This window comes from Sprattus sprattus (assembly GCF_963457725.1).
Source record: "Sprattus sprattus genome assembly, chromosome: 8".
NCBI classification, from domain to species: domain Eukaryota; kingdom Metazoa; phylum Chordata; class Actinopteri; order Clupeiformes; family Clupeidae; genus Sprattus; species Sprattus sprattus.
Window position 1 is genome coordinate 9,395,727 of NC_137927.1, and position 60,041 is coordinate 9,455,767.

At 43.0% G+C, this 60,041-nt stretch overlaps 3 protein-coding genes across 4 annotated transcripts; 2 read left to right on the top strand and 1 right to left on the bottom strand.

Moving 5' to 3' along the window:
- The first annotated feature begins 4,200 nt into the window (after positions 1-4,200).
- On the top strand, positions 4,201-34,007 carry znf710b (zinc finger protein 710b). 2 transcript variants are annotated; one of them, XM_080843265.1, is made up of 5 exons: positions 4,201-4,313; positions 25,990-27,774; positions 30,576-30,767; positions 31,063-31,234; positions 31,950-34,007. In XM_080843265.1, the coding sequence occupies exons 2-5, from the start codon at positions 26,032-26,034 to the stop codon at positions 32,126-32,128; spliced, it is 2,286 nt and encodes a 761-aa protein (XP_080699391.1). In that variant the 5' UTR covers positions 4,201-4,313; positions 25,990-26,031; the 3' UTR covers positions 32,129-34,007. The 2 variants fall into 2 exon arrangements, with proteins under 2 accessions (XP_080699391.1, XP_080699392.1); XM_080843266.1 differs by lacking the exon at positions 4,201-4,313 and adding an exon at positions 21,090-21,132.
- Positions 34,008-35,309: 1,302 nt separating this feature from the next.
- LOC308369304 (uncharacterized protein) lies at positions 35,310-40,470 on the top strand. The gene is made up of 3 exons (XM_080843674.1): positions 35,310-35,378; positions 38,186-38,428; positions 38,719-40,470. The coding sequence occupies exons 1-3, from the start codon at positions 35,375-35,377 to the stop codon at positions 39,648-39,650; spliced, it is 1,179 nt and encodes a 392-aa protein (XP_080699800.1). The 5' UTR covers positions 35,310-35,374; the 3' UTR covers positions 39,651-40,470.
- A 688-nt stretch (positions 40,471-41,158) lies between these two features.
- Positions 41,159-50,408, bottom strand: LOC308368866 (WD repeat-containing protein 76-like; the record flags this gene model as incomplete). The annotated part of the gene is made up of 10 exons (XM_080843148.1): positions 41,159-41,396; positions 47,022-47,075; positions 47,323-47,475; positions 47,919-48,017; positions 48,143-48,258; positions 48,417-48,575; positions 48,945-49,098; positions 49,208-49,248; positions 49,417-49,482; positions 50,292-50,408. 10 exons carry the CDS (start codon positions 50,406-50,408, stop codon positions 41,159-41,161), a joined length of 1,197 nt encoding a protein of 398 aa, XP_080699274.1.
- Between the last annotated feature and the right edge of the window lie 9,633 nt (positions 50,409-60,041).

The window sequence follows — 60,041 nt, forward strand, 5'->3', positions numbered from 1 at the left end:
TTGCTTCATTTCAGTCATTTAGCATGCATATGGAGTTCTTATGGTCTGAGCTCAGGACCAGCCCTTTTGGTTTCCAGGGACAACCTCTCTGGAGTCTCTTCAGCTAGTTCCTGCCTCAGGTCAGCTCCAGTCAGAGCAACAGTCCACACTCACTCAGTCACAACCACACAACACTAGTATGGAGGAAGGAAAATCAATCAGGTCTTTTGAAATGGATGACTAGTAACAACTCCTATTGTTTAGTAATGCTCAACCCAACAAATGCCAACAGTTTCATACATAACTCATGGACTCAGTGACCTGGTCATGATCATGTTGGGACACACTATACGTGAAGTGTATATTGGGATACCAGATGGCGTCCCCCGCCCAAGTAAGTGAGAGGAAGTTGCCTTATCTACATGTCATGTTTCCTTAGATCCGTAGCAGGAAAAATATATGAAATGGACAGCTTTATAGTTTACTGTGGGATCCCTTGTTTTGTCAGGATCTCACACTTCTTTTGAGACATTTGTATTATCGTTACCATGTTTTGACAGAATTGCAAAGTCAATCAAAAGCAATATAAGAAAGGTCACATAACAAGCCCAGTAGAAGTGTTGACTTGCTTGGGTTGTTTTCATTTCTAGAGTGTTCATAGGCTTAGTATATAGATTGAGATAAAAGTATGTGTTGCACAGAACACTGTTCAGAGAAAGAGCTCTAACATTTCAACTATTGCTGCACTCTTAAGTTTTCTCACCTGGGGGAGCTCAAAATATGTTGTCCCTATTGTCCCTTTGTCATTTGCGACCTAATCACAAAACTGTATAGTAGCTGCACCAGCTGAAATATAAAAGATTCTCCTGAGCACAGTTTATACTTCACTTCACCCTAAGGACTGTTCTCCTACACACTATATGTGCTAGTATTTGTGAAATAGCCCACAATCAACTCAGGAAATCCAAAATGTGCTTCTGGAATGCTTCTGAACCTGTTGGCGCCTCTCTGTGTCACACACACACACACACACACACACACACACACACACGTACGTACATATACAGAAAAAAATGTACACAAAATATTTTTCTTCAGCGTTCCCACACTCAGTGTAAGACATATTGTTAGAGAGGAAATGGTGGGCTATAGGACAGGGAACTGCTGTTAAACCTGCTAATGAGGAAATCCTACAAACAAACACACAGATACACACATACTCATAACACACACACACACACACACACACACCCACTAGGAACCTGCATAGCTCCTGTCTCCTGCTCTCTCTCTCACACACACACACACACGTACACACACATTACCCTACATCTGGGAAACGAATAAGGGGACTGAAGGCTGTATGACCATTTGCCGGGTAACTCATGCAGCTTAACATGTCAGATTTTACACATCAGTCATACTGTGCAGTAATATAATACTGTATCATGTGTACATCCCAGCTGGCACATCCAGTCATATGGGATTTATATATATCTCAGTCCTGTCTAAGCTAGATCATGTCTGTTTACTCTAATATATCTTTGTATGAACTATTTTAGACAAGGTTTACAGGGTTTAAGAAAGTAACTGCAACAATGTGCAACAAGAAACTGCAAGAACTGGAGTTTATTTATGGTTGCTGGTCATATTTACGAAAATGTCTAAAAAACGACCAAATCCAGCACTCTAACAAAATGACAACATCAATATGACAGTAATAACCATATACAGTACACAACCCATTATTTACTTGCATGCATAATTGCTGAATAAGGTGTACAGTGCAGCATTTTCAGGTTTCACAGAGGCTTGCTGCCACCTAGTGAATATGGTACAAATGGCAGTTTTAACTAATTTTGGAGGTCAATAACAGGAAAATACGCTATTAAGTAGTTATACATTCACACATTCTACATTATGAAAATTCTTTAATTCAGATAAATGAATCTGAACAAATAGTTCAGATTCATGAAGATTTCGATACGTAAAACAATTAAATTAAACAGTCTGAAAACAGTTGCAACTTTCACAGTTTGACAGTACAATATCAGAAAGCTTTTTGGCGACCACTTGTGTCGGGACAGATTAAATAATCACTATGTGTTCTGTTTGAAGGTTTCCAATGTCAATTAACTCAAACAATTAATGGCTTTTTAATCTAAAATAACACCTCAAATTTTCACATTTCAGCTTGCTAGAAATGAATGACTGTGTGACTGAGAACGCGTTGTCTGGGTTTTTGAGATTAAAGGAAGACACACAACAAGAGCCGACACCATTTTACAGAGCAGACACACGGAATATTCATTGTGTAAGCTTTGTAAATTAGGAAATTCAAGTTCTCTTTGGTTCAAAGGACAATATTAGCCTACTGTCTTAGACAGTTGTTCACACAATAGACAGTCATTGAAAGCTCATGGCAATTGTTTTACTCAAGGGTTGAAGTGCTGAACTAAACACACAGATGAATACTTCCCTGATCTGTCATACCTTAACAGAATGCTTCTTATGCCTGCTGTTTCCACAATCATTATAATCATATACAGTATGAGGCCCTTTTGATAAATAGGTGGCGATAAATGTAACAACCTCAAATTACATTTAAAAAACAGTATAAGGCCTATATATTTGCAGTTCAGATCTGAGCGACCCCTTCTGGATTGCAACAATATTAGCAGGTATTAATTAGTGAAAATGACAAACACCAATATTCAGTCACATGATAATCTTCCCAGAGCACGTACTCCTAGAACAGACAGAGCAAGCTCACATTCCCCCACCAACAGTGCTGTAGTCTAGTTTTCTGTGGTGGGTATACTGTCTGTGATGGGTCGGTGCCACAGCTCCCCCCTGGCCTAGGTTTTAGAGGAGACATAGGTTTTAGTGGATATACGCAAACCCACAAACGTTTTAGGTGGTAATACGGCGTATACCTGCGTATCACGTAGACTACAGCCCTGCCCACCAACATGTTGTAGTGTGCAAGGGGTTTGCGCGCTTCCGAGTGTGTGTAGGTGGGACAGCTCCCAGCATGCCCAGTGAAACGAGGTACTGTTGTTGTTGTTGTTGTTGTTTATTTTGTGTTCGTTCTGGAATATTGTGATTAGGCTTTCCCTTTCGTGTACACTATGAGTGTTGGCAACTGTTATTATTCTGTTCGTGTTTCATTGATGTTTGATGCCTTAGTCTAGCCCCACTTCTGTAAGCGTATCAGTCACTGTGACTGTCTGTGTCATGTCTGTGTATAAAACTTCTGTGTGTGTACTGGCTCGGGTTGTGCCGTGTGCAGGAGTTGCACTAGCAAAGCAGCATATCTCAAGATCATGAGGTGCATAGGGCATGGGACTTGCCTTCAGATCTGAGATTTTTGAGTACATATTTCATTCCTCTGGGATAACATGCCACGCTTTGTTTGAAGACATTTTCAGTGGAAACCACCAATCTCATTGGCCTATTGTGAAACTTTGTGGGTTGAACTGAAATATTAGACAGGTTAGACATTTTTAAAGTTACATGAAGTGAAGCATGCTCATTTATGTGCACACCTAACAGATACAGTCAATATTTCACAAGTTAACACATCAAAGCCCACAAGTAGTAGCCTGCCTATCTGTCAGCAAGTCTGTCTGTGATCAAGACAACGTTATAGACCTGTGAAAACACAGAACAGAAAAGAGCAGAAGTCAATTGGAAAATGTGTTGATTTTGATCTAACCTGACAATAGCTTGCACTGATTATATAATCAAGAACAGGGCCTATAATCAGAAACAGGTTTAGGTTGAAAACGAAACTGTAGCCAATGTTTCGTCTCACATGATAAAATAATCTCGAAAGCACACTGGTAGGCTTGTATTAGGAACAAGTTAAGACTGGTACTAAATTATAGACCATAGCTGTATTGAGAAAATACTTCCCAGAAAAGAAACTGAATAATATAGGGAGAATGGCCAAGGAACTCTCTGTAGCCTGCAGTGCCCAAGACTTGAGCACAATCTGATGCTCATTGATAACTTTAACGACAATATCTTCCATCTGGTATTTTATTAATCGACTGGGCTAAACTGGCTAAAGTTGGTTAGCTTGACTTAGTGAAAGACTATCATAGAACGGTAGCAGAGTTAGGGTGCACTCATCTGCACATCCCTCTTTCCCCTGACAGCGAGGAGGAGCTCGGTTGTTTATTCGTTCACGTCACTCTTTCTCTCATTCCCTTCTTCCTTCCTGCCATACACAGCGGAGAGCTAGCTTGCTAGCTAAATTGTAACTGTTTATTGTGATACTGAAATCCACCAAAGTGTTTTCAACGCCAACTTCCGATTTTTGGAGACGGGTAAGTTTAACAACTGTTCGGTCCTTTCCCCACACGATTAGACAGAGAACGAAACAAACGAATTGCCCAGACCGACGGGATGTCCCGTGTGTTTCTGTACGAAACTCAGCGTTATTCTTCATGACGAGCTTCTACAATAATTTGCACTATGAACTGGATGCTGATATTTACATTTCCGCTTTTGAAGTGACATCTTTGTGACGATTAACATCTGTATTTTCTAAAATTACTCCAAACTGGGTCAGTGACTAGAGCCAAAATGTCGTCTTTTACTTGTACATTCTCTCATGCCACAAACAGATGGCGTCGGGAGGGGGATGGAGAGAATGAGAAAGCCGCATAAACGAATGCAGCAGGCCACAGTCACCCGCTTTCCGCCACAGCACCGTGAGCTAGCTAGCTGGCTAACAGTGGCTAAAATTAGCGTTTTATACCAAAGAAAATGCGAAGTCTACTTATATCCTAATCGAAGGGAACATTGGAACAAAGTTTTGTTGTAAACTTTTCCGGCCTTTCAAACTTGCATTTGTATTGGCAGTGCTAATAAAATTAGCTACAGTGCTATGCTGGATGAACGCGGTGCGCTGCTCCTTGCTTGACTGGTCTGTGCAGATTCTCAGTGGAGGGCCTAAAGCACCCGGGGAGGGTTTCCAAATTTTTCCGTCTAAAGGCTCTGGTTCAGTCGAGACCTGCTCAACGCTAAAGCGAGGACAAGGCCCTGCAATCGTTAAATTATGCATCCAATTCAAGTAAAGATAGTGTGGTTGTCTGCAAACAAGAGTGGCTAGTTTTAGAAGTGTTTTGTGATGCCAAAGCCTCTAAGTTGCTCGTTGTAGTTCATTGTTGTGAACATTTTTACTGTAACATATTATTGCAAACTATATAGCAACTTGGAGGCTTTGGCATCACAAAACACGGCTATAACTAGCCACTCTTGTTCACAGACAACCACATTATCTTAACTTGCATTGGATGCATAATAAACTCACATATACATGTTGTTACATTTTGTCATGTTTTTAGTTGTCATGATGCAAAGCTGAATGTGTGACATTTTGTACATGAACATGTTTGCTATGTCTCAACTGAAAAAATGACCAAAACCTAATCTTACTGTGTTGAATTTGAAGGTTTTTATTACTTGAACTACCAAGCACAACACCAGCAGCAGAATAAGCCATTATGTATACTCTCACACACAGCTCAGGCCTTGGAGCTTTGCCTGAGCAGTCATGAAATGTTACACCCATTCCATGGACGCGCTGGCTTGTGTTGTCATCTGTGTGAATAACAAGCGGAAGTGTTTTGTTGTGGTGAGTTGAGAGAGGTCATACAGGGGGCGCTGAGGGAAGAGAGCATCAGCACTTTTCTCGAGCTGCTGTTCGAAAGGTCGCGTGGGGGTACTTTCTAGAAGGTCTGAGTGGGAAAGGTGGTCTGACTTGGGGTCACGACCTTAACATGTACACTCAAATGTAGGCGGCAATTCATCTGTACAACTTGATTCCTCATGCCACTTATTGGGATCAGCTGGCCTTGAGGTGGTTAGAGGTATGGTTTGAAGTGGAGACCATTGTTTCAAATGTACTGTTATTTTGTGACTTCTGTTGTCCAAGCGTTGTCCAGACATCACAGTCGTCACCCTCTGGACAATGGCACTAAACAACTCCAACTGTCTCAGACTTGAACTGTAGACGCTGGTCTGCATCAAAAGCAATCCTGGCTCTGGTACCAGGGCTATCCAACATACTGGACTGTTATTGTCTGTTTTTCATCACACTGGTACCTCAGTGATGTTGAGTCATTGAGGCATATCATTAAGAGCCGTACTGCACTGGAATCAGCCATGAGATGATGGTTATGGTCCGTGGTGCAGAAGCCTCAATCAGTGAGTTTGCTTTAGGCAGCTGTCACACAGCGATGACCTGTCAATCAACAGAGAGAGAGGAGGAGCCAGTGGTTATAAATAGGGTTGGGGTGTTCCTCTTCATGACTGCAGTTTATAGAGATGCTACAGCACTGTCAACTGTGACAGTTGTACAGTGATGGAACACTGAAAACTGACTATCACTGTGACGTGTGCCATAGTCTTTGACTGACATGGAATTCTTATAATGAAAGAATTAGGTTATAAATTGTAAACAATTACATGTAGAGAAGGTGTGTGCGTATGCAGGTATAGGCTATTTAAAGTGTAGTATAGCCTGTGTGAAAAGGAATCAGTGTCTTCGCAAATGTTAGTGTTTTTGAACTAGACTTGAGGTCAAACAAACCAGACCACATGAGAGGCCACTTCACCGTAGAATTGTTCAGTTCCTCAGCTACATTAATCAAAGAAATCAAATACAGTATCTCTGCTATGTTCATTGAAGGAGCTGCTGTGTCCTAGGTAGCGTTCAACAGTGGAAAAGTTCTGGTTTAGGACACACGTCCACTGGTATGTAATAAAATACTTTCATTATGAATAACCGTGCAGGTCCCTAGATTTCTGGCTATACTGTTTCACATCAAAGGGAACAGGTTCAGAGTTACTCCACTGAGTTTTTTTTCTCTCTGCCAATTACGGCTGGTATCCTTGCATTAATGTCTCTGACTGATTACTAAGCTAAGTACACACTGGCATAACGGGAATAGGGAGTGCAAATGTCGTTATGTATTTTTCAAAGTTTTACATTGATCTTATTAATTTCACTCGTTAGGGCTAAGTCTACCCTTTAGCTACCTCAAGACTTGTTCTTTGGAAAAGAGTTCTAATTCTGAATTCTGTTCTAGAGAATCTAGAGCACCTAGTGTAATTTCAATTCATGAACTGATGACACATTTTTATGACCTCCAAATCAAACTGTCACCTCCAAAAAAAAAGATGTAATGCAAAGCTAGAAGCAAACTACCCAGATTAAAGGCATAGCTTCTAATTAACGTTCAGATAGAACGTACACACAGTAACTCCTGTAAAGAAACCTGAGTCTGTCGCTGCATTGATGGAGAACCTGTCTGCCATTCTAGAGGTCATGGGTTTGACAGCTGTGGATGGATGGTGTACTTGACCCGGGATAGCATCCCCCAACACCAAAGGCCTTCTTGTTGCCCACTTTTCTGCAGAGTTAGGGGTTATCTTAACATCTTGTAGTCCACTACTCTGATTGGCATTTCAGGATGTGTTGTTTGCCACTGCAGCCTATGCATTTTAGCAAACTATGCCAGGTTTACAGTGTAAATCATTTTGACATGATTTTGCTGTCTCTCTAATACATTTCCTATATTGTCTGACTGAAGTACAAATTGGATTTGGTTTGTTACATGGTAATAGTGGGCAAGTGATGTCTCGTAAAATTTTGTTTTCACGTCTGAAATTTTAGTTTGACGTGTGACTGGGAAGTGCTGTCGTGCTTTGTGAGATATGAGCAGATGATAAACATTTTCCCAGTATAACCCTGGCTTTAGTCTAGCTTGCTTTAGGAATAGCCCATAGGGCTCTACTGTACTGACCATAGCCTCCACCAGGGAGGGATGAAGCCCACATAAACCTGTGGGAGAGTGGGATTGTTATGCTGCCCCATGGGTTATGATAAGGCCATGTGTATGTACAGTGCTTTTACCATATGTTCTCATGAAGCCTAACCAGTAATGGCAGTGAATTGTCAGTCATTGGGCCTTTACATAGAAAATACCAGATGTCCACAACACTACAGAATTCTCTCCTCCTTTCTGTGAAAAAATATGTAGTCTACAGAATACACCCTCAACCCCCCATGATGGGCCGGTCACTCATTGTATAGTAGTGATGTGCGGGTCGACCCATAACCCAGGCGGGTTTGGGTAAGCTTTGCGTGCAGTAGCGCTAGGCTAAACATTTGGCTATAGCAGGATTTCCACCTTCTCTTCAGTCTTCACATCAATTTGCGATTAAGCCTACGAGTGTTTTCCCTAAGCAGTATGTATAGCTGGTTGTTTAGATTACACCACCAAAGCGTTATGTTGGTCAGCAAGAAGAGGCTACCACTAGCGACACAAGCAGAGATACACACAGAAGGTACACTTTTAAGCACATAAACAGAGTTAGAAATGTCTTAAACAGAGACAGAAGTGTCATGTTTAGCTCACAAAGGCATATGATTAACAGACATACATTTGTGATTAAAGTAAGAGTTTCACATTTCCTTATCATGGCTAATATTTAAATGTGAAGGATGCATCGTTTGTGCTGCGAGAGTGAGAGTGAGTTCAGGTTTTAAATGAAGGGCTACTTATTTTGTTGTGATACAATAAATGACCGGACCATGAGTCTGTTTATTTAGTAGCCTAAACTTAGACACTATTGCTGGGTTTAGACTATGCCTTGCAATCAAAGTATTATGCCAACGTTTTCTGGAGTCTGTAAGTGGTGGCTCATGGGAAACCTTTGTGCAATAGCCGCTAGTCAGTTTGGCTAATGCATGTTTTGGACCACACTGACACTGGATTTGCCCATGAAATTAAAAACTGCTGTTATTTAAGCGATTGTTGCTCGTATTTAGTTTAGTTTGCATGAGTGACTGATCCCTTTGAAACGTGCGCCAAAAAGGAAATATATGTCTTACTCCATGATATGGATGCAATCACTTTAGTTATTTTTAAAGTAAGCGCTTTGCGGGTCAGGTCTGGTTGTTTAACACATATTTTTCAGGGGGTGCGGATTGGCTCTTGTAACGGGTCTGGTGGGTACAAGTTTTTAAAAACTCGACCCAGGCATCAATACTGTATAGACCGCAACCTGGCTACCTACACTGTGTCCATCACTGTATTTTCCGCGCATTCACTTCCACTGGGTCCATCACTGTATTTTTTTGTGCATTCTTCGTTTGTCCATGATCCATCATACTACAGGCCAGGGGTTTCACATACACTGCACGGCCTTGACCAAAACCGAACACTTCCAGTATGCACATATAGGCCAGGTAACCAAAAAGATCCATGCTAGTTGCTTTCTGCTAGCATTACTGGGTGTTAGCCTTAGCCTACATAACAGATCGTTAAGGTGCAAGGATTCCAAATACCCTGTAGTTATGGACATTTAAGTCATTGTAACCGTTTTAAGTCCTAGTCATTGTTTTAAGTCATAGTGAGTGCCTGTAATGTGCTCTGTGTTTTTCCATGAAACAGGCAGAGTGTACAGTGAGTTGTTGTATCATAGCAGACTAAAGAGGCACAGGGGAAACCGTGCAAAAGATAAGAAAAGGAAGGAAGGAATGGGGAGGGGAGGTAGACAACAGAAGTAAACGAGTGCATGAAGAGGAAGGAGAGAGGGAGGTTGTAAGAGTGGTTGGGTGGTATCCATGGAGACCTGAGCGGAGTTTGGTGCAGGGTGTGAGATGTGTGGAGAGGTTCTGCTGGAAAGTTTTAGAGGAACTAGGAGCTGTTCCTCAGGAAGTTGGCAAGTTCCTGCAGAAGCGCCGAGCGTCTAAAGGACATCTGTAAGAGGGGTCAGTAGAGGAAGAGCTGCTGTGTATTCATCTACCCACTCGATGAATGCTCAGCACGGTGCTCCTAACCCAGAAAAATTGGGAGCACCAGCAAATATCTTGGCGTACCACTATAAAAAGTTGGCCAAACCAAGTAATACTACTATTGATCAATGTTAACAACCTGGAATAACATGTTTGAACAGATTATAAAAGGAAAGGCATGACCTTGCTTTGGCCCTCATTGATAGGTGGAAAAGAATTGCATGGTATTTTAGGTGATTTAGATCAGGGGTTCCCAACCTTTTCGTATTTGTAACAGGCCAAGGCCCAACAGACACTCCGCTTATTTTAGTTTATCTATATTCCATTAGGCTAATTTAATCTATAATCCATTAATTCTAATAATAAGCGAACATCAGCACCTACTACAGGTGGAAGCCTAGAAATTAGTAAAAGAAAATCTAACTCTAGATATTGCATCAAAATTGTATTGTGTACCAAAAAAAAAAATAATAATCAAACACAGAACTTAGTTGCAGTAGGCCTAGGCCTATTTGTGCACAGCAAACAAGCAAGGAAATAACACCAGAATATACCCAAAAGATAGCATGCACTCAAATCAAGTGATAAAAAATGCAAACAAGACCACTCAGCTAGGCCTAATTAAAATAGGTGATGCTTCAGACATGCAAACAAATAGGTTCAAATAATGTTCAATATAATGATTCAAATAATTGGAAAAACTATTTAAATCTGTGGCTGCAATCTATTATCAACATAAATAGCACTTCCTGGGCAGTTGTTCGAATTGGTAGCGCTCCACAGAAAGGCATGTCCTCTTAACACTCCAATAATAACGCACAGAAAACAGCACTAATGCAGCTTTACTGACGTCTGTCAACTCGTCTAACTTGTTTTAAAAGGAGCTGGCTGCCTTTCATCCTTTCCAGGACCTGGTTCTGTACGTGAGTGCTGGATGTCACGTTTCCAAATGTCGATTCAGATTTGAGCGCCTCATTAGACAACTTTAAAACACACTCAACACACTGCGCCCTGGGCTCAACCTCCATTCACAAAACCAAATATAATTTAATCAGGGTTGTATTTACGCTGAATATTAATTGTTTTGGTAGTAGTTCTTTCGCTTAAGAAACTTCACAATTTCTCTGCTAATATCGCCACAGACTGGTCTAGCCTAGTTATTTTCCTGGGGAAGTCGTGGAGTGTGGGTTGGCGACCATCTAACCTGGGACTGCTTTCTGTCGGGTGCTTTGCATAGGTGATCACTTAAAGACGAGCTGCTTCTGTGCTAGCTAAATTTAGCTTTCAAATGCTCCATACAACTTTAGTTTGGTCGATTGTTCCGTTATTTTGCCTCTTAAATAGAAACTTTTTCCGCTCAGCTCTCCCCATCTTCCATTACCGCTTCGTTATCTCCTGTCTAAATGACTGCATGCACGCTGCGGTTTCGTGTCGTGTCAAAGCAAACCGAAAGTAAACAAAGTTGCGTTACCTGCGTTAAAATATTTTATCGCATTAAGCCCGTCTACAATAATATCATAGATTAACGCATTAACGTCGATAGTCCAAATTAATATTGTTGTCAAGTAAAAATCAGTTCTTCTTGGAAAATTAGTGGGGGGAAAAGAGATTTCAAATCAAGTCGCACGGCCAAAATTCCAGTCGCATGTGCGACCAGATCAGTCGCACTGGCAAGCCCTGAGTAGGATTACCAGGGTAGAAATGTTTATATAGTCTATAGTAGGTGGACCTGTTGACTACTTGTGTTTAGGGCTGCAACTATCGAATATTTTTGTAATCGAGTATTCTATCAAGAATTTCATCGATTAATCGAGTAATCGGATTAAAGTAATTTTGCGTTTTCAACAACGTCATGTCAATAGTGCATTATTAGCCGCCATGCTAACGTAGCCGCCATGCTAACGTATCCGACCGACTAGCATCGCGCAGTTGCCGCGATCGCGTTATCAAAACCTCCAAAATGTCATCAAAGTAACTAACCCCATTAGGGCTGCCGCGATTAGTCGATGTGGTCGACGGTAAAAATGCGTCGGCATCAATAATTGAAGTCGAAGCATCTTTTTTTTATTTTATGAATTTACCTTTTCAATTTCTAAAACGCTTCAGTTCAGTATAACGAATGTGCGTCTTCCGTATCACTACGTAATTGCTGCTGCCTAACGTCAGTCTTTTTTGGCACCAGTCACTGGTCGCCTTCAGTCAACGCTTCAGTTTTTGAAACATTATGGCGGCAGCAGTGGAGTCCGACTTGGTGGGGAAAGAGACGGAATCTACACGTTTCCAAAGACCAAAGGCGTCAAAAGTATGGGAGTTTTTCAAACAAGCACCTAACAAAAGGGTGGTTTGTGCACTCTGCAAAGTGTCGATGGCTTATCACAGCAGCACCACCGCTATGCACGAACACCTCAAACGAAAACATACAGGCGCCGTTGTGGACAATGGACCGCCAAGCCACCGTAGTATTGTCTATTCATGTTTATTAAATTGCCGTAAGTTTAAATATCTTTTGTCATTGTAGCTGCTTAATACACGCATTATTAAAGCCATAAAGTTGTCTGCCTGCGACCTTAGAATTTCCATTGAATACGTTTTTACGTTTTAAATAACAGAAAATGTGTAGGCTAGATCTGGGCTTATTCTACGTTGATTGACGGTGCCAGTGTTTGTTCGTGCTTGTTGAGACTGTACCGTATCGAAATATTTTATTTCTGCCATTATTTGAAGCACATTTGTGTGGGGGATGCCTTTAATACAATAGAGGTTTAATAGAAAGAACATTTCTTTTGGATTTGCGCTGCTGACTTATAACAAGTCCTCTTTTTTTTTATCATCATGTTGGGAGTTGCTAGTTTAAACTTGCAGTTTTGAACTTTAATATGTCAGCCTTTGTTTACATTTTGTTTTGTGCTGCATTATGTAAAAATAAAATGAATGAACTGAGCTGAAATGGGAATAATTTTTTTTTTGGGAGGAAAATTAATCGTTTAGATTAATCGACTAATCGATAAAATAGTCTATAGATTAATCGATAGAAAAATAGTCGTTAGTGGCAGCCCTAAACCCCATTGCATTCAAATTATAAACGTCTTGTGTTTATGTAACACTTAGTCATTGTTTTCTGAAGGATTAGCAGACAGATTGAGATAGATAGAACTAACGTGGATTAGTGACAATGGCGACCACGCTTGGTTTGTTTACCTTCGAAACTATAGACTGCTGCCATGGAAACACCATGCGAGCGTTATAGAGACAATGTAGGCTATCAGTACATTGGGTTTAGGGACAGTTGCAGCCTGAAATAATTTAGTTATAATAAGCAATTGGCTGTTATTCCTGACAAAAGATTTTTTTTTTTAATCCAACACTTTAATTGGGTCAAAACTCAGCAGCTGTGTGTATGTGACCGCGCGTGCGGGAGGAGAGACGTGCATGACATGAGATCTTGGTGCATTTGTACTCGCTCTGCTACTTACTGTAACATCATGCCTAGCATCACTATGACTCATAGTATAGTCTACAAATAACCTCACACACCGTAAATTCAAACTTACGCTTGTGTCCATAGTATCTAGCAATCGTAAATCAGCTAGCGTCAACATTTACGTTACATTGAAGTGGCTCCGCATGGTGAACTGTTAACGTTAATGAGTTAAAGAACTGTATTTGCTGGTTCTAGGTTGCTTGGTTGTATCGCTCGGGCAGTGACTGTTAGAACACCCACGATTACCAAAGCAGTATTCTTTATCTCCATTTAATTCATCAATTTCCATTACATGACAATGCGTACGATCGTACAATATGTGTGTTCAATGAGAATAGCCTGGGCAAATCAGCACTGCACTGAATTACATTAACATGAGTTATTGCTACATGATAACAATTACACAACTAATATTAATAGATAGTGGACACACTAGGCAACATGATATCATCCATAATACATTAAACAGTCGAAATATAAACTTATAAGGATGAACCCATCCTTACTACATCGAATCAACATAAGAGCAGAACATAGCTAAATTTCCGCTTAGCCCGCTATCGCTACTATAACGTACCCTGCACTTCATGAAACTACGTACTATCATAAGGTAGGCACAAAATGCCTAAAACAGTACTTCACCATACTGTGACAAATACATTTCGAGTGCTTACATCATTATTGTTCTACGTGTATGTGAATCTTGTGTGCTTAACTAAACTGGTCACTACCATACTGAAACCTAGACTGACGGAGCTGCTGTCTACAGAGACCGTAAATCTTTGAATGTGCGCGCGCGCGTCAATAATAAAAGTCCGTATGAAATGGTGACACCAGAGCATGATATGAACTAAACAAACTCTCGAGGCAAAAAAAAATCCTCGATCATTTTTTGTAATCGAGTTACTCGAGTAACTCGAGTTATCGTTGCAGCCCTACTTGTGTTAAACCCGCTTGAAATCCTGAAATTGCTGGTATCATGCTGAGGGTGAGGATCTATCGTGTTATTAGTGGGTCGGTATTGTATTTAAACCATATTTTTGGAATCGACTACTAATTGGTCTTTATAATGTTTGGTTACCATCCTTAGACAACAGTATTTAATTCCATATCCGACACTTTTGAAGGTGCACGAAGCTCTATGTGTGTCTGAGTGTGTTAATTGTACAGATTGGGGGGGGCACCATCACCAGAAATCAGTCCACAGTGCAAATGTGCCAAATCTGTGGCTCGTGACAAACCGTGGGGAATCTGGACTTTGCTTTGATTATAGTCTGTGCCTGCATGTTTCATACCAGGAAACCTGAATAGAAGGCTAGTCTCAGCCTTGCCTGCATGTTTCATACCAGTAAAGCTGAATAGACGGCTAGTCTCAGCCTTGTCCAGCAGGTGGACCCGTGCAGACATGGCCTCCCAGCACACTGCCGAGATGATGCCACGAGACCTTGTGAGTCATCAGCATCAGCCGTGTGTTATCTCCTGCTGCTTCGCCGGTGTCGAGGGGCCGCGGCCATGACCGTTCTTAAGGAGGATGCTACATCGCTGTGATTTCTGAGGTGCCAAGTTTTCTTTGGGAGACTTGACACATTCAGTGACATCAGCTGGCTTGGAGAACCACAACAAACAGCAAACACTGCCAGCCTTAGGCGAGGCATCTATAGCGCTGTCTGTCTCCACGCTGAGATCAGAGACTGTAAGTAGCCTGTGGCTCAGCTTAGAACTAGGCCCTTGGTACTCCAAAAGACCCAGTGGTAGAACAAGAAATGGTGTCCGTTTCCAAGCAACACAACTTTGACAGAAATATGAGGTCACTGAACAGTTTCACACCATTGGGTAGCGTTCCCTAAATGCCAATAGCCCTAGTGCTCCAATGACATTCACTAGTGCAGGTAGTGGCAGCACAGACTACTTGACTGTGTTGACTTCTAGAGTGCAAGACTGACTCACAAACAAGGTTAGTGATGAGCTAATGGTCTTGCTATAGAATGGCTGGCTGATATGTAGATAAGGATGGTGGCGAACCCAATGGTCTTTGAGGAAAATCAACTGATTGAAAGACTGTAGAGTGACACTGGAACTGACCTGGCCTTGTTCAAACCCTGAACAGCTCCCGGACCAGTGGCTGTCTGGTGAGGGTTTGCTGATGAATTTACTGAATTTGGGGTTCTGTGCTCCTCTCTGATCTCAAATGGCCCTGAACCTCTCTGAGTGTTCCAGACTGGATCAGTTGCTGTGGTGTTGTGATTGAGAAGAGTTTTGAGGTGATACATGGTTTTCAGCAAGTGTGTGTGTGTGTGTGTGTGTGTGTGTGTGTTTGTGTGATGGCATATATTTTGTGACACTGCAGTTTGTTAGCAAGTTCGTTTGGAATCAGGTTTGATCAAAAAAGTATTCTCCTCTGAGTGCCTGTCTGTCTCTTTCGTTGTCTGTCTGTCTGCCTGTCTCCTCTCTCTGTCTCCCTGTGTGTGTGTGTGTCTCTCTCTCTCTCTCTCTCTCTCTCTCTCTCTCTCTCTCTCTTTCTCTTTGTCTTTCTCTCTCTCCCTCAACCTTTTTTTTCTCTTTCTCTTTCTCCCTTCCCCCTCTTTCAATTTCACTCTGCTCTCTTCTGTTTTTTTTCTGTTCGCTCTCGGTTTCCATCTCACTCCTTGCTTCTCTCACTCTTTTTTCTTTCCCTCTCTCGCTCTCTCTCTCTCTCTCTCTCTTTCCTTCCTCATATTGCTTTCTCTGTTTTTTTTACCTCTCTCCCCTCCCCCGTGCTCTCTTTCTCCTCTCTCTCTCCCTCCCTTTTCTCTCTCTCTCTCTGCCCTCTCTTTCTTTCTTTCTTTCTCTCTCTCTGTGCTCTTTCTTTCTCTCTGCTCAGCTCTCTCTCTCTTTTCATTCCTCCCCCAGCTTGCCCCCCCCTCTCCGTTTCCCTTCCCTCCCCCCGCAGCTGTCTCTCTCCATTTTCTCTCTCTCTCTCCTGCCCTTGCTATTGCTCTCGCTTGCGCTCTCTCCATTTTCTTTTTTTCCCTCTCTCTCCCCCTCCCTCCCTCTCCCTCCATTTTCTCTCTCTCTTTCTCCCTCCATTTTCTCTCTCTCTCCCTCCCTCCATTTTCTCTCCCCCAGTCTCTCCCTCCATTTTCTCTCTCTCTCCCTCCCTCCATTTTCTCTCTCTCCCTCCATTTTCTCTCTCTCTACCTCCCTCCATTTTCTCTCTTTCTTCCTCCCTCCATTTTCTTTCTCTCTTCCTCCCTCCATTTTCTCTCTCTCTCCTCTTCCCTACATTTTTTCTATATATTTCTCTCTCTCTACCTAACACTCTGTCCTCTTTTCCTCAGTTTACTTCCTTTGCATTTCTAACAGTTGACGTTTATTTCTTTATTTACCTTCTTTCTATTCTCTTTTTTTCCAAACTGTGTTTCTTGCAATTACTCCTGTTTCTCTCCCTATTGTTACTCTCTGTCTCTCTCTTTCTCCTTTGCCTTCTCTCTCCTCAGTCTTGTGCTCTCTCGTTTTTTAGCCTCTCTCTCTTTCTCTTCCTCTCTCTTTCTCTTCCTCTCTCTCTGTCGCCATCTCGCTCCATTCCCCTCCCTCCGCTGTTCTCTTAATCTCCTCCCCCTCTCCCTCTCTCACTATTTGCTCTCTCTCTCTCCCTCCCTCCTTCTCTCTCCTCTCTCACTGGTAGAGCCTTCTCCTCTCCTCCCTCATCCCTCCATTTTCTCTCCTCTCTCTCTTCCTCCCTCCATTTTCTCTCCTCTCTCTGAATCCCTCACTTTCAGCCATTTTGCCCCCCATATACAACCCCTATGCCAGGAGCCCTTCATCTACAAACTAAAGTTCTGATAGAATTGCAACTTATAACTTTCTGTTTACACATCAATTGATTTAATTTAGCATCATGTTTGCATACAGAAGCATATCACCTCAGGAGAGGTGAAAGTGTGCCGACTAGCAGGCTAGTCACCCTACCCTCTCTGCTATGCATGGGCACAGTAGAGTCTGTTGGGTCAGGGTCTCAGCATTGCAGGAACACACAGACAGAACCCCAGGTGGCGGGTAGAGAGGTTGAGAGGGTGATGCTTGAGATTCTGTTAGCAGCAGATACGGTCGTAGGCCTGTGATGAAGGCATAACTGTACACTTTGACCAAATTTGGAATCGTCATTTTCTAGAGCACATGTCTGGGCTTAAGACTGGGCTTAAGCTAAACTTTGAATCTAATAGAGAACCACAATTATTCTTTCATCATGCAGAGTAGATCAAGGCTTGTCCAAAAAACTACGCTTTGTCTTTGTTTCATTCAATCACTTCCCTGTTGGCAGAGTCAATTACGGTGTTTGTGTGTGTGTGTGTGTGTGTGAGTTTGTGTGTGTGTGTGTGTGTATCTCTGTTATGGATTCAACGGCACAGTGGGCCCACGATTTGGTATGTAACATGGTTTTGGGGTCACGGTAACGGTATGGTTTCGTCATCTTAAATATAAAGAAGAAAGAAAATCACTTTTTTTAACAATGAACTAACCATTGTTTTTTTGCCTAGAGACAAAAAAAATGATATACTAGCCTATATTCAGAAACCTGGCAGCATGACTGACTAGGCTTGATTTCTGTCTCAACTACAGTGTGGTAGCTTTCACTTGCTCTGGAGGTTCAACCATCAGTGGCGAGAGCTAGATAGGGTGTGTGTGTGTGTGTGTGTCAATTTCTCTCAGTGATGTTTCATAGTGATTTACTGCTGAAATGTGTGCATTGGTAGGGGACATTGTAACGCGGTTGATTTTGTTTTCCCATCAGGTGACATAATCTCAAGTCTGTGGTCACCAAATACGGCTGCAAATCTTTGGCTGTCTGTACTGCCACTGCTTCTATTATTACCTGCCAAGGAGGTTATGGTTTTGGTGCAGTTTGTTTTTTAGTTTGTCTGTCTGTAAGCAAGATTACCGTTTCCATGAAACTTGGTAGAAAGGTGTAGCATCATGGGCCGAGGAATAACCCATTCAGTTTTGGAGCAGATCCCACTCACGGCATTTAGTTTCACTTACGCTAACGTTGCAAGATGTGGCCTTGGCGTAGGTCTAAGCTTTCCTAGTGCCATTATATATATTTTTTTAAATGTATTTGTTACAAATTGATATTGGAAGGCAACAGTGCTAAAGAGGGGACTCTCCTTGCGCCACCTGGGATATGACCGAGTGATGGAAACGTAAATGAGACATCATAGGAGAGGTGTTTCCGCTCGGGTAGCCAACAGTGGCAAAGCAATGAGTGCAGACTGTACTTTGAATCCAAAATGTTCCCTCACAGCAGTTTTGAAAGACAGCGGTGCCTCTCCAAATACACTTCTCTTGCTAGCGTTCAGCCATTGTCATGTTGTTTTGAGTTTAGTTAAGTTTTATTTTAGTTGTTAGTAGTTTCCCTAGCTCCTATTTCCATTCAGAGCGCTGATAGGCTCCAGGGAAATTCTGACCGGCTCCAGAGATGTTCCGTGGATCTAAACGCACAACATTCATGCAGTCCACAGCGCAAAAAGCAAGTTTAGGAAAAATTACACATTTGAAAAATTACACATTTGGAAAAATTACACATTTGGTTCTCGTGTGCATATTGAGCGTGTAGCAACCGCGTTCCTTCTCATCCCTAGTGTGTGTGTGAATAAGAGAGAGAGACTGGTGGAGCAGCTCTCTTTTAAGTTTAATTGAATTGGGATTTGTGCTGGTTTTTTTGTTCTTTCAGAGAAGAACTCAACAGCCAACCAAAGGCCTAGTCTACAAGAAAAAAAAATACCCCCTACAAAGAAGAAGCCTATACAACTCCAGACGCCAGTGTAAATGTATTTGTAGTGAACCCTAACCACCATACACATTAATGGTTTTCTAGTTTATCATCTTCCTGTTCAGAAGCCAAATGGCCAATCAGAAATATATCTGGCAGCGTCTCCAGTTGTCCTAAACAGTGTTCAACACGCAGCACCTCTTCTTTTTTGGTTGTGGATGGAGGTCCTGGCCGTAGGTTCTGCACAGTCAGAGCAGCTAAAGATGCAGACGAAACCCAGAGCAGAGACCGTATCACTGGTGCTCTTGGTCCAGTCTAGGTAGGGCCGGAGGAGGAGGGATCTGACCAGCTCTGGATCTAACCAGCCAATGATGTGTAGCTCTGGATCTAACCAGCCAATGAGAAAGAGGCTAGTGTTCCTCTTGACCTGACCAACCAATTGGAAAGAGTCTGTTGTTCCTTTGGACTTAAAGGAAAGGCCAATGAGAACCAGACTTTTGTTGTTCATGATGAAAGCAGCCAATGGGCCTGGTGTTGCTTTGGATCTAACCAGCCAATCAGAAAGAGGGTGCTTCATGGGCTAGTTCAGGGTGAACCTAGCTAAGCAGTACACACATTCCGGCAAAGAAAAGTTACAGACTGAATATTATGCTTGTGAATTAATCCCACAACTGATTCGTTTACCACCAGTATTTATGACATTGTTTGCCCTTCAAATGCAACTTCATGCAAAATGACCAGGAAGGCCAAACGCTTCCTTCATTCCAACATTTGTGATGTTCTTTAATAATCTGTGTGTGTGTGTGTGTCTTTATTTTGGTGCAGAGCAGGCTACAGATAAAAGCCATGGTATCTTAATAACTGAGTGTCCATGTGGATAGGTATGAGAATTTGAGATGGTCTGAGTGTGTGTGTGTGTGTAAGTGTGAATGTTGGAGATGTTGTCCTCCATCTATCTTTCCACATCGCCCCGTCTCTTTTTTTATTTTCGTTTGCTGCATCCTCACATCCTCCTCTACTCATTCCTTCTTCACCTCCACTTTTTCTGTATTCATCCTTCGTTCTCTCTTCCATCATTCCTTCTCTCATTTGTTTCCCCATATCAGTCACCTTCTCCACCCCCACCTCCCTCCCTCTCTCTCCCTCCCTCCCTCTCTCTCTCCCGCTCTCTCCCCCCAGTGTCCTGTCATCCTCTGTCTTTCTCTCTGCCTCCCTTCGCCCTACCATCCCCCTCCCTCTCTTTGCAATCTTTCTGTCTGCATCTCTTTCCATCTCTCCATTTCTCTCCCTCTCTTTTTCTCCCTCCATCTCTTTCTCTCTCTCCTTCTCTCTCTTTCTCTCCCTCTATCTCTTTCATCCTCATCACGTCTGTATGTCTGTTCAAATCTGAACTCCAAGATAAAAGCAGATGAAAACATAACTGATGTGTGTGTGTGTGTGTGTGTGTGTGTGTTTGTGTGTGTGTGTTTGTGTCAGCGTGTGTGTGTCTTTATGTGTGTGTGTGTGTGCGTGTGTGTGTGCGTGCGTGTGTGAGAGAGAAGACAGAATGAAAGGATTGAGTGAGAAAGGGTGAGGGAGGGGGAGAGACAGCTAGAGCAAGCACAGGCGAGAGAGAGAAAGAGGGTGATTGCAGAGAGAAGGAGGGAAAGAGAGGGAGGGAGGGAGTGCAGAGAGGGAGGGTGAGGGAGAGCGATTGCAGAGAGAGAGAGGGTGAGTTGAGTGCAGAAAGAAAGAGGGGGGAGGGCAAGTGCAGTGAGAGAGGGGGAGAGAGAGAGATAAAGCAAAGAGTGCAGCAGACAGAGAGACAGAAGAGAGGGAGAGAGAGAGAATAAAGGAGACACACATCCACGCGGCACTCACACACACACACACACACACACACGCGGCACTCACACACACACACACACACACACACACACACACACTGTATTTGTGTTTTGGAGAAGACAAAGTAACTACAGCTTGGTCTTGGGTGAGTGGGTGGAGCCTCAGGCCCCGCCCCCAGGGGAGGGCATATAAAGGAGGTGCGACAGCAGGCGGGAGCTCAGTAGCACTGGCAGGATGCGGAGCCTCAAGCACCTGAAGCCTCATAGCAGGAGGAGTGCGGTGAGTTCTTCAGATTAGGGCGTACACACATTCTCACACACACACACACACACACACAAACACTCATATACACACATATGTTCATACACACACAGGAGCACACCAATAGACAGAGCATGGCAAACTAACCAACTCACATACCTGCTTATGTGAACAAACACACATACAGCGTCTTACTATTTAAACACACATAGACAGTGTTACTGACACACAGAGTTATTCTCTGATTATTTATCCACTCAACATTCATTCATTACTTCTCACAAACACACACATACACACACAAATGCTTACTTACAGTGCTCACACACTTATCTGCTTAAGCCGTGTGTTTGTGTGTGTGTGATGAATGAGTGTGTGTGGTGGTCAGTTCAGATCAGCTCTGAATTCTTATCTATCTTCCCCCTCCCTCCCTTTACTCTTTCTCTTCCTGTTCTCTGCTCTCTTTTCCTCCAACCTTGTCCCTTCTCTCTCTTTCTCTCTGTCCTTCTGTCATATCTCTCTTCTCCTCTTTCCATTTGTCTCTCTGTCCTTCTCTCTCTCCCTCCCTCTGTCTCTGTCTCGTTCACTCTTACATTTAATCCTTCATTTTGTCTGCCATTCATTTTGTTTTTTTTCTTTCTCTGTTGCTTTCTCTCTCTCCCCCTCTCTCCACCTCTCTTGCTCTCTCATTCTTTGCCCCTCCCTCCCTCTTTCTCTTGCTCCCCTTTTTCTCTCCCTTTTTCCCTCTCTCTCTCCCTCCCTCCCCCTCCTCCCCCTCCCTGTTCTTTGCTTCTCTCTCTCCCTCTCTCTCCCCCTCCCTCTTCTGTTCTTTCTTTCTCTCTCTGCCTCAACTGTCGTCTCTCTCTGTTCTCGCTCCCTCTTGCTCTCCCTCTCTCTCTCTCCCTCCCTCCCTCTTGCTCTCTCTCTCTCTCTCCCTCCCTCCCTCTTGCTGTCCCTCTCTCTCTCCCTCCCTCCCTCTTGCTCTCTCTCTCTCCCTCCCTCCCTCACTCTTGCTGTCCCTCTCTCTCTCTCTCCCTCCCTCCCTCTTGCTCACCCTCTTGCTCTCTCTCTCTCTCTCTCTGTCTCTCTCTCCCTCTTGCTCTCTCTCTCTCTCTCTCTCTCTGTCTCTCTCTCCCTCTTGCTCTCTCTCTCTGTCTCTCTCTCCCTCTTGGTCTCTCTATCTCTGTCTCTCTCACTCTTGCTCTCTTTCCCCTTCTTGCTCTTTCCGTTTCTCTATCTATCTCTTGCTATTTCTGTTACTCTCTCACTCTTGCTCTCTCTGTCTCTCTCTCATTCTTGCTCTCTCTCTTGCTCTTTCTCTCTCTCTGCTCACCCCAGTTCTTTTTCTTTTCTTTTTATCCTTCCTGTTCTCTCTCTCTCTCTCACTCTTCCCCTGTTTCCCTTGCACACTCTCTCACTCATTCTGTCACCCCCCCCTTCCCTGTTTCTCTTTCTTTTCTCTGTCGTTCACTCCCCTCCCTCCCTCCCCCGTCTCTCTCTCTGCTTTTTCTTGCTCGCTCTCTGTCTAACTCCCTCTCTCTCTTTCGGTCTCTTTCAGTCTGTGTGTATGTACGTCTGACTCTGTCTCTCTCTCTCTCTCTCTCTCTCTCTCACTCACTGTCTGTCTCTCTTTCAGTCTCTGTCTCTCTAATGTGTGTGTATGTGTTTCTCATCCTGCTGTCACTCAATGACAGAAGTGACAACAGGAAGACATTGAAACTGGCAAAGAAAGACTGGATGAGAAGATATAAAGAGAAGGACAGAGGGGAGGATGGGAGGGAGAGATGGAGAGACAGACAGCAAGAAGGAGAGCGAGAGAGTAAAAGGGATTGTGGAAAGGGTGGAAGGAGAGGACAGCTGTGTAGAGGGTGTCATATAGGCCAATCCAAATGTAAAGCCACTAAGAAGTGTGGAGGTTGACACACCTGCTGTCAATGGTGTGAGGCAAAAACACTGGGTGTTTCCTCAGGCAGGTGTGTGTTGTTGTTGTGTGTGTGTGTGTGTGTGTGTGTGTGTGTGTGTATGTATGTGTCAAAGGGGGATTTCCCAGTCTAGTATCACATGTGACTGCTTACTTACAAATGAAAGCAGAACCAACTGGCTGTGTGTGTCTGTGCGGACACACTGTGAGTGTGTGCGGGGGGGGGGGCAATTGAGAGGGGACAATTTCATAGACTGCTGGTGTAGTTTGCTTGACAGTGCAAAAGTGTGTGTGTGTGTGTGTGTGAATGTCGGGTGTGTGAATGTTGGGTGTGTGAGGTGTAGTTTGTCTGTTGTGTGCATCTAGTGTGGTAAGCCATGCAATTAGTGTGTGATGTATATTTGGGCTAAATCTTGTGTTTTGGGCTGTGTGTCATTCGTGCATGCTGACTGTGTGTGTGTTTGTGTGTGTGTGTGTGTGTGTGTGTGTGTGTGTATGTATGTATGTGTTGGAGAGACTGCATCAGGCCTTGGGAAGATCTTCCGTCTCGATCTTCATCCTCTGGCTTTGATTAAGCTTAATATGGCAGATAGATGCGTTTCTGCTTCAGCCTTTTCCTGCTTGTGCCCAGACGTCTATGCGGTCGTGTTCCAAGAGGTAAATCCTGAAGCAACCGGGACCGTCAAGAGTCAAAGAACATTATCTTCATCCTTGATTCACATTTGCCACCTCCAAGGATTATCAAACTCTCTTGGTTTCCATTAGCTGCTTGAAAAAGAACATCAGCATGCAGCTTGGTTTCTATTGGCTGCTTGAGAAGAACATCAGCCTGCAGCTTGGTTTCAATTGGCTGCTTGAGAAGAACATCAGCCTGCAGCTTGGTTTCCATTGGCTGCTTGAGAAGAACATCAGCCTGCCGCTTGGTTTCCATTGGCTGCTTGAGAAGAACATCAGCCTGCAGCTTGGTTTCCATTGGCTGCTTGAGAGGACCATCAACCTCAAGCTTGATGTCCATTGGCTGCTTGAGAGGCCCATACGCCTCAAGCTTGATTTCCATTGGATGCTTGTGAGGAACATCTGCCTCAAGCTTGGTTTCTAAGGATCAGTAGCCTCTTGCTTATCTTTGGTTATATGACGTCCGGTAAACACGAGCAACCTTTCCTAAGACCTTTCCTCTAAAAGACTCTCACCCAACCAAACACCAAACTCTTTCTCAAAAAAGGGAATACTGAGCTTTACCGTAGTTATCTTATTGTCATAGGTGGTGTGGCTATGGGTATTGCTGCAGAAAGCTGTGTCAAGAAGCCAATGGTTGGCATATTTACTCCTTGACAACCATTAGGGACTTTCATATGGCAGCTGTCCAAATGTTTTGGGTAATTTTTGCTTAAGCAGATATGTGTCTATAATGACCATGTAATGAATATTCATTGTCATGCTAATTACCACGTAGTTTAAGTAATAATCTGAACCTGTCTGTGTCCTTGATCCTAACCCCCCCACCCCCCCCCCCCCCCCCCCCCCCCCCCCTCCAGCCTGGCTAGAGGTGGGACCACATGGACTGGGAATGGGAATTTGCTCTGAGTTTTACCTGTAATTAGTTTCATTCATTCTGTTGATTCAGTTAATTCCTCCCGGCTCCTAGGGTGTTTGATTGATTTTTATGGTTTGGGTAAGTGCTGAGAAGCAGAAGTGTGCGTGTTTCTGATGGAATATAGTTAGTCGGATTCAGAAGGTGTGTCCTGATGGAATATAGTAAGTCTGATTTCAGAAGGTGTGTGTGAGAACATCAGACATTGACTCTCTAAAATGCTTAGAAAGCTGAATTTCATCAAGCCCAGCAATCGCTGACTGGAGAGGTTTAGCTCCAGAAATTCACAAATACACACACAAACACACACACACACTCCAGCTCATACACTCATCCTGCTTCTGTCCGAAGGCAGATACCAGTGACGTGTGACTTCTGTCACCACCAGAGCAGCTGATCAAATCTAGTACATGCCCTGTGAGGTCAGAGTTGTCCCCTCACTCACTCACTCACTCACTCACTCACACACACACACACGCTCACACACATTCTGCCATCCTCACCCTCAACTCTCGCTTTTATAAGCTTTTTATTCCATTTTTGCCCAGGGTGATTTGAAACATTACTAAACGCAGTTTTCTAATTCATTTTATTTCCCCCTTTTTTTTCTGTGTTACCAATGTCTAGCTTAGCTGGTTTCTTAATACATTCCTAATTTTTTCAGTTTCTATGCCCTGGAAGTACAATGGTAGTTATACATGCACTGCAGTGAAGCTTCGCCTGATGAGATTGCTGCCCCTTATTGTGTGATTAGGCCTGGGGTGCCTTTAGAGAACAGGGTGTAGAAGCAGAACAGACTTACAGTTGATCTCATTTAAGGGCTTACCGGTTAACAAGATAGCCTGGTAAAACTACTGACATGAGTTCACTACAACAACAGTCATCAAAACAGCACAGGTAAAACAGTTCCCTACACGTGGTGTGCATGGAAGTCTGTGTGACTGTTTGTGACTATTGCTCAACAATAAACCGGCTTTGTATTGCGCTACCATTGAGCATCTGAGGTATTGATGTCTGGCAGACCTGCTGTTTGCTGAAAATAGTTTCGACTGGGGATTAATACCAGTCAGTAGTTTGGTGTGTGTGTCTGAAATGGTTCACATCAGTATTGGAAAAGGGGAAGGTGGGAACATGCTGGTGTGGAAGAGGTATCAGTCTCCAGACATTATGTCTTTTCACTCACACACCCACTCTCTCTCACTCCCTCTCCTTTACAGCCACCCTCTCTCCATTCCCTCCAATGTCCTCTCACTTACTGTCCTGGGGCAAGTGTCTCTGTGTTTTCCTTGTGTGAGTTTCTGAGCGTGCATGTGTGTGTATGTGTGTTTCTCGCTTACGTGTGTGTTTTCTATCCCCCCTGCAGGAGGAGAAGACACAGCGGGCAGTCCAATGCCCGTCTGAGGTCATGCGTGGGCGCGCGGAGGTGGGCACTCAGACGGAGCCAGTGGTGGTGCTGTCGCTGGCGCAGGCAGCCGTGCTGGGCCTCATCTCACAGAACGAGGTTTTTGGAGCCACCATCGCCCCCAACGGCTTCTACACGGGCGACCCCAAAGAGTCCCCCGCACCCCCCTCCGAGAGAATGGACTACGAGTACGCTGACCAGCTCATCGGGGCCAACGGAGACTACCTGGGCCAGAACGGCCTGGTGGAGGACGGACACATGCCCCCCCACCCCGACTGCGGCGACCGCAGGTGGCACGCATCCCCCCACGACGGCCCCAAGCCCCAAACGGGCCACCCCGACCCCTCTGTGTCAGGGGTTGGAGTCAAGGGTGAAGGGTCATCTGCAGGATCTTCGCTACCGCCTTGTGGGCACATGATGAGTGGGATCCCTATGGGTGACCCGGCTGGAGGTTACCGACTGGCGCACAAAGACCCTCCGCCGCCTCTACCGCCGCACCCCCCCGGGTGTCCCGACTGCCTGCGCGAAGCCAAGAGCTCCCACACTCCGACACCACAGGGCGACCCGCACCCTCACGCTCACCCGCACGGGCATCACCAGCACCCACACGCGCCGCCACACCCCCACCCTCACCCCCATCCGCACACTTCCTCGCGTGACCGCAGTGGACACGGACCGCCGCCGGGGAAGAGGGGAGCGGGAGTAGCAGCGGGAGCAGGAGGAGGCGCTGGGGAGAACAGCAACGACAGGGGAGGAGAGGAGGACGGGAGGAACCGCCCTGGAGGAGGAGACGAGGAAATTAGTGGCTACTTCCAACACAGTGAGGTGGGCTATGAGTCCAGCGAGATAGGCGGCCCAGGCGGAGAGTTTGAGGAGAACAGTCAAGGAATGTTCTGGAACGATCCAGGCGAGGGTGGGGGAGGAGGAGGCAGCGGTGGCAGCAGCGGAGGCGGATCAGGAGGAGGAGCAGGAGCAGGAACAGGAACAGGAGCAGGAGCAGGAGGTGCTGGAACGGGTGCCCACCATCACCACCACCACCATCACCACCATCACCACTCGGGCCGGCGCATCGATCGCCTGGACATCAACATCCAGATCAACGAGTCGTACTGCGTGGACGTGGGCGAGGGGCTGCGCCGCTGGAAGTGCCGCATGTGCGACAAGTCGTACACCTCCAAATACAACCTGGTGACGCACATCCTAGGCCACAACGGCATCAAGCCGCACGCCTGCCCGCACTGCGGCAAGCTCTTCAAGCAGCCCAGCCACCTGCAGACGCACCTGCTGACGCACCAGGGCACGCGGCCGCACAAGTGCACCGTCTGCAAGAAGGCCTTCACCCAGACCAGCCATCTGAAGCGCCACATGCTGCAGCACAGCGACGTCAAGCCCTACAGCTGCCGCTTCTGCCGCCGCGGCTTCGCCTACCCCAGCGAGCTGCGTGCCCACGAGGCCAAGCACGAGCGCGGCCGCTGCCACGTGTGCTCGCAGTGCGGCATGGAGTTCCCAACCTACGCCCACCTGAAGCGCCACCAGGCCAGCCACCAGGGGCCCCACGCCTTCCAGTGCGGCCAGTGCCACAAGTCCTTCCCCTACCGGAGCCAACTGCAGAGCCACATGCTCAAGCACCAGCCGGGCCGCTCCTACGCCTGCTCCCAGTGCGGCCTGCAGTTCCAGCAGCTCTACCTGCTGCGCCAGCACGCCTTCACCCACAAGGGGAGCACGCCCAGCACGCCCAGGGTTAAGGTGAGGGGGGAGACACACACTCACAAACACACACACACACAGAGTATAGCTGCACGCCGTCACCCACAAGGGGAGCACGCCGAGGGTTAAGATGAGGGAGGAGACGCGTGCGCACACACAAACACACACACGCATGCACACACACAAACACACACACACACACTTACTCAGAGTATAGCTCAATGCATTTACACACAAGCAGGGTATTTTCCTCTGTGCCAAGAGTTCAAGATACTTCAAATCAATTCAATTCAATTCAATTCAATTTTATTCATAAAGTGCCAAAACAATAAAATTGTCTCAAGGTGCGATACTAATCCATGCATAGAAAAACACATTCTGAGTGTAAATGAGATCTCAGTATGTGTGGCTTGATAAACGACCGCACCAGCTCCAACCCTAGAACACAAACTAGGGCTGCTCTCAGGTCCCAGGGTCTCTTGCCTGTTTGTGTGCTCCACCCAGCCACCTGTCCACCCAGTTCATGATCTAATCTGCGCCGGGTGAGAAACCAGTGAGTTTCTCGTGGAGACACAGTTGTTGGCAAGAAGACATTAGTTTAAACAGGTTTGATGGGAATGTTGTCATGTCTAGCTCCCCTTTGCTGAGGCAGGATGTAACCTGTATTACTACAGTAGAATTCCAGAAAAGTATTTATATGAAGCATTGGACCTCTTGAGGCATTACATTTACTACATTCAGCTGGTAACTTTACAACTCAAAAATGTTTAAGTATAACTTTACAGCCAAGTGCTTGAAGTCACTTAATTGTGCATACTTGTTTTGCGTGATGCTATTGTTTTGTAAACACCTCGTTAATTTTAACCAAAGATTGTGACCCACTTTTAATGACTCGTTGTCCAGGTCAGTTCAAGACCACACGTCTCAATCCAGCATTTAAGGTGTCAGTCAGAATCAGCTTTGAGTGATAGACCAACAGCTCTGAGCACATCAAACTTTTCCTTTCCTACAACGGATATGAAAAATCACTCCACCTCCAGGACTCGCTCTGAGGGGTCACACAGACACTCAAATTATGATGGTGGTGCCAAACACTGGATACCCACGGTTAACATAGATTCAGTTGCATTGTTTGACCCTCTGTGAGTTGCTTGAATTACTCTTTTTAAGAATTATTCAAATGACTAATGTCTGTTTGTAAAATACCAGTTTGATTTGGTTCCATGTAACAGGTGGTGATTTTCCATATTCCTTAAACAAATTGTGAGGTGGACAGTGCTTTTGTGCAGTCAAATCATATCTAACACGCATTTAGAGGGTATTTGTGGTGGGCAGTGACCCTGACTTCAGTGTGCCTAGCCTGTGTTCCATGCACATACACATACAAAGACTTGCTTACCTATTGAAATGATCATCTGTAAACTCTGATCCATTTCACAGACACATTCGGCTTATCTGTGCTGCTACAGATCGAGACACAGACACACACACACACACACACACACAGAGACACACACACACACACACACACACACACACACACACACACACACACACACACACACACACACACACACACACACACACACAGAGTTAATCTTTTATTAACACAGCACCTAAAACTCTTAGAGTGCCAAAGTGTAGGCGTTGTAAATCACACAAATACTAACAGGCTGCTTGTTGTCTTTCTTCCCTTCCTGTTGCTGTTTGTGTGTTCACTTTGCTCATTCGATCTCTGCGCCATCATGTCCAGTGTTACACCAATACCTGTGTATTGGCTGAGGTAATGTTGTTAAACTTGTGTATTATGCGCCGTGGCCCCAGATTAGGTGAAGTTATGTATATGGTGGGTTTCAGAAATTGAGTGTAGTCAGTGTGATCTGCTCTTGTTTGAGAGATGGAGAGGCATTTGCTCCCCCTGGTGGTAATATTTTAGAACTGCGTAAAGCACACATTGCCATGACAGACTTGGAATCAAAGGAATGCCATCAATTGGTAAAACAATGTGTTCGAAATGTGTCATTTTGCGGGCTTCTGAGCTGACCTGCTCTTATTTTAAAGCTGGGTCACTCTTCTGTGACAGACAGACTGTGGAACTTCAGTGATAAAGGAGCTTTGCAACTTGGTAAAGATTATTGTAGGCAAGACTAAACTTACATTAAATATTGCTTTATTCCACTACAAAATTCAATTAATTGTGTGTGTGTGTGTGTGTGTGTGTGTGTGTGTGTGTGTGTGTGTGTGTGTGTGTGTGTGTGTGTGTGTGTGTGTGTGTGTGTGTATTACATACAAGCTTGTTTTATCCTATTCTCTAAAAAATACTTGATTTGATGAAGTTTGCCCAAAGTTAAAGCGTGATGACGAAACATTGCTAATTGAAGGTTATGGGGCCTATCTCACTGCGTTCACATATTAGGCCATCCTTAATATGCAAACACAGATGTGTGCTTGTGGCGGGCGAATATTCTTCTCTCTAGTAAGTCTGTCTCTACAGTAAGGGCTGTCTATATCTCAGCTACCGTTGTCACTTAAACACACCCAAATACACTCATAGCCAGAGCCACATCAGCTCAGCATCAATGCCTCAAACCTCAAGCGAAATGATGCCGTTGTTTGTCATTTCTATATTTGCACATACTTTTATTCATTCAGCTGGAGTTTTTCTCTAGAGGCATGTACAATACAAATATGCATATTCATCAGCATGTGTGCTCCCCTGGTAGCAAATCCATCACCTTAGTGTCGTTAGTACCTTGCTTCACCATTTGAGCCCCAGGAACCAATTTTCTCTAAATGAATAATCTCTGTACATTCCTCTTTCTCTCCCTCTCTTCCTCCAGGGCCGTAAGGGCTTCAAATGCGACGTGTGCGCTCGTGAGTTCACACTGTCGGCCAACCTGAAGCGGCACATGCTGATCCACGGCAGCGTCCGGCCCTTTCAGTGCCACGTGTGCTTCAAGTCCTTCGTCCAGAAGCAGACCCTTAAGACCCACATGATCGTGCATCTTCCTGTCAAACCCTTCAAGTGCAAGGCAAGGCTCGCTTCAAACACTCACATGAGCTCACACAACCAAAGATTTTCCCAAATCACACTGAACTATTTGAGTATGGACTATACTAATGTACTTTGTATGGGCAAGGAAAGCCCTTGTTAATTCTTACACACACACACACACACACACACACACACACACACACACACACACACACACACACACACACACACACCAAACACAATGGTACACAATATCTGTCTCTCATTCACAAACACACACACATATGCACACAATCCCGCACACTCAGTAACTCTGTGCTGTGCTTCTGCAGGTGTGTGGGAAGTCCTTTAACCGAATGTACAACCTGCTGGGCCACATGCATCTGCACGCGGGCAGTAAGCCCTTCAAGTGCCCTTACTGCTCCAGCAAGTTCAACCTCAAGGGCAACCTCAGCCGTCACATGAAGGTCAAACACGGCATGGACGTCTCTCCGGACGGGCATGGTAAGCCAGCCCACACACACACACACACAAACACAGACATCAAAATGTTGTATTGCCATCTCTCCAGATGAACAGAGCAAGCCCACATGCAAATACACGCTGAGGCGTGTGCACATACAGAAACATACATGTACTTCATGGATATCTCTTCAGATGGACATGTAGAAACAAGCAAACAAATACACACACACACACACACACACACACACACAGGAATACCAACGGCTGAATGGGCATCTTCCAAGATGGATGTAGTGAGCCAGCTCACATGCGTATGCTGGCGCACACAAGCGTTCACTCATGAAGGTCAAACACTGCAACACTGCTCTCTCATTAAGGTTTCTCACGTACGGCTCAGGTCAAGCATGCCGTGGTAGTCTTTACTCAGACAGACATGTTCATAACCTCACATAGTCATGCACATGGCACACAGTGTCCCACTCCCACAGAAATACATCAAATTCTAGGGCAAGAACAAAAACATGCATTTCAGCTGTGTGGATACGTTACAGTATTTTTATTTATGCTCAGACAGGCTCAGATGCTCAACTTGTGTACACTGCATGTATGTGTTAACATAGATAAACACTGCATTTATGTGTTAACATAGATATACACTGCATGTATGTGTCCACATAAATGTACACTGCATGCATGTGTTAAAATAGATATACACTGCATGTTTGTGTTAACATGGGTGTTTATGTCCATATAGAACCTCCACCAGAGCTAGAGCCACAGGAGGACTATGAAGAAGAGAACTTTGACTTTGCTCCTCCCGAGAATATGGAGAACAACGATGCGCCCAACCTCACCAAGTTGTCCGAGGTGGCCATCCAGGAGCTGGACTACTACAACTTCGGCAAAGATGTGGGGAACTTCAACTCAGCCTGAGAGCAGAAGAACTGCCCCCCCACCTCACCCCCACCTCATGCCCACAACACTCCCCCTGAGTCCCCACCCCACTCTTGACCTCTACTACGCAACACAGTCTCTCTCATGCACACACACATGAATACACACACACGACACACATACAAACACACACACACACACACACACACACACACAAATGACCACATGAACCTGCTGCCAGCATTGGCGCTTACAGACCCTGTGTGAACCAGAACTCAACCCCAGGGAATTACAGTGGGGGCTGTGGAGGGCAGCCATCTTTGCTTTGTTTCCTCACCGCGCCGCCATTCCGGCCCTGTTTCTGCTGAGGGACTATGAGTCTGGACAAACACCTTTACCCACAAGACTTTCCTGTTTCCTGCTCAGGCAGTTGATGGACCCTCTGAAAGTGAACAGCGCTGAGACTGTTTCAAACTGCAGTTACATACACAGGAAGTCCTAGTTTGGTGTTCCTGCGACATATTAAACAAAAAAAGAAAAACGTGCATTTGCATTGTGGTCATATTAGAAGTCAAATATTTAAAGGACTCTTTTCCATCTGCCATAATCCACCTGTCATGTTATTTTGGTGAGAGAATGCATGTGAAAAATGGTGTGCAAATGATAAGTATGGAGTGAGAGTGAGAGTGAGAGTGAGAGTGAGAGTGAGAGTGTGTGTGTGTGTGTGTGTGTGTGTGTGTGTGTGTGTGTGTGTGTGTGTGTGTGTGTGTGTGTGTGTGTGTGTGTGTGTGTGTGTGAGTGTCTGACTGAGGTAAAGGATGAGAGTGCGTTTGCTGTTTACCCCCTTTACCAAAGCTCTTGCCGTAAGCCAGAATATACACCTTACCCCAAACAATCAGTAACCCGACGCCACCAACTACCCACAACAACACCCGAAAACAACCAACTATGTCTAACCCGTGTCCTGGGACCCTGCATTGTCAGGTCCTATGAAGCCTACTGGTTTAGTACTGTGAGCTATCTCGGAGAGAAAAAAAACAGTGTACTTAACTCTAGGTCTCAAGTGTAGTAATTTAGCTCTTCATGGACTAACTTCCATTGTTAGCAAGAACTTGTGATCCTTCTCCATTCCTTCTGGTAGCTGCTTTGTTTGATTGCTGAGGTTGTTCTAGAAAGTTCAGATTTCTGATACCCGTTCATGTTCAGTATTTGGTCACCTGAGGGACTGCAATTTCAAATCAGAGTCCAATTAGAAGAGATAAGTCCCTTGTTACTAAATGCTATTTATTTTGCACTTTTTGATGGAAACACACTTATAAATGGGGAAAAGAGGACTCAATTCAAGTATTTAGCCACTAACCTTCCTTTCGGCTGGTTTTCTGGTTAAGCCTTAAACCTAGTCTTGGACTTCATTTTGTTTATGGGAAAAGAGATTTTTTTTTTGTTTGTTTCTGTTACAGCTTCCAGTATAGACTAGCACTAGAATTAGCGGCTAATGGACTGAATTGAATTCACCCACCCTCTCTGTTCTCTTCTGAGACACAAACTTGACCTTTGACCCTTTGTGTAAGAACTCATCATTTCATCACTACTTTCTGCTCCCAACTGCCATCTGCCCACTCTGTAGATAGTTTATGAGGCTTTTTTTTTTTCATGCTGGTTGCCAGGCTATTCTGCCCTGCCTTTGGGTAGGAGAGGTCTGAATGTTTGTATGTTTGCAAAAGAAAGAAAGAAGAAAAGAGAGAGAGAGGAAGAGGGAGGCACGGCAGTCTGTGCAGCTATGCTCTTTGGGAGATACATCCGTCTGTTATTCAAACTCACAAAATGGATGGATGGCTTGTCTTCTCTTTTGGTTATGAGTAGTGCAACCGACTTTGAAAATTCACTCCTGGTTATTTAATAAAGATTCTCTAGTTCAGACACTCTAGTGGCGTTGTATGTTTTAAGTGTTCATTGAATGAATGTGATTGAAGTGTGTGTGTGTGTGTGTGTGTGTGTGTGTGTGGTGAACATACAAGAAACGCCAGCAGCCAGAGCAGAAGTAACTTCCCAAGGGGTCATCCTGAGCACCGCTGAAGAACTTAGGGAAATTATCATCTGGGCACACACAGACATACTAGTGAGGGAGGGTGTTGGAGCATCTACAATCATTTTTTGTCTTACATTTCTTCTATCTGGTATCTTTTGATTTTCGGTTATGAGTAGGTTACTATCCTTGATAGACAGATACAAACTGTTATTTCCCACTGGACTTGCATGGTTTGAATTTCAATACACTGGAAGGAAATTTACTAATTCAATAGACTAAGAAGAAACCCAGTTCTGAGAGGAATGTGTGAAAAGATTAATTTAAATGTTGTTCAATCTGGCCATGGTCCTGAGATGAATCAAGAGTATTTGGTACGTCCTAGAAAGTGAACTACCACAATGGCCATATGAGATTTCTATGACTGAGTAGATAGCAGGTAACAATTCAATCGTACACACATTTTTCATTAGGAGTAAATACAAGAGTGATTTTCTGGAAGTCCTGATCACATAGCCTATCTACCACAGGCCTGAGATACCTCAGAGGGAATATCCGTCATGTAGGTTGCTGATGGCTGTGATGGTGGCATCGTGTCTCGTGTGTTTGATATTGTGATGGTGACACTGGCCATTGTGTCAAGGTGCTTTAAAGAGCCATGGGCCTATACCCCCAACAATGGCAAGGGAAAAAACGAACTTAAGCCTTACACACATACTCACACACATCTGACTAGATTCGCAGTACCAAATGCTGCTTTGCGTTAACTTCAGTAGGTCTGGGGAAGTTTTGCACATTCTTATTTTTGAAACATTACATTTAGGACATGAATCTTTGCCCCTATACGTAGATCTCTTACTTGCGGAAATGTTAGTATTAAGTGAGTATTCATTTTTAACTCTGGTGGATTTTAACTGAAAACAAGTGCACTTTATTGTTATACTAAGTGTGCTTACTCAACACAATCAATATTGGTAAGCTTTAGGGAATTAATACTTCAGTGGTATCTTCATGAAATTATAAAGACATTTCACTGTGAAATCATGCAATAACATAAAATCGTAAGCTTTTAAGCTGGCCAACGTAACAAATGAATTCATCCCATCCTAACATGTACACTACACTCCTTATCTTAAGGTGGCGACACTGCACCAAAAATCAGTCGGCAATACGAGTGATTCCCCTAAAAGAAGAACTTCGTTTGCAGCGCGAAACTGGGCTAAACTTGATGATCTTTAGAAGTTAAAAACAGAGCTGAAATGGGTAAGTAACGATGAAATAAAAAACCTATTGATTACAGTTATTTATCTTACAATCTGTTTACCCATGAGATAATTTCATATTTTTGCAACGAAACGTGGCTATCAATGTAACTAGCACCAAGATGGCCCCAGACGTGGGGATGGCATGCCAGTTTAGCTATGCTAGCTATCTCGAACAATTTTTCCAATCCTTTGTGAATTGCTTGTTTACATTTGACAAAACACACGCAAGACAACTAGTATGCACCAATTAAAAAAAATGTTTTACTCACCTCCCTACCTTACCAAAGTAACTTGGTGTGCTGTTGGTTCGAAGTCTTAAGGAAACGGTTTTTTTGTAAAGAGAAAAAAGTTAACTCGTTGGCTGGCTAGCCAGTGATAGATGACCATGACTAATTGTATAGAGATATCCTAGTTGTGTCCACTGCTTATTTCGCACAGTTTAACTTCTATGACCGGTAGAAGTTAACCAAAAAAAGGTCAATTAACTTATTTAGCCACTTTAACGCCAGGCTGTAAATCGAGAGAGAAAGGGAATTTTGTAGTTCAGAGAGGATTTAGATCAGATATTTAGACGGTCTCTGTCTACCAGAACTAGATGTACCTCATAAAGTCGGAGAATTAGCAAGAATTAAGTGAAATAAGATATTTTCTTTTCCAAGACAATAGTGGCATCTTGAAATGATTAGGTTTCTGACTTCAAATCACTTAAATGTTTGTTTTTAATCTGAGTGAAAATGTAAGGATAAGGAACTACTGGTAGGATGTGGCTTTATACTGATGTGGTGTGAAGCAGTACCTGTGAATTCAATTCTGCTGTAACATGTCTTCTGAATGAGGATGAGTGCTCTTGCTAAATTTGAGCATTTTGTGAAATTCACATCTACACAAGCAACCATATGAGCTTCATTACATGACTGTGCTTGCCATTTATTTACAAAGTTTTGAAAGATATGCATGTATATATTAAATTTAGGGTTATGAGTTAAAGGCAAGAATATGTTTGAATACAATACTAAATGCATAGAAAATGCTACGTATAGGCCTACACATGTCAGCATTTATAACAGAACAGGGGTATACACTATAATATCAATAAGTTTGAAGTGTAGGTGCACCCCAAAATTAGTTTTTTGAGCTGTAAACAAAATGATAGGACTGAACTGTGATAAAACGCATCAATGCCGGTGTTAATATTGACAAAATTCAAATTTCTATAACAATCAGCATTTTATGGGTTTAGGTTTGGGACTTCTCTGTGACTCGATATATTCATATACTCAGTCTAGTAAACGCTCTTCAGTCTAGTAGAACGTCTTCTTGACTGCTGAATTTTGGTTGGCTGCTTGCTGTTGGCGGCCATTTTGTTGAGTGAGCCAAATTAGCTTTAGGTGAAGTGAGCAAATGTAGCCAACAATAATCATACCAAATTACAAAATGTTAGCTTAAGCGGCTCTTGAGATATTGAAATGTCAGTCGCGGCACACCCATATGGAAGAAACTTCACAAAATGCGTTGTACGCTCAAAGAATTTGTCTGTGATGCAGGGGAATTTGTCTGAAGATATCAGCTAGAGAAGTAGCCTGACGATGTCATACTCATTATTCTAGTCAGAATATGAGTCTGATACTGACCCATTGGGCTGTGATTATGGGGCGTGTTTCAACTAACCAGGGTAAAAAAAAATGCCTCTTCGCTCAATTGGATACCTAGAACCAATCAGAGCAACGTAGTATGACCATCTGATACATTAAAACTTTTACCTGATCCCGCGGGAAGGACGGCAAAAACATCTTTTCGACTGACAAATGCGTTGATCGCGTTTCTCTGTTCCTCTTTCAAAATGAATGCGCTGTCGATATCTGTGAGATATGCCTGCTCACGTCATACTTCTAAGCAGCAAGGCTGGCTAGCTACTATGTGTTTCAATGGATTCTTGGTCTAAGCGTTAGCAAGAACCTAACAATAATGGTCTAGAGCACTTCAGTTTAGACCTACAATCCTCTGCAACATTCGTGTTGAACATACTCAACTAACCGAGTCAATGTAGACTTAAAAAAGTTGTGTAGATAGCATAATTCACTTAAAATATTTCCCACTAACAGGCTCCCGAGACGCCGCCATCTTGGTACAATTTCGAATCTACTGTTAATTCAACTCAAGCGTTGGTTGATAATCTGTCCATCATCGTATAAAGCTAGCCCTGACAATTTGATTGGTCCAGCAGAATCCTGCCTTCTGATACTGTCTCCCCAACTGCACAGAGCCAGACCGAACTTCCTGACCTAAAATTTTGTGGGCGGGGTTCGGTATGGTATCCAGGCTACTACAGTAGTGCTAGATGTTTCCTTTGAACATTATTCACTAGGTGGCACCACTCCACAAATTAATCATAATGAGCTAGGGAAATACTGCTCCTAAAAACCTGATTTTGCCAAATGTATTTTGAGCTATTGCCCAAAAAGGCCTTTGAACCTTCCCCCTACTTAAGGGGGTGCTAGTAGCATGGGAATCGCACTACTAGGGAAACAAACCTTGTCTTCTGGATCTGCCATGTGGTGCTTCAACCATACCAAGTTTCATGTGGATTGGTGAAGTGAAAAAGTGAAAGAAAGGAAAAGACAAAAAATATGGCCTGCTATATGTCATCATAATAGGCCAGGAAGTCTGAAAAGTCTAGAAAATGATGTTTGGATGGTAGCTGTCTCGTGTGTCTTCACAATTTTTTTTTAATTAAATGTGTCCCTTTTGAATTAAAACATTTTGCTTGTGTGCTTTTTTTTTTAATTCAACTTTGTTTTCCGTCAGAATTGGAGGAGATGGTAGACCACAGCGAGATGTATCCTGAGGAGGAGAGACAGTTTAAGATCGTCGAGGTGTTTTCAATGGACAGTTCACAATTCAGTGGTTCAAATGGCCTATCAGCCGTCCTCGCTGAAGAAGAATCAGACAGTGACACCCTTGTAGTAGATCATGACTTTGGGTTTGGGGCTCCAGTGGAGCTTGAAGCATCCAGCTCTGATGATGAATTGCATCCAACTGTACAACCAGGTGAGCTTTGTGAAAACATTTCAGTTATATAGTCTGGAACAAGTTGGGGAGCAATGTGACAAAACTGACTGATCATGTACAGTCATATTAATTAAGATCTTGTCTTAATGTATACGATAATGTTTTTTTTTTTTTTAAATGTTCAATGTTCAATGCAAGCAGTTATTATAGTTATTATAGTAAGTTCTTATCCAGGCCAAAAAAAAACATGCGAAACCTGATAACATTTGTTCATGCATTGTTCATATTTTGTCCTGAACTGTTGTTTCTCTCTTGCGTCTTCTCTCCAGTTAAAAGGAAACGAAAGACACCGGAAAAGCTGTACTGCCCTGTCTGCGATAAGCTGTGTATATCTGTCACAGGCCTGAAAGTGCACCAGAGAGTCCACCTGAGGGACACGTCGCTCGACTGCAACCTCTGTCAGATGACCTTTCCGTCCCAGGCGGCTCAGAGTGCCCACATGACCATCCACAATGTGGGCAAGACGCACCAGTGCCCCTGTTGTCCCCTGCGCTTTGCCTCAGACAGGGCCCTGCAGGGCCACTTCCGAGTGCATCACAAGGGCAGCGATATGGCGCAGGAACAGAAGAGACAGGCACAGCCACGTGCTTCTCTGTCGCCACCCGTCAAGGGACGCGGCCGTCGGTCACAGCCAAAAAGTGTTCAGCGGAAAGGCAAAAAGAAACCCGAAAAGACGGAACGTGAGACGCCAGAGCCGCAGATGTCTATTGAACAGCAGACAGAGAGGCCCGTAGTCAAGCCAAAGGGGAATAGGGATAAAATTAGGATGTCGAAGCTGAATCGAAAAGCGTTCCTGCAAGCTTCTCGTGTCCAACAGGCCACTTACTTACAGCAGGTAATTGAAGAGACCAGAAAGCCTGTGGCTGCACAGACATCCTCTCTGGGTCCCAACCGACTCGGGGTGTACCGATGCAACATATGCAAGAAGGCGTTCCGGGAGCTTCACTTCCTGGAGAAGCACATTGTCATCCACATGGCCCAGCGGCTGCACAAGTGCTCCTTGTGCAGCGAGTCCTACGACTCGGCGCGGGCCCTGAACGCGCACCAGAGCGAGGTGCACGACAACGGGCAGTACGTCTGCAGCATCTGCGGCAAGAACCTGCACAAGCTGGGCTCGCTGCTCAACCACCAGGTCCTCCACGAGCAGGAAGGCATCAGGGGGAAGGCCAAGAAGCAGAAGAAGCCAAAAGTGCCTTCATAAAGAAGGTGGCTGCTTTTTTTTGAAGGAGAGATGGGACATTGAAATAGGCAACTTGGCAGATCATTTCTGTTGCTTTATGCTTTTCAGACACAGCATTGGCGGGATTGTCATGCACCAGCTCACAGTTCGAATTACCCTCCAAATTAAACCAAGTTATCAGTTAATACACTAGGGGCTTATTCTTCCCCGTATTAAGGTTTTTAAACTGTTGACAAATCTTTGTAAGATTGTGGTTTACTTGGGTAATGTATCAATCCATTGGGCATTCAGGGACTTGGACTCGGTCATTTTAAACTGCAGGACACTGATCATGTGTACAGTTACTATCATTTTCTAGGTGAAACTACTTTTTTTTTATATTCACATACGAACAAAACATGAGGAGGTCTTCCCTCAGCAGCTAAAAGTGATTGCTTCCTGTAGTTCAGATATCGTTTAGTGAAAAGACACTCATGAAATGATTGCATATATTTGCATTTACCTCTATTCTGTCAATATATTCTGTATCTGTAAAAAAAAAAAAAGAAGAAAGTTTTCCCTTACAAAAGTTAAAGTGACCCACATTTATTGTAGGTTCTGTGCATGGGTGAAGTAAGCAACCACCTTAGTCCTTTCCTATGCAAGACACGCTCTGTAGATCAGAGGCAAGATGTGATTCCATCCCTGGTACAGGCAGTAGGCGAAGCAGTATGAATGCAAACACAATACTGCCTGATAATTACATGTAAAGTATGTATGTAACATGTATGTAAAGACAGGCACATGCAAGAACATTTGATGCCCAGACTTAGATTGCTCACATATAGTAGGTGAAGCCATATGAAGAGGCACAGAACTCAAAAACATTACTGCCTGATTATGACCAACAAACTAAGGTCGCACTTGAGAGAATTCCAAGACAACCTGGAGGTTAGTTGAGTCGATGTTTCATTCTGTCTTCTGTTTTGTGACTGACTTGATGATGTGTTCTCGATGTTCGACATGTTAATCCTTGTTAAGTCATTTTTGGGTTCTGATTGTACTATAAATAAATCATTACTACCAGGACCCACTTCTAAGACTTATACTTTAACTTCCAGGGGAAACAAATATAACTGCTTCAATGCAAGTTCTCAAAAATACTCAAATCTACCAAAGTTTTTAAATGATTTGCAGTTGCTATGCTAGGTGTTAAAGAATAAACTGAAATGGTTCAGCCACTGAATTATATAAAGCAGTTGCATGGTTCATCCCTAAAAGACATGAAAGAAGGTTTGGTCTTCAGTGTAGTTTAGGTGTTCTTCTGCAGAATCCACAGTCTTGTTCAATCTTTATCCATTAAATCCACAAAGCTTAGTCTATTCTATTTCAGCAATAACAGAGCAATAAAACATACATAAATATGAACACGTTTGATGTGTTCAACTTATTTGATGAAACTGTCAATGATTCAAATGGCCTGAAATCGAACCACACCTACCAACCAAAGAACAACAGAGAACAAGGGCTGGTGTCAGTGGGGGTAATCCCTAGGTGAAGACATGAAGCCTGCCCCCGGTGTTCCCCCCAAGTAGCGCCGCCCTGCTGGGGTGAAAGGCTGTGATGGAGCACACCGTGGTCATGTGATCTTGACTGTCGAACGTGTGGACCACCTGGCCACTCTCGTGGAACACCTTTATCCTGCGCGGCTGCTCCAGGCTGCCCACCACGAAGCAGTCCTCCTGCCTGGGGTCCCACACAGCCTGCAGCTTGGTCTGCATGTTGTGACTGTCACCAACAAAACAGGTGGTACATAACAGTATGTTATGTATGCACTGTATGTAACATGTACAGTCGTGGCCAAAAGTTTTGATAATGACACAAATATGCATTTTCACAAAGTTTGCTGCTTCAGTGTCTTTAGATATTTTTGTCAGATGTTACTATGGAAGGCTGAAGTATAATTAAAAATATTTAATAAGTGTCAATGGCTTTTATTGGCAATTACATGAAGTTAATGTAAAAAGTCGATATGTGCAGTTTTGACCCTTCTTTTTCAAGACCTCTGCAATCCGCCCTGGCATGCTGTCAATTAACTTCTGGGCCACATTCTGACTGATGGCGGCCCATTCTTGCATAATCAATGCTTGGAGTTTGTCAGAAAAAGTTTTTTTTGTTTGTCCACCTGCCTCTTGAGGATTGACCACAAGTTTTCAATGGGATTAAGGTCTGGGGAGTTTCTTGGCCAATGTACCCAAAATATCAATGTTTTGTTCCCCGAGCCACTTAGTTATCACTTTTGCCTTATGGCAAGGTGCTCCATCATGCTGGGAAAGGCATTGTTCATCACCAAACTGTTCCTGGATGGTTGGGAGAAGTGGCTCTCGGAGGATGTTTTGGTCCAGCAAGCGCCAGGACCGTCTCCTAAACATGATTCAGCTGCGGGATCGGGTCACCTCCAGCACAGAGCTTGTTCAGGAATGGCAGCAGGCAGGTGTGAGTGCATCTGCGCGCCCAGTGAGGCGAAGACTTTTGGAGGATGGCCTGGTGTCAAGAAGGGCAGCAAAGAAGCCATTCTCTCCAGGAAAAACATCAGGGACAGACTCATATTCTGCAAAAGGTACAGGGATTGAACTGCTGGGGACCGGGGTAAAGTCATTTTCAATGATGAATCCCCTTTCCGATTGTTTGGGGCATCTGCAAATAAGCTTATCCGGAGAAGACAAGGTGAGAGCTACCATCAGTCCTGTGTCAAGCCAACAGTAAAGCATCCTTAGACCCTTCATGTGTGGGGTTGCTCCTCAGCCAAGGGAGTGGGCTCGCTCATAATTTTGTCAAGAACACAGCCATGAATAAAGAATGGTACCAAAACATACTCCGAGAGCCACTTCTCCCAACCATCCAGGAACAGTTTGGTGATGAACAATGCCTTTCCCAGCATGATGGAGCACCTTGCCATAAGGCAAAAGTGATAACTAAGTGGCTCGGGGAACAAAACATTGATATTTTGGGTCCATTGGCCAGGAAACTCCCCAGACCTTTATCCCATTGAGAACTTGTGGTCAATCCTCAAGAGGCGGGTGGACAAACAAAAAAAAACTATTTCTGACAAACTCCAAGCAGTGATTATACAAGAATGGGCAACCATCAGTCAGGATGTGGCCCAGAAGTTAATTGACAGCATGCCAGGGCGGATTGCAGAGGTCTTGAAAAAAAAAGTCAAAACTGCACATATTGACTTTTTGCATTAACTTCATGTAATTGCCAATAAAAGCCAGTGACACTTATTAAATCTATCTATAAATCCAGAAATCTCTGTGTGTCCGTCTAGGGCGTATCTCCCTGATGGTAGTTACGTTATTTATGAGATTTCGCATGTAGCTTACGCATGTCATGAACCTGTGCATCCTTGATTTTGAAGATTTTTGAATTCATAGTTCGCGAGATATTTGTATTTTACCATTTCCCGTAGGCACTATGGGTTATCGTTTCCCGTAGCAAGTCCCACTGACCGATTGTGCACCGAAATGACGTCACAATCAAACAATATACGCGTGCCTTCACTCAAAGTTCAGAATAGCGTTGGATACGATAAGGAGGTCCGCATTCAAATTCTTCTTGGTGAACAGATACAGACTTTTGCTCAGGTAATCTTAAAACAGTGATTGATTTTATCTATTCGTTTATTTTTAAGCTTCTTTATATTAAGTTTCAAAGTAATGTCTAGAGTTGTACAGTCATCTAACAGACAGGGAATAGTAATCCATCAAAAATATTCATATTGTTTATTAGTATAGCGTATTTTTACAGTACATTTCTGCACTTATTTGACTTACAACTTGGCAAACTCATTTCATAAGCATGGTTGAAATGTAGGCTAACTGTGATTACAGCACTTATTCATGGCATATGCAAAACGCATGAATTTTACTCTATACAACTCTCTCTCTGAATTCATAGTTCGCGAGATATTTCTATTTTATCGTTTGCGTTAGGCACTATGGGTTATCGTTTGATTATACACCGCTACAAATGGTAGCTTATTGATAAGCCTCGGAGGCTTTCAGATTGTCCATTGCTTTCCCATCTGTTGGTATGGAGTCCACGAAATACACGCAAATCTCGCTGTAAGCTATGTTGGGCCACGTTGTCATGTTATCCTCACAGACCTGCACTGAATTCGGGTGGGGGATAGTAACGCCATCTCCAGTAAGCGCAAATCTCGCTGTAAATTATGTTGGGCCACGTTGTCATGTTATCCTCCCAGTCCTGCACTGAATTCGGGTGGGGGATAGTAACGCCATCTCCAGTCAGAGTATTTAAACTGTGTTCCCATTGTAAGGACATTTATTAGCTTACGATCTGTCTGAGAGTGGGCTGTCAAAGCTAGCATCATCAAAGTCATACAGTACAGTAGGCTACATACATTCAATAAAATTAACCTACCTTTGAGTCCAACTGCATGACCATTCTTACCCTACACTTACCCTTACAATAAAGAAGTGATCCTATTTCAACCATAACTTCATTTTAAATAATTTCTTTCTTTATGACATTGAGTTTATAGTTTAGACAGCAACGTTGACATCTATATTCAACTGCATCCACTACATAATCTCAAACTTTATTTGTTGGTATATCTCCAAAAAGGCTAACATTAAAACATTTCTTAATGAAAAGGAAACATGCATCACAATAATACTTCAGTGTAACCTGTACCTATGTGGAGTGCAAATATGTCTTGCTATTACACTACCCAACAGCTACACCTACGTCTGCTAACACTACAGAATGCATGATTCCTACGGGCACTGCACTAGTATATTTAATTATACTTCAGCCTTCCATAGTAACATCTGACAAAAATATCTAAAGACACTAGCCCCTTATACATGCGTCAATGTAAAGCTGTTACATTGCGCCTACCACGATAGAAACTCGCGAACGTGTTACAATTGCCTCATGTATAAGGGGTCTAGATGTAAACCGTTAGTTTTTCCGCCGATCGTCTGAGCCTTTCGAGAGAGGTGGTTTACCACGTTCATTCGTCTTAGAAAAGGGCGTGTCAAATCAGGCCGATGTGTCATGGGGGAGGCCGTGCGTGACTGGGGGGAGACGGTGACAGGAGGCTAGAAAGTTCACTCCATCATCTCTTTGAAATTCCTTATTCCATGAGTGGTAGGCTACAATGACTGGCTGTTTTAAAATATAACTAATAGCCTAACGAAACAAAATAACCCAGGAAGTTTCATCTTCGAGACGTTAAGGCTTCTTCCAATACTGACAGCTGACTCATAGTTTGCAGGTTTGCGGGAGACGCGACATTTGAGGGATGTCACTTAATTTAAACCTTTTTTGCTTCCGTTAGTGTGTGTGTGTGTGTGTGTGTGTGTGTGTGTGTGTGTGTGTGTGTGTGTGTGTGTGTGTGTGTGATAGAGACAGAGAGGACTCAGTAAAACATCGGAAAACACCGTGTCTCGTAAGCCTTAAACTATCAATCACCCCCACAATGAAATATGCCATTACAGTCGCGACAAACTTCTTGGCATTGTGGTGCGCCCAAAACGCAAGCTATAAACGTAGCCATCCTAATGTAACCAAAATATACCTCTGCTGATATGCCTTACCTTCCTTCTATTTAGAATTTGTCTTAGCACTATGCAGGAATAAAATAGCATCTACAGTGTCAGGATTCAGGCGCTCTCGCCTGGCTTCTATAACGCGCCCTGCTGCACTGAAGGAGCGCTCACTCGCAGCACCTGTTGCTGGAACGCATATAATTCGTTTTGCAAGGTGCTGTAGTCGTGGGAACGACTGGCCTGGTTTCTCCCAAAAGGAAAGTAGATTTTCCTCTGCTGATCCCGCGTCTATATGGAAGTTTGTAGAGAGATTGCTGGGGAGTAAAATGCTCCCTTTCCGTTACGTCTGCTGCTGGCTAGTAATACAGACAGCCGGAAAGGTTAATAAACGGAATGAAATAGCTACACATTACACACGCTATGTTTTAATAAAAGCCACGTTACTCACATACTGGTTAACACTGTTTGTTACAGCACATAAATGTTTGTCGCTACATCCAAACTGCGTCACCGTTGTCCCTCCCTGTGCTCCAGCCGCACCATTTTGCTTGCAATGTGCATCATTTAATTGAAATATGCTTATTGGCATTTGTTGCACCTTAATCATTTTCTACAAACATGATATGCTATGTATGGTGTAGTAGACTGAGACTCTATTCACTACTGCACAAAAACTAGACACGTTTGAAAAACTAGACGTTTGCAATGAAGTAGGTTAACTTTCGCCAATATCTCCGTAAGGGAGATGGGTTATGTGCTCAAATTTCCTGGGATCAAAGAAGATGTTAGTATTCATGTGCAAACTAAAAATCACGTCTCAGGATTGCTGCGCATGCAAGTTATTTCGGGTGTCTCAACTGTAACTAATACCACTGTCATATAATTATGAGTCCAGTAAAAGACGGAGCAAACACAGTTTTCTACCGTTGTTGAAACACATCCACGCGTAGACTCGTTTTCTTTCCATCCGAGAGTGGTTATTCAAAGAAAATATTAAGAACTATATGCTGATAGAAAGAAGGGAACTTTAAGCCACTACACTGCCTGTGCCCGATGCGGATCCACGTTGATGTTGTTAGTAAACAAACCAGGTGGGAGCACATCTCCGTGGTCTTTGCGCATGCCCGAGGCAATGTAACCGCTTCACATTTTGCACATGTATACAGGTAACGACAAGAGCCGTTTCCCTTGAAAATCTTCACACCTACACGCGAATACGATACGATAAACTGATCTGATCTCAGTGGCACATGTATAAGGCCCTACTGAAGCAGCAAACTTTGTGAAAATGCATATATGTGTCATTCTCAAAACTTTTGGCCATGACTCTATATGAAGACAGACACATGCAAGAACATTTGTTGCCCAGACATTTTGCTTGCTCACATATACACCAGGGTTATTATGGTTAATGAAAACCTAGACTAAAACTAACAGTGAAAACATTTATTTAAGTGAAATAAAAATGTCTTCAAGTTTTCAAATACTAAAAAGACACAATTGCATATAAAATCAGCTTTGTTTCCCCCCTCTTGACTGGTGGCTATTCCTTTGTCTTGTTTGACTTTTTCAGAGACACTGGCCTCAAAAAGGACCATGAATGAATGAAATAAATTATATTTGATTGTCATGCATTCCTTCATCCTACTTTTTCCAGCTTCTTACATTAATTATTCTCCATTTTAAACCTGAAATACTATAACAAAACAACTTAGACAAGTCAATTCCTCAAAATAAATGTGAATTTGTGAAAATGCAAGATCGCTGAATCCTGGAGGGACTTGTCTATAGGCTTAGTAGAGACTTAAGTGTGTCTGCCTGCAAAAGCACTCACTTAATGGAGGTCATCAGCGGAGCAGAGGAGACCATCTGTGACGTGTCAAACACCCTGGGAGACAACAGGAGGAAATCAGTAAGGTACAACCAACAAGAGACTCTTTGAGGCCTGGAAATAATGTAATGCAAAACATTTTAATATATAAATAGCAGCCATCACATGTCTCACTACAGCCTAAGGTTGTTGTCCATGAAAATGGTGAAGGAGAGAAAGAAAGATGAAACACACACACACACACACACACACCTGAAGTTGTTGCTTAATGTGATAAGAGGCTAAAACACACACACACACACACCTCAGTCTGTCGTCATAGCAGGTGGTGAGTACTCTGTTTCCTGTGTCAGGAGAGAAAAAGGCGTAGGACACGCTGCACGTGTGACCATTCAGCTCTGACACGGGCTTGGTGGACTGCTTCTTCAGGCTCCACACGTCATAGATGTGAACTCCACTGTAAACACACAGCAGTAAACTAGAACCCAACCAGTCCAAGAGCACACTGACCAACACACGTTCTAGTCGCTCAACTGGTAGAGCAAGGCGCTGACAACACCCAAGTGACACACATGACTATATTCCATTTCTTTAGATAACCGTTAACCGTTTCTACTTCAGGCTCCACATGTCATAGATGTGAACTCCACTGTAGTAGACTACACTTAAAGCTCAAACATTGGTAATTCAGAATGCTAAAAGCTAAAAGCTCTTCTGGGCCCTAATTACAGAATGAACGCAGACTGAGCAACTGCAGAATATGTAGTTTTGTGCATATATGACTGAATGTTTTGACATAGTCGTCCAAAAGGCCTTAAAGGCCTCCTTAACAGAGAAAGGGTTTAAGTAAAACAAACACAGAAATAATAACTACAGTTATATACATTCAGTTATTCACACCTGTTCAAAGCTACCACAAAATACTGCTTCTGCACAGGGTGGACATGGACACAGCGAAAAGTGTTTGGCTCCATTGCATGGAGAGATTCATGTGATGTCCTGTGAAAACACATGTACAAACACACACACACACACACACACACACACACACACACCAAATTTGTCTTAATTTGCTGATGAGGGCTAGGCAACACATTTGAGGAGTACACTCCGAAGCGGCGTACCCTGGAGTCCGTGTGTCAACAATGGCAACATCTCCCTTTGCGTCTCCTATGAGCAGAGTGGTGCAGTCATGTGATAGGTAGTCAAAGCCTTTCAGACCCTTATCAGAGCGGTATACCTAAAAGCAAAGAGGAAATCAGTGATCATGATTATGTTTGTTGTCTTAACAATAATTTCATTCTATTACCCTTTCACAGTAGTTTCATTTTCATCATACCATAAATACATCCTGATTCAATGACATGCTATGTCATTTGAAACTATTGCAGCTCAAACCTCTTCAAACACGGCTCGTTCTATGTCTCCTGCTCGCGCTGTGCCATCGTAACTGGTGGTGATCAGGGTTGAAGGTCGTGACCTGGAGAAGGACATGTAGGTGACCGGCCTAGTGTGAGGTTTGAAAACCAGGACTCCCTTGTGGCCCCAGTTAGCCTTCTTGAAGGGACACAGACAGAAAAAACAATCACAACTCCTGTTAATAAGTCATAATTGGTAGCACCAAGTGTGTGAGGTTTGTTCATTGTGCGTGTTAAATCAGGTGTATACAGAGGCATGTGTGTTTGTGTTTGTGTTTGTGTGTGTGTGTGTGTTTGTGTGTGTGTGTGTGTGTGCCCGTGCGCAAGTGCGTGTGTGTGCATGTGTGTGTGGTACCAAGTGCATTTTAGGTGCTAAGGTATGCGGAGTCTGATTTGAGTATGTGTGTGAAGATGAGCTATGACCTAATGTGTGTGTGTGTGTGTGTGTGTGTGTATCTGAGGGTAGCCTGTAAATGCTGGGCATGTTGCACGTGTGTGTGTCCCTAACCAGGTTGCAGAGGCCAACGTGGCCCCACTTGTCTCCGGCAGCCATGAGTAGACTGCTGGCACAGGGGTGGAAGGCTGCTGAGAAGATCCGCTCCTTAACCACCTTCACCATTCGCTCCTCATCTACGCGCATCTTCTGCAGGCCCTCCTTGTACCTGACACACACAAACACAAACACATGAAATGACTGCCTGATACCATGTAATGATGAGGCACTGTAATTGAATTTTAACACCACGCCTATGTAAATGTTTGTCCACCTACATCTTTAGGTCCACTTTATTCCCGTTGTACTTCACAGGTTGCTAGGAAAACAGGATTGAATAAGGAATGAAATCTACACCAAAGCAATAACGTACAGTTCGTGATGAAACAATAATAAACAGACATAATTGAACAAAACGCATACGATAAACACCATATATACGACTCAGCGAGGGTAAACTGCCCCTGTAATGCAGATCATAACACACCTCAGTCCACAGACGGATCAGACTCTCAGGGAGTCGGCCATCCTCCTCCAGCCTTTGCTCCTTTACCTAAAGTTACCATAGCAACACAAAAACACATGAACATACCTACGTGTATGTGTACATTTAGATGGGTTTATAATACGCATTAGTGCTTCTTTGCGTGTCCGTGTAGTTATAAATGTTTTAATGTATATATATAGAGATGTGTGTGCCTATACACTGCTGTGTTAGTATTATCACTTTCACAGCTACACGGAGGTACATCAGAAGGAACAGCCCCAAAACTTCTCCGGCCACGATACCTGATGCTTGTCTGGCAATTACCCGCCCCCTTCACTGCATTTCATTTGCTCAGTTAGTCTGGCGAACTACGCAATGGCGGTCCACTTCAGTCACGTAATTGGACACTCCTTTAACCAATCAGACCAACGATACAGGTGACTTTGAAAACAAAGTAAGTTTCTGTTCTGTTTTCAAAGAAAACTTGCCTTTGAAATCATCCACGACAGCCGCGAGAGCAGTATCGAAGTTTTGCTGTGCTTCGGAGGCCTCCTTGTCAAATGTTTTCAAACTCTGTTTGCCGTCGCTTTTGTTACGTAGTCGTGGTTAGTTTAAATCCGCCAATGGCGCGCCAGGTTATAGCCAGGTAGCCAATAGCCAGTTTGTGATTGGCTACAAGGATCCTTTCAATTCCCCACAAACCTGGCATATACACTTTGCCAGACCGATTCTGGAGGCAAAATCAAATTGGCCGGAAGTAGAGGGGCGGGACTTCCCAGACAAACCTGATGCGTCAACATGTTGCCGAATATCTCCTCTCGATATGTTTATAAAATGAATGCCTAGTAACAGTCAGTTGTCAATCAGTCACTCACCTCCTGCTTCGGCATTTCCATGGGTTCTGCATCTTGGTTCTGTAGACGTCGTGACTTCCTTGCAGGAAGGACCTCTTTCACAACCTTCTCCCTACAACAGGTGGACAGAATTATCATGATGATATTCTAGAATTTTCAGTGCTAACTCCATAATAGCAAAGCTATGTCCACTCCAAAACTAAAGCTGTTTTTATGGTATGGTCTAGTTCTAAATCTAGTAGGCAACTCAATCTCCCAGAACCAACTTTTAGCGCTGAGATTTCAGGCCCAGTTGAGCACAAGTCTCAAAAGCCTTCATGGTGAAAAACTATTTTACAGTCACGACCAACACAGATTTTATGCTCTGAAGTCACATGTTTCACCGAGAAAATCGAAATGATCATGGCAATTAGGGTAGGGTTTACAGTAATACAACACTACAACAAGAATGAACATTACATAGCTCTTTTTATGCCCTGAATTTAACCCTACAGTTTACCTTAGAGCCACAAAAACTTGAGCATTGGCAGACTTCAGCCGGTGTCCAAACTGCTCAGCACTGACTGGACTGAATAACTGGTCACATACACATCGACGTCACCTGATATACACTCGTTTCAAGGAGATATGGGAGATGCCTACCTCTTAAGGCCTAAGTGAGGTGGCTTCTTCTTTGTTCTCAGCCCCTCAGCTACCTGTACAGGGGAGAAGTTAATTAGCTTGTGTCCTCCTGGCCTCTTTCACACATAGTTCCTGGTAAATGACTGGAATAACCTTTTAGGCAACGCTAGTGATTATTAACTATTCAGACAAGCAGCTACATTCAGGAACATTTCCCCCTTGAGCCTTTTCACACATGACATGCCAGAAGACAGGTTTAGGGACGGACCAGCAGAGTGATTTACGTTCTTCCCTGTAATGTTGCTGTTTTCGTTTACAACACAGCCATGCATTCCCCCTGAAATTGTAATGGTGGTGCAGTTTTTAATGAATATCAATCCCCGCTCCTGTTCACATGAAGGAAATGTTTATGAACATATTGCTGCCACTTATGTTCCAATGAGGTAATTTAGCCAATTTGACATTTGACAGTGTAAGAGTTATGAAAGGCAAATATGTATCTAAGACTAGAGCATTACACTTAAAAAGTGCAATAGTAACTGCAGGGAGTGCAAAATGATAAAGTTGTACCTGGGGTAAATTCAGGGATGAAAGGAAGGCCTGGTTGTGTCGTATGTTCTCAAGCCGTTCTAACTCATACTCAGATAGACCCTGGAAAGAATTCAATCAATACATGGTCAATTAAGCCCGACCCAGCTAGAGACACCACAAGAAGGAACTAGCATAGCACAACAGGATCACGGTCAGAATGTTTAGGCTTTATCGAATACTCCACCTCTTTAAGCTTATCCTTCTGTAAAATACAATGTGGTGTTATGTTTTCAGATGGCAGTTAAGTGAAAAAAGAAGAAGTACAGGGTTAACACAGTGAATTATAATTGTGTTTCCAATTCTATAACACTATTTTACCCATACACCCTTCCTACCTTTCTTTTGGTACCACGCTTTGGGTTAACACTCAAGGGGGTGCAACGGCAGTCTCTTGAACGTCCGCACAGGAGGCCATTTTGAGGACAGTATACTTCCGGTAGGGATCAGTGGTACGTTAGGTAACGTCAGTGATCTTCACAATCGTTTACACTCTTATCTCGCGGACATTTTTGACGGATTTACAAATGACTTGATTTACAATCGTCATTACCTTGGTAATAATTCTGGATGCTTGAACATGTTGAAATGTGCAGCTTAATTGTGTATCACGGCTATTGTGTATCAGTCATTTTACATCAATTGGCGAGGCATAATTGTTCTTTCTTTTCAATATAACTTAAGTTGCACATAATAAAACTGAAGTTGCACATGATTTCCAATCGGGTTGGTTTGTTAAACATCTTACATTATGATTTCGACCGGAAATTGCGGACTTTATTGCCAATGAAGATGCCAGAATTTTGTGCAACCTGCTCTATTGAACACTCCCTTGAAACGAGACCCGTCAGAGACCTGTCAATGTTATTTTCATATGAAAACCCATGTTTATAATTCTTCATAAGTATGTAGTGCCATAAGAAATATCTTACGTTTATAACAAACCAACCCGTTTGAAAATCGGTTGAAAATTGAGCAGGTTCTGGTTACTTAAAAAGTACCACTTCCAACACAATGTTAAGGGGGAGTGAGCTATACTGTCCTCAAAATGGCCGAAATGTGCGGACATTCGGCTCCGTCGGCCAGAAACGCAGGCAGGATATCTAGCCTTTATTATAGATATCTATGTTAACACTGGTGCAGACGTCATTACTCAGACGTTTTGGAGTCTGTTTCGAGCTGACTTCAGTATAGGTTTGGAAGTTCCATTAGGCTGAGTTAGGTCGGGGTCCTGAGGAGGTGTCACTTCCTAAAATGAAAGAGATTTTAGTTTCTTCAAGGCAGTTTTAAATCATCATCAGTACGTTAAAATGGCTTTTCGCATGCATACACAAACGGTAAAGAAAACGTGCAGTATGCTTTCTAGCTAACTAACTTCATGTATAAACTGTTTGATGGATTTATCCCGAGAACTAATTTATCATACTTGCGTTAACTGCATTTCCACAAGACAGTCAAATTTGACTTTTGTAGAGTGCGTTGAAGTGCTGGTGCTCATCGTGGAGTAGGCTATTCAGGGTGGTCAACCTTTCATCAGATTGCGGTACGATACAACACCATTCAGACTGAACTGTAGCATGTCATTTCCCGCCTTGAAGCTTGTTTGGTAACGTGCTCCTCAGTTGCGCAGAAATTAAGAGACAGCTGATTGGACAGTGAATGCTGCTTCCACCGGAATCATGCCCTCAATGAGACCCGGAAGGCCCATGGAAAAGAGCATTCAAGCATAAGGGAAAATCTAATTACAGTGCATGAAATGCCCTGTATTGTTATTCCTAGGCTTCTTCTTCTTCTTCTTATTACAGTGCATGAAATGCCCTGTATTGTTATTCCTAGGCTTCTTCTTCTTCTTCTTCTTCTTCTTCTTCTTCTTCTTCTTCTTATTCTTGTTACCTTTTTCTGCGATTAATTCAGCCCGAACCGCTTAACGTAGAAACTTCATTCAAACTTTGTCGCGTAGGTCTTGTAAAGGACACTTATGCTATGTATTTTTCACTTTTCTAAACTTTATACTTTTTAAGATATTAAATAAAAACGAATCTAAATTTTCCCATTGACTTACATTGGGCCATTATGACATCATAATAGGGTCTTTAAACTGGCTTGCACCTGTGCTTCACTGACAGCTGCACCAAATCAAAGGAACCTCTTCTCTGTCCCTCTCAATTTAACTGTAACTAGGAACATTAAGACACCTTCCATTCTCTACTTTTTTTCTCTCCATCTCTCCATCTTTCTCTCTATCCCTCTCAGTCTACTTTCTCTCACACTCAATCTCTCTTCTTCACTCCATTTTTATCTCCTTTTTTCAATATTTTCACTCTCTTTTTCTCTTCCACTCTTCTTTCCTTCTTCCACTCTTCTTTCCTTCTTTCACTTTTCTTTCCTTTCTTCACTCTCCTTTCTTTCTTCTTTCCTTCTTTCACTCTTCTTTCCTTTCTTCTTTCCTTCTTCAACTATTATTTCCTTCTTTCACTCTTCTTTCCTTTCTTCACTCTTGTTTCTTTTCTTCTTCCACTCTTCTTTCCTTTCTTCACTCTTCTCTCTTTTCTTCTTTCCTTCTTTCACTCTTCTTTCCTTCATCCTCTCTTCTCTCCTTTCTTAACTCTTCTTTCCTTTCTTCTTTCCTTCTCCCACTCTTCTTTCCTTTCTTATTTCCTTCTTTCACTCTTCTTTCTTTTCTTCTTCCTTTCCTAACTTTTGCATTTCATGCACTGGTATTTCCTTCAGGAAATGCATTTTCTAGTTACAGTGCATGAAATGCCCTGTATTGTTATTCCTAGGCTTCTTCTTCTTCTTCTTATTCTTGTTACCTTTTTCTGCGATTAATTCAGCCCGAACCGCTTAACGTAGAAACTTCATTCAAACTTTGTCGCGTAGGTCTTGTAAACGACACTTATGCTATGTATTTTTCACTTTTCTAAACTTTATACTTTTTAAGATATTAAAGAAAAACAAATATAAATTTCTCCCATTGACTTACATTGGGCCATTATGACATCATAATAGGGTCTTTAAACTGGCTTGCACCTGTGCTTTACTGACACCTGTGCCAAATCCAAGGAACCTCTTCTCTCTCTGTCCCTCTCAATTTAACTGTAACTAGGAACATTAAGACACCATCCATTCTCAATTTTTTTTCTCTCCATCTCTCCATCTTTCTCTCTCAGTCAACTTTCTCTCACACTCAATCTCTCTTCTTCACTCCATTTTTATCTCCTTTTTTCAATATTTTCACTCTTTCTTTATCTCTTCATCCAGAGCCACTCTTGTTCACTCTTCTTTCCTTCTTCCACTCTTCTTTCCTTTCTTATTTTCTTCTTCCATTTTTCTTTCCTTCTTCCACTCTTCTTGCCTTTCTTTTTTCTTTCATCCACTCTTCTTTCTTTCTTCCACTTTTCTTTCCTTTCTTCACTCTTCTTTCCTTCTTACACTCTTCTTTCCTTCTTTCACTCTTCTTTCTTTTCTTTTTTCCTTCATCCACTCTTCTTTCCTTCTTCCACTTTTCTTTCCTTTCTTCACTCTTCTTTCCTTCTTATACTCTTATTTCCTTCTTTCACTCTTCTTTCTTTTCATCTTTCCTTCTTCCACTCTTCTTTCCTTTCTTCACTCTTCTTTCTTTTCTTCTTTCCTTCTTTCACTCTTATTTCCTTTCTTCTTTCCTTCTTCCACTCTTCTCTCCTTTCTTCACTCTTCTTTCCTTCTTCCACTCTTCTTTCCTTTCTTCTTTCACTCTTCTTTCTTTTCTTCTTCCTTTCTTAACCTTTGCATTTCATGCACTGGTATTTCCTTCAGGAAATGCATTTTCTAGTTATTCTTGTTACCTTTTTCTGCGATTAATTCAGCCCGAACCACTTAACGTAGAAACTTCATTCAAACTTTGTCGCGTAGGTCTTGTAAACGACACTTATGCTATGTATTTTTCACTTTTCTAAACTTTATACTTTTTAAGATATTAAAGAAAAACGAATATAAATTTCTCCCATTGACTTACATTGGGCCATTATGACATCATAATAGGGTCTTTAAACTGGCTTGCACCTGTGCTTTACTCTGCCGTGCTAAGGCAAAAGACCGTAACTTCAAGTTTGGTCAAAAATGAGTTTTTGACGTATTTGTAAAATATCAGCAGTAATTAAACAAATGTACTGATATTAAATGTACTACTAACATGCCATTATCAAATTAAAGCCAGTGACATCAGTATTTTGGTTGATTTCACGATGTATAGGCTACCGACAGTTAGCATACCAAGCTAGGTAGCATTACCATTAGAATTGCATGGCAGATATGCTAAGCTATCGGGCTATTCCCCCACCCAGTGCCTGTGGCTAGTCCGAAAAAGGTGCATCTAAATCGGGTAACTTCGCTTGGCGAGCGGGGGCATGTGGAGGGGGAAAATGGGCCTCATTCTCTATCGTTCACTCTCTCTCTCTCTCTCTCTCTCTCTCACACACACACACACACACACACACACACCCCAATGGACTGACATAGATGTTTTATGTGTTTCAAGTTCATTGTTTTATGTGCTTAATGTGATAATTCAATGGTGTGTGTGTGTGTGTGTGTGTGTGATAATCATTGTATTGGTAATTGTGATAAATGAAATAGTATTACTACTGATTAATTAATAGGGTCATTATTCCATTGTTATCATACCACTGAGCTTTAACATAGAAGTTACTGCCTTCTGCCTTAGTATGCTTCACTGACACCTGTGCCAAATCCAAAGAACCTCTTCTCTCTCTGTCCCTCTCAATTTAACTGTAACTAGGAACATTAAGACACCATCCATTCTCTATTTTTTTTTCTCTCCATCTCTCCATCTTTCTCTCTGTCAACTTTCTCTCACACTCAATCTCTCTTCTTCACTCCATTTTTATCTCCTTTTTTCAATATTTTCACTCTCTCTTTATCTCTTCATCCAGAGCCACTCTTGTTCACTCTTCTTTCCTTCTTCCACTCTTCTTTCCTTTCTTATTTTCTTCTTCCATTTTTCTTTCCTTCTTCCACTCTTCTTGCCTTTCTTTTTTCCTTCATCCACTCTTCTTTCCTTCTTCCACTTTTCTTTCCTTTCTTCACTCTTCTTTCCTTCTTACACTCTTCTTTCCTTTCTTCTTTCCTTCTTTCACTCTTCTTTCTTTCCTTATTTCCTTCTTCCACTCTTCTTTCCTTCCTTCACTCTTCTTTCCTTTCTTCTTTCATTATTTCACTCTTCTTTCTTTTCTTCTTTCCTTCTTCCACTCTTCTTTCCTTTCTTCACTCTTCTTTCTTTTCTTCTTTCCTTCTTTCACTCTTCTTTCCTTTCTTCTTTCCCTCTTCCACTCTTCTCTCCTTTCTTCACTCTTCTTTCCTTTTGTCTTTCCTTCTTCCACTCTTCTTGCCTTTCTTTTTTCCTTCATCCACTCTTCTTTCCTTCTTCCACTTTTCTTTCCTTTCTTCACTCTTCTTTCCTTCTTACACTCGTCTTTCCTTTCTTCTTTCCTTCTTTCACTCTTCTTTCTTTTCTTCTTCCTTTCTTAACCTTTGCATTTCATGCACTGGTATTTCCTTCAGGAAATGCATTTTCTAGTTCACTTATATTAGACAAAACTTTTCATACAGTTTCTTTCTGGCAGGACCAGAACCATAAATATACAAATTCGCGCGACAATCATTTTGCTACTTGTCTGTAAACGTAGGCTATGTGAAGAGCGAAATACGTTTGCCTTATTTATATTGGGCTATATAAAATTGATTGTATCATATTAATGAATAATATTTTAATATTGTTCTTAGATCATTTGGAAACAGGTAGCTTAAGGTAGCCAGAAACTTTAAGGTAGCCTGTGGGTCATCGGTAGCCCTTATCTCAGAGACATGTCTTAGTAGTTCCCATCTCCCTGTCTAATCATTCCCATGTCTGCCTTGCATTTTCTAGGAGGGTACATGCTTCTGTCACTTTGCTCATGCAGCTTTGGAATTCACTCCATCCATGTCTTCTTCAATCTTCAAAGGCATCTTCCATAATTCAATTCAATTCAATTCAGTTTTATTTATATAGCACCAAAACAATAACACTGTCTCAAGGCACTTTAACAAGCATTCAGGGCCCTACTATTCAACATAGCCTATGCTAAACCATTAGTACTTGCTGTCCCTCCGCAATAAAACTACCTTTTGTGTAATATATTTTGTACTATTCTGCATTTCCCTCTATATGTGAAACAAAGCCAGTCCATTCACCTTAAGACAGTCTTGTTCTAAAGAGTGTGCATGCCCGTCTTAGTTTGTCTGTGGAGATATTAAAACATGAAGACACAAACACTGCAGTAAATCTCACAATGTGCATTTGGCTTTATTACAAACAAATTGCACAGAATTGTTGAGACAGCACAGCCCCTTAATGTTCCTCCTCGATGACCTTGATTAATGTTATCTCAAGGAGGCCTCACCACTTTTTAGAATGATTATTCTGTGGTTTGCTTTACCTGCAACTTGCAGATGAGGCGTTGTGCTTGAGAGAATAAAGGATAGGCTGCAGTGTTTCACCACTTCCTGTTTGCATTCAGTGTCTGGTGTCTAGTGGGGGGGGGGGGGGGGCAGATTTGTATTACTATACAAGTCCCCAAATAAAATTCTTCAAAGTTATACACCCTCTATCTGTGATGTGCCCTTCTTTGATCTGTATGTCGGATTCATTAACCAGTGTGTCAATTCTTTCAGGGTAGGCTGTACATTGACCTTTGGTCAATTGATATCAGTTTTAATATGATGAATTCACAACACTTGATGACTGTCTGTCTTTTCCGGCAAAAACTGAAAAGACCCCAGCCTCAGCACTGCTTGTGGCGAAAAAAGGACAGCCACCCCGGAACTAGCAAGAGCCTCCTCGATGGCCAGATGGTGATCTGCAACGCTGTGCCAAAGATGATGGTGCTGATAGCGGTCTTCAGTCTTTTGTTATTCGGTAAGAGGTCTCGGAAAGATGTAGAATTGGTCTTGTTTGCTAACTGATGTATTAATCAAAAGCCTACAACCTTCAAAATTAAGTAGTTGACTATCTTATGTGCTGTAATGAAATGGTGTGGCCTTCCTGACATGATGTATATTTTTCAAGAGCTAAAAAGAAAGAAAATAACATGGCGTTTTTTTTATCAAATGTTCTGTTGTTTTGATGAGCAAACTTTATTTTTCTTTTAGCTCCTAGCAATGTGGCATATGTATAAGTGCAACTTCTGAAGAAGAATTTGGTCTAATATATGTGTCTGTGGATTAGATTAAAAGGAAATTCGATAGTGCTTAAAATCTGAAAAAGCATCAATCCTATTTTATAGCATAAATGTGTTGAAATCATTGTTATAATTGCTTAATGATAAGATGAGTTAAGAAAGGCTTTGTCTGCCTAAGTGAAATCATATTATGTTGCAGTGGAATAGCTGATAAATGCTAAGGCCCCAAATATGTTAGAGCATCTTGTTTCCTTTCATGTTCTAAGTTTATTCTTCACAGCCTGACCTGATTTAATAATCTGTGTTTTCTGCCTTGGTTTTAATTCCAGTCACAAGAATGGATACTAAAGTCCTCCAATCCCCTCCCACTCTTCAGCGCACGGTGGGAGAGTCTGCGAAGATCCAGTGCTGTTGGGATCTCACAGAATCACTCAGGAAAAGACCAACAGAACCAAAAATCGAATTGTTGCGAAATCTTCAGAGAGTTGATGGTTTGAAGACACAGCAGATGTCAGTCAAACAACCCTGTTCCCCCTTGGTCATTCAAAGTGTCCAGACAGAGGATTCTGGCTTGTATGTCTGTAAGGTGTACTGGGACATACCTACACTGTATGAAATGTTCGGAACAGGAACACAGCTAACAGTGACTCCACTGAAGAGGAAAACTAAACATGTAGACCATGTTCCTGCAATCCCTTCTGGCAAAGATGGTGAGAGACCATGACCACTCGGCCGTGACCATGCATCCAGCGTTCTTTAGGTCTTTGATTGTCCAATAAAGGGTTGTAACCATGTTATTTTCATTGTATTATTAGTTTACTCTGAGGTGTTTTAAATGATGATTAAATTAAAAACTTGTGGAGCTTCAGAGGCATGTTGACAACCATTCACCACAAGACCACAATATTCCCCATGGTACTACGAGGACCTCTAAGGGTTTAAAGTATCTTTCCGTTTCACTTGCTTTGCTCTCAATGTTATGTTAACCTCCTTTAGCTGTTCTGGAGGCAGAGAAGCTCAGGCACATTATATAAAACTATTTTGATTAAAATTTTGAATAAGAGTGTTGAATTAAACGTTTTCAAATTATTCATACTTTAGGGTTTTAAAGGCCAAGAGAGCATGAATATTTTGTTTCATGTGAACACTGAGGACAGCCTTTGTTTCTGTTGTATAATATTGATCGTGAAAGTATTGAGTCTAAAGACCAACTCTGTCTCTCAGCAGATGCAGTATCAGACAAAGACGACGTGATTATTTTTGTCCTGCGCCTGCTGCCTATCGTCGCATTGGTGATGGCCGCATGTTACCTGAGCAGAGATGGGAAGAAGGGGAAACCCAAAGGTAA

Excerpts from the sequence above, each read along its gene's own strand:
- znf710b (XM_080843265.1), top strand. The coding sequence starts at position 26,032 with ATGCGTGGGCGCGCGGAGGTGGGCACTCAGACGGAGCCAGTGGTGGTG. Across the intron at positions 27,775-30,575 it reads CCAGCACGCCCAGGGTTAAG|GGCCGTAAGGGCTTCAAATG; the intron begins GTGAGGGGGGAG and ends CTCTTCCTCCAG. Across the intron at positions 31,235-31,949 it reads CGTCTCTCCGGACGGGCATG|AACCTCCACCAGAGCTAGAG; the intron begins GTAAGCCAGCCC and ends ATGTCCATATAG.
- LOC308369304 (XM_080843674.1), top strand. Across the intron at positions 38,429-38,718 it reads GCATCCAACTGTACAACCAG|TTAAAAGGAAACGAAAGACA; the intron begins GTGAGCTTTGTG and ends TCTTCTCTCCAG.